This window comes from Myotis lucifugus, unplaced genomic scaffold (genome assembly GCF_000147115.1).
Source record: "Myotis lucifugus unplaced genomic scaffold, Myoluc2.0 scaffold_557, whole genome shotgun sequence".
Taxonomy (NCBI): Eukaryota; Metazoa; Chordata; class Mammalia; order Chiroptera; family Vespertilionidae; genus Myotis; species Myotis lucifugus.
In genome coordinates, this window is record NW_005871605.1 from 294,134 (window position 1) to 347,424 (window position 53,291).

General features: G+C 53.1%; 1 protein-coding gene and 1 long non-coding RNA gene across 2 annotated transcripts; one reads left to right on the top strand and one right to left on the bottom strand.

Annotated features, from left to right (window-relative positions):
* The first annotated feature begins 616 nt into the window (after window positions 1-616).
* ITSN1 (intersectin 1) lies at window positions 617-52,159 on the top strand. The gene is made up of 22 exons (XM_023745604.1): window positions 617-640; window positions 740-1,026; window positions 2,623-2,760; window positions 4,053-4,165; window positions 5,590-5,852; window positions 6,845-6,994; window positions 7,083-7,223; window positions 13,709-13,796; window positions 13,920-14,059; window positions 22,954-23,081; window positions 24,165-24,394; window positions 26,056-26,177; window positions 33,690-33,937; window positions 35,418-35,574; window positions 37,263-37,468; window positions 38,169-38,251; window positions 41,701-41,867; window positions 44,572-44,617; window positions 46,779-46,900; window positions 48,531-48,648; window positions 50,237-50,428; window positions 50,744-52,159. Coding segments are annotated over exons 1-22 (3,165 nt in total). The 3' UTR covers window positions 50,746-52,159.
* On the bottom strand, window positions 29,471-30,816 carry LOC106694664. The gene is made up of 2 exons (XR_001345700.2): window positions 30,372-30,816; window positions 29,471-30,107 (listed from the first exon to the last, which is right to left on the bottom strand). It is a non-coding gene; the product is annotated as an uncharacterized LOC106694664 (long non-coding RNA).
* Window positions 52,160-53,291: the final 1,132 nt, after the last annotated feature.

The following is a 53,291-nucleotide window of genomic DNA, read 5'->3' on the forward strand; positions in this document are numbered from 1 at the left end:
TAGCATTAGGGTTAGGGTTGCGTTAGGGTTAGGGTTAGGGTTAGGGAGGACGCTGCCTACCCAGCCCCTAAGCACATCCTGGACTGAGCAGGCCCGAGCCCCCGGTCACAGTGCTTTTGCTGGCGTTCTTGGGGCCTCCTGTGCGGGAACCTGCGGTGCTCGGCGGCCCCTCACCCTCGGCAATCCCTGTGGAAAGGCCCACTCGTGTTTCCTCGGGCGGTGCTCTCTGGAAAGTGAAAGAGCTGAAGGAATGTTCCCTGTGGTTGCCGCCGCTCTCCACTCCCGGTGGCCATCCCGGGACCTGGCCCCCGGGGCACGCTGTGTGGGAGGGAGACGCCCGTCCCTCCTGGTGCCGGTGAGGGGACACTCCGCGCCCCTGCAGCCTGGGACACCGAGGGCTCGTTTAGTTCCAGGAGGGAGGACATTTACAAGAATTCCAGAATGGGAGCTGATTTTAGAGGAGAGTTGAAATTCCAGGAATTCTTTTTGACTGTGTGCTATTAGCCAAGATATTGTGCAACCGTGAGCACGTCACTGTGTCTGGTTACAGCCGTACTGAAATGGCTCTCGGTGAGGTCCCTTCCCCTATCGCTCTCTGCCCTTCCCTGCTGGTCCGATGGTCATCGTGGGGGGGCAGCAGGTGTGGAGACGCCGCTGGCTTTAGGCAGAACGCCTTCAGCCTTGGCAGTGGAGCCTCACTCTGGGGGAGATGATACTCCGGACCGAGGGGCAGTTCTAGTTCGAAGCTGAGTTTTCCACTCACCCTTCCTTCGTCATCCGTGTCACAGGCGTGGACTATGTGCTGCGTGTTTCCCCGTTTCCATTGGGGTTTAGTTTCCTTTTGAAAAGCCCCTGGAGTGAGAGTGAATGCTTGAAGCGGTGGCTGGTGGGGTTGCGTGGCCGGGGGTTGGACAGTGGCGATTTGCTGCTTCACGTGACATTTTCTTCTGGCTTTTGCTCAGGTCCCCAGGCAAGAACGATTCTCATGCAGTCAAGTCTGCCACAGGCGCAGCTGGCTTCTATCTGGTAAGGGAGGAACGGACGGCCTTGGTTTGTATAGGTGTCCCAAAATTCACGCAAGAAGTAATTTTGATAGAAAACACGGGTTTATAATTAAAAATTGTAAATTTTTTATTGATTCATAAAGTATACAATATAGGGTTATGTATGGAATAGCACATCGGGTAAATGGCCTCCACGGCTTTGCTGGCACATACGCCAAGCCGTGGTCTTCATTGGTCTTCATTGTCCCTGCTCCTGGGCCATAACTGGTACTTGGTAATGCTTATCAAATTGAAGGGATTGAAATCAAAGGGCAGCAGATATTAGAATCTGATTCAATAAACCAAGTAAAATTAGGCTTTTATTTTTTGTTGTTGTTGTTAATGCTCACACAAAATTCAAATCTTGCGTGAATTTTGGGACACCCTATATAAAGCGGTCCTTGGTTTCTTACATCGGGATGGCTTCACCAGTCTTCTGATTAATACCATTATTTATAGGGGGGCATGGAATATGCTTACTTTTTCAATGACTTGTAATGATTACCTGTCTTACATGTTCCCATTTTGATTTTGGAAAATGCAAAAGCAGAGAGAGTAATATAATGAGCTCTCAAGAACTCATAACCTCACTTAAATAGTTTCCACTTGTGGCCAGCCTGGTCCTCCCTCCTCTTTCCGATTATTTACAGCCAACTCTGTTATGATATCATTTTCATCTGCTCATATTTCAGCTTGTGTCTCCAAAAGAGACGGATTTTTTTTAACGTGACTATAATACCAGTTATTCTGCCTAATTTTAATAGTAATTCTTAAGTTAATCAGATGGTGTTCTCTCTGAGGAAAGGTCAGATTTAAGAGCAGTTTCTTGGTTTAAGGCCTCGGCCAGGCCAGCTCCCAGCGTGGCCTCCGCCCTGTCGACATGCTGTGAGCAGCTCTGTCCCCTCCATTCTTGCTGTCCACAGGGTAAGTGGAAGCACAGTCTCGGACTTGTTAGGAAGATCTGTTTACGCGAATCAGCTACGAGGGCAGGTTGGTGATGAAGAGCTGTGGGGATCAAGTCCTCAGATTGAAGAGCAGAAAACACCTCAGCTGTGGCTGGAGGCCATAGAGATCCCGCGAGCCTAGATCAGGGGTGGCCCCTGAGCCCGGGGGCTTGCACCTGCTTGTGTAAAAGGAGTTTTATGGTAACGACCCTGCCCATTTGTTTATATGTCATTTGTGGCTGCTTTCCTGCTACAAAGACAGAATTCAGTGATAGAGACTGTGTCCTGCAAAGCTGAAATAGTCCTGCCTGACCTGCTAGTTCGCTGAGTATAGTGTTAAGTACACGTAGAATGTAAGTATGACACGTTTTAAATGGGCTTGCAGGGTAGAGAAGAGTATGATTATACCGTAGGTCACATTGTTGGATGCTAACCACCCTGTCAGCGCTATGCATTGTCTCATTTCATTGTTGCCACAGCAGTATGAAATAGGTGCTGTTTTTATAAACTGAGGCACAGAGAGACTTCATTGGCCTGGAGTCAAAATAAGAAAATAGAACATTTAGATGACGCATGAGCAGTAACCAGCGTGCGTCTCCGTGAAACCAGATCACAGCGAGCTTCTTGTTGAATAGGAACCTCTCTGACATTGACCAAGACGGGAAGCTCACGGCGGAGGAGTTCATCCTGGCCATGCACCTCATCGACGTGGCCATGGCCGGCCAGCCGCTGCCGCCCGTGCTGCCCGCGGAGTACATCCCGCCCTCCTTTCGGTAAGGAGCACCTCGGGGAGCCCCTGTGCCCCGCACGCAGCTGTCAGACGTGGCTCTGTCCTAGTCATTGTTACTCCTGGCAAGTAAACCAGTCATCCTCGAGCTCAGGACAACCCTGTCCAGCTCTGTGCTCGCCTGGGCTCACGTACAGGCTTCGGGGACACTGAAGGCGAAACCTTTTTTTTTTTTTGCTGGTGGAGGGTCTTTCCTTCTTCAGTTTGTAAAAAATGCAGTCTCTGTGGAGCGCGGTAAAGCGAGGTCTGCCCGTGTCAGTAAAACGCCGAAAGGTGGGAGCTGTTTCTACCGACCTGTGTCCTTGAAGCTCGCAGAAGTCTCAGCAGCGTGAAGCCGTGCCTGTCCGTGGCCAGCAAAGCAGGGAGCCTGCCTTGACTCTTGCCGGTGGGGAGAGAAGGGGGGGCTCTGGCGATGGAGACGTGATAGTCAGGAAGGGAACTGGAGCGTTTCCGGCTGCAGCCCAGCCCAGGGGGGTGCGGAGAGGGGACCTAGGTCCAGTGGGGAACCTCAGCCACCAGCATCCTCCACCTGCACGGCACCCACTCCCTCCCAGGCAGGCCCCGGAAAAGACAAGTGGAGACCCTACAGCACAGGGAGAGAGAGAGAAGAGTTTCTGTACTAATTCCTCAAACATGAGGAAAGGCTGCAGGAAAGGTGTGCGTAAGAGCAAGAGAGATGGAGCCGTCACTGTCAGCCGGTGCCGGGATGGGCAGGCTGAGCAGACCGCTGGGGCGGCCGTGTCTGAGGCCCCGGGAGGTGGGGGGCGGGGGGCGCTCAGGGGCGGCTCTGGAACTGAGAGCAGGTTAACGAGTCCAGTGGAACCCATCAGTCACCCACGTGCTTAAGGGCTTCAAAGTGCAGGCGTTCCATGTTTATGAAGCAGTAGGATGGACAGACGTTATATAAAGGGAATGAGATGCTCCCAGTGAGCGGGTCCAGGCGGGTAAACTCCCATAAAGGTGATGGTGATGGCGAAGGCGCGGACCCCTCCTGTGTCCTGGCCTGTTCTGGCCGCCTGGGGCTGCTCACGGATTCATTTCTTTGGGGTGGCCCTAATTTGGCGGTGGTTCTGAACATCTGAACACGCTTGGCACTGAGCCTGATGACTTCAAATACTTATTTCTATAAACTTTGCAAATAGTGAGGATCAAATCCTTTTTCTCTCACAATACCATGGTATAGAGCCTAATCTTTTAAAAATCTTTTCCACAGTTTGCTCAATTCCACCTGGACAGCTTGACGTCACTTTTCTTTTTTCTTCTTTTCCACGATCGCAGGCGAGTTCGCTCTGGCAGCGGCGTGTCTGCCCTGAGCTCGGCCTCGGTGGACCAGAGGCTGCCCGAGGAGCCCGTGTTAGAAGACGAGCAGCAGCTAGAAAAGAAGTTGCCTGGTAACTTGCATTCGAGTTCTATCACCTCAGAGGTTTTCATCTCCGAGGCAGAGATAGAGGCAGAAATAAGCCTGGTGACATTCGGCTGTGTCCCTTTAGCCGCCCTTAGAAAGGAAGCACGTTAATGTGCTTTTGGATTTGCATATATGCATAGAGATGAGAACGTTGTGTACTCTGCAAACGCACCCTTGTTCCAGCTTTTACATGGACATCGGATTATTCACTAAACAAAAAACTTATAAATGTTATTTATATAGCACTCAATAAATCTTTAAGGAGATTGTTTAATACCACCAGAAATAGGAACTAAAATCGCTACTGTTACTTTCTCATGTTGTTTGGGAGAATTGGAAACGCCATAATAACAAGAAGCAATTTTAAATGTAACATGTAAATAATCCTCATTTACAAGGATAACCCCATCACAATATTAAAATACTAAAGTCCCGGTGCACGAAATTTGTGCACTTGAGTGTGGTGGTGGGGGGTTGGGTCCCTCAGCCTGGCCTGGGCCCTCTTGCAGTCCGGGACCCTTCGGGGGATGTCCAACTGCTGCAGAGGCGGGAGAGGCTCCCACCACCACCGCTGCGCTTGCCAGCCATGAGCCTGGCTTTTGGCTGAGTGGCGCTCCCCCTGTGGGAGCACACTGACCACCAGGGGGCAGCTCCTACATTGAGCGTCTGCCCCCTGGTGGTCAGTGTACGTCATAGTGACTGGTCGTTCGCTGTTCGGTCGATTTACATGTTAGACTTTTATTATATAGGATTCTAAGGCAGCTGTGAATTATTAATGGTGATGATAGCGATACTAAGAAGTAAGTGAAATGTATTAGGGAGTTTGTGTGCTCAGTACTTCGTCAGTGTTGTCTTGTTGCATTTAAAGTGCTTGGTGGTTAACCGACATGCTCAGGACACTAGTTTTCCGTTTCCTCTTTAAATTAGTTTGTTCACTGATAAGCCACTCAGTGGAAATGTTCTTCATGCAAGTGTGCTGAGCACAGTGAAGAGTCTAAATGTTAAGAATGCGCGGTCCGTGCCTCTAGAAGGTGATGTGTAGCTGAGGGTTAAACGTCCATGTAAAGAGTCATCAGGGCAGTGCATGGGGTCAGCTGCCGAGTCCAGGTCATGGAGAAGGAGACGGATAGAGTCACCACAGGAGAGGGGTTGCTGTAGCCGGCGCAGACTTGCCTTGGGAAGAGTCTTTGGAAATGGCGTTCTGAACGCCATGATGTGTCACTCATCGTGAAGGGGGAGCGTGCGGGCAAGGAGCGAGAGAAGGCATTGTCGCTGCTTGCAAACAGGGCACAGGCAGGAGGGAACCCATGGTGTGCGTTCGTGCCACAGGTTCAGGGTGCCTCGGGTTCTTCTTTCCACAAGGGCATGTTGAGTATGACTTTTCACAGCTGTTTGTTTCTCGTTTCAAAGTGACATTTGAAGATAAGAAGCGTGAGAACTTCGAGCGCGGCAACCTGGAGCTGGAGAAGCGCAGGCAGGCGCTGCTGGAGCAGCAGCGGAAGGAGCAGGAGCGCCTGGCGCAGCTGGAGCGCGCGGAGCAGGAGCGCAAGGAGCGCGAGCGCCAGGAGCAGGAGCGCAAGCGGCAGCTGGAGCTGGAGAAGCAGCTGGAGAAGCAGCGGGAGCTGGAGCGGCAGCGCGAGGAGGAGCGGAGGAAGGAGATCGAGCGGCGCGAGGTGAGCCCTTCGCAGCCCGGGACCGTGTCACAGTCCTTTCTACAGCCCTGCGGTTTCAGTACATTCGGAAACTGTGAACCGTCATCAGATCTAATTCCAGAACATCCCACCCCTAAGAAACTCCTTGCCCTTTAAGCAGTTACGCTCCCCTCCCCCTCCATCCCTTAAACCCCACTGATGACCTTCTGTCCATGTCGGTCTCTCTCTGGCCATTTCATGGACCGGGTCGCACAGTGTGTGGCCTTTGGTGTCTGCTCTCACTTACATGCTGTTTTCAGGTTCATCCAGATTCTAGCATGAGTCAGTGCTATATCATTTTCTGTGGCTGAATAATATCCTTTACACGAATATACCACTTGTTACGTGTCCATTCATCAGTTGATGGATATTGGTTACTTGTACTTTTTGGCTACTATGAGTAATTTTGCTACGCACATTCATGTACAAGTTTTTGATAAGACAGTTTCATAACAAGCCACTGATATGGGTTAAGTATTTCTCCAGACTTTTCCTCTGTATTCATATGCAGTGTAGGGACACGAAGGTTTGTTTGGTGGAAAGGGTGGGGATTCAGTGCAGATTTTTTAACCGCTGTATTTATCTAAGTCAGTGGTTCTCAACCTTCCTAATGCTGCGACCCTTTAGTACAGTTCCTCATGTTGTGGTGACCCCCAATTTCATTGTTACAAATTGAACATAATTAAAGCATAGTGATTAATCACAAAAACAATATGTAATTATATATGTGTTTTCCGATGGTCTTAGGTGACCCCTGTGAAAGGGTCATTCGACCCCCAAAGGGGTCGTGACCCACAGGTTGAGAACCGCTGATCTAAGTTTTATTTTCCTATTTTGTAATGGAATTTCTCAAAATGTTTAATAATATTTCATCCCTAACAGAAAAGACTTACCCGCTGTTATCATTTATTAAGAGACATTGTATAGTGTAAGAACTGAACAGTTAACAAATCGTCTGTTTCTGTGTGTCTCAGGCTGCAAAACGAGAACTTGAAAGGCAGCGACAACTTGAATGGGAGCGAAATCGAAGACAGGAACTATTAAACCAAAGAAACAAAGAACAAGAAGACATAGTTGTGCTGAAAGCCAAGAAGAAGACTTTGGAATTTGAATTAGAAGCTCTGGTGAGTGAAGTTGGATTTTGCTTTGGGACTGTATTAACATCAAACAATTAAAATGGTAATAATGTTTATTATTTTTCATCTGTTAAAGAATGATAAAAAGCATCAGCTTGAAGGAAAACTTCAAGATATCAGATGTCGACTGGCCACCCAAAGGCAAGAAATTGAGAGCACAAACAAGTCCCGGGAGCTGCGAATCGCCGAAATCACCCACCTGCAGCAGCAGTTACAGGTGAGGAAGGGGCCCCTCGGACGTGCAGTCACAGCGAAGCAGACCAGGGCCTTGAACCAACAGGCTGTCTAGCAAACCCACTCAGCACACGTCAGCTGAGCGCTGTGTGCGGGCCGGGCGCCCCCTGGGCACGGAGGTCCAGCAGTGAGCAGCAGAGGGGAGAGCCTCGCCTTCATGGAGCTCACCTTCTGCGTGCCGGGCAGACGGACACGAACAAATAAGTCAGGTGTACCCTCTGTTAGAGCGTGAACAGTGAGCTGCAGAGGGAGCAGGGAGGAGACCGCCTGGGTTGGGAGGGTTGCGATCTTAACTGAGGTGGCCGGGACAGGCCTCGGTGAGGGTTTCATTTGCCAGAGACTTAGGAGACGAGCGGCTGAGCCGTGGGGAGGTGCGGCAGAGCCGGTCCCAGGTGGGGAGACAGCGGTGGGAACGTCCCGAGGCTGCAGCTGGTCTCTAAGGTACAGGCGACAGCGGGGAGACCGCTGTGGCTGGGCCAGGTGGGGGCTGGACCGTGTAGGACCTACGGTCCGTCACAGACTTTATCATGATCATGACAGTGAAGAAGAGCAGTGTAAGTGTTTTGGGGGAGTATGAGAGAGACACAAATAGAGAATAGTTGGGGACACGATAGAGTGCAGCTTTGATCTTATTACCTATGCAAAGTTGACCACCAGGATGTCATAACATCGCCTGATCTGGTTTCGGTTGTTGAGTCGGGGGGTGGGGAGCACCAAATTCAAGTAGATATTGTTCTGCATATCACCACGTTTTAACTGTGACTTTGATCTCAGCTTCTTTTCTCAGCACGATATTGACATTTATTCGTTTTGTTGCGTGAATCAGTAGTTTGTTCTTTTTCATCACTGAGTAGTATTTCCTTATTTATCCGTTCACCTGTTGATTGACATTTAGGCTCTTTCCAGTTCCAGACTTTTGTGAAAAAAACAAACTGCAGTGATCATTTATTTCCAGGTCTTTATGTGGAAATACGTTTGATTTCTGTTGGTTAAATTTTAGGAGTGGAATTTCTGTGTCATATAAGTGCGTGCTCAACTCTATCAGACTGTTTCCAAAGCGGTTGTGCATTTTGCATTCTCACCAGCGGTGTGTGAGCGGTTGTACATTTTGCATTCCCACCAGCGGTGTGTGATGGTTGTACATTTTGCATTCTCACCAGCGGTGTGTGAGCGGTTGTACATTTTGCATTCCCACCAGCGGTGTGTGAGCGGTTGTGCATTTTGTATTCTCACCAGCGGTGTGTGAGCGGTTGTGCATTTTGCATTCCCACCAGCGGTGTGTGATGGTTGTGCATTTTGCATTCCCACCAGCGGTGTGTGATGGTTGTGCATTTTGCATTCCCACCAGCGGTGTGTGAGCGGTTGTGCATTTTACATTCTCACCAGCGGTGTGTGAGCGGTTGTGCATTTTGCATTCCCACCAGCGGTGTGTGAGCGGTTGTACATTTTGCATTCCCACCAGCGGTGTGTGATGGCTGTGCATTTTGCATTCCCACCAGCGGTGTGTGAGCGGTTGTGCACTTTGCATTCCCACCAGCGGTGTGTGAGCGGTTATACATTTTGCATTCCCACCAGCAGTGTGTGAGCGGTTATACATTTTGCATTCCCACCAGCGGTGTGTGAGCGGTTGTGAGTGCTTCAGTTGTTCCTCATCTGTGCCGACACTTGGCATTGTTATCGCTTTTTACTTTAACGTTTCCACTTGGTGTGGAACAGTATCTGACAGTGGCTTTAATTTGCATTTTCCTGGAAGCTCCTGCACACCCACCACTGGGGATATGCCCACAACCAAGGTACATGCCCTTGACTGGAATCGAACCCAGGACCCTTCAGTCCGCAGGCCGATGCTCTATCCACTGAGCCAAACCGGTCAGGGCAGATTTTTATTCTTTTAACAAGTCCTTTGTCAGATATATGACTTGCAATATTTTTACCCAGTCTGTGGCTTGCCTTTTTTTTTTTTTTTGTAATGGTGCTTTTTAAAGGGCAGAAGTTTCAAATTTTGATAAATTTCTTAAGTTTTCCTTTTATGGTTCATGGTTTTTCGTGTCCTATCTAAAAAAATCTTCGGCTAGCCTCAGATTGCAGATATTTCTCTTCTGTTTTCTTCCAGTGGTTTTGTAGTTTTATTTACATGCTTAGGTCTGTGATTCACTTCAAGTTGATTTTTATGTAAGTATAAGGTGAAGGGTAAGGTTCGTTTTTCTCCATACTAGTACCTAATTCTAACAACATTTATTAAAAATACTATCATTTTCCTCACTGAATTACCATGGCAGCTTGTTGAAAATCAATTGATTGTATTTGTCAAGGTCTTTTCTAGACTTTACTCTGTTCCATTGACCTGTGTCTGTTCTTTCACCGGGACCTTACTCTGTTGATAACTGTAGCTTTATAATAATTTTTTAAATCAATTACTCTGAAATCTTCAATATTCTCCCCCCCCCCCCACATTATTTTGACTAGTTTAGGTCCTTAACATTGCCACATAAGTTTTAGAATCAGCTTGTTAATTTTTACAAAGACACTTATAATTTTGATTGGTGTTTCATTGACTTTATAAATCAATTTGGGAAGAATCGACATCTTGACAATATTGAGTCTTATGATATATTTCTCAATTTTATTTCAGTTGTTTTAAATTCCTCTAAACAGTGTTTTGTAGTTTTTAGTGTATAAGTCTTGTACATATTTTGTAAAGTTTATCCCTAAGTATGTCATGGTTTTTGATGTTATTTCAATTTCCTATTATTTGATGCCAATATATAGAAATATAGAGTTTCTGTGTACATAAGCACATTGTCTGCAAATAATGACAGCTATTTTTTACTTTCCAATCTACCTACCTTCCATTTATTTATGTATTTATTTGTTTGTCCTAACTGCATTGATCACAGCCTCCAGTACTGCTGTGAGTAGAAATGGTGAGAGTCCTGTTTTTGATCTTGGGGGGAAGGCTTCAGTCTCGCCATTAAGGACGGTGCTAGCTGTAGGTTTGCTGGTAGCTGCCCTTGATCAGGTCGAGGGACTTCCCTTCTGGCCCCTTTCTGCTGAGACACCTGGTCATGAACAGGTGTCGAATTGGGTAATGTTTTTCCTGTATCTGTTGAGATGTTTACATGTTTTCCCCCCATTGTTTTTTTTAATACAGAGCGGGACAAAAGGAGGTTTCCAGTTGTTTATATGGAAAATAACATAGTAATTTTTAAATAACAATACAGGGATCAACTGTTTCTAGTACTCAACTGTAAACCTACTTTTGCCCGCCCCCCGTATAATGACTTACTTTGGTTGAAATTTGAATGTTAGACTACCTTCTATTTCTGGGATAAACCCCACTTGCTCATGATGTATTGCCATTTAAAAAATATTTTACAAGATTCAGTTTGCTATTATTAAAGATTTTTCATTTAAATTCATGAGAAATACTAGTTTATAGTCTTCTTGTAATGTCCTTGTCTAGTTTTAGTATCAGGGTAATAAATACGAAGATAAGTTGGAGAGTATCCTTTTTCCCCCTATTTTCTAAAAATGTTTGTGTTGAAATGCTATTTCTTCTTTGAGTATTTATTTGGTGGCATTCACCAGAGAAGCCTTCTGTGCTAAGAGTTTTCTGTGTGGTAGGACTTTTAATTGCAAAATTTATTTATTTATTTAAAATATATTTATTTTATTGACTTCATAGAGGAAGGGAGAGGGAGAGAGATAAAAACATCAATGATGAGAGAGAATCATCGATTGGCTGCCTCCTGCACGCCCCCCACCGGGGATCGAGCCCGCAACCTGGGCATGTGCCCTTGGCTGGAATCGAACCCAGGAACCTTCAGTCCGCAGGCCGACGCTCTACCCACTGAGCCAAACCAGCCAGGGCGAAAACTTATTCAATAGCTATAGGGCTCTTCTCTTCTTGAGTCTTTCGATAATTTCTATCTTTCAATGAATTTGTCCCATTCATCTAAGTAATCAAATTTATTTGTATAAAGTTGTTTACAATATTCTCTTATTATTCTTTAGCAGTCTGTAGTATCTGTAGTAATGTCACTTCTTTCGTTCCTGGTACTGAAATTTTGTATTTTCTCTCTCCCTCCCCATCTCCTCCTCTTCCTCCTCCTCTCCCTTCCCCTCTTCCTTCTCTTAATCCTCTCTTCCCTTCCTCCTCCTCCTTTTCTTCATCAGTTCTAGCTTGAAGTTTATTGGTTGTATTGATTTTTTTTAAAGCCTTTATTTTTATTAATTTTTCTCTATGGTATGTTCATTTTCCGTTTCATTTATTGAGGCATTTTATTCCCTTCTATCAACATTGGGTTTAATTTGCTTATTTTTAGTTTCATAAAGGGGAAACTTATATTATTGAATTTGGACCTTTCTTCATTTCTGATATAAACATTTTAAGCTATAAATTTCCCTCTATTGTTGTAGCCATATTATACAAAATTTTTAATATGTAGTGTTTTCATATTCATTCAATTCAAAATATTTTTTATTTCCTTTGTCATTTTTCCTTTGATGAGTTATTTAGAATTTTGCCGTTTAATCTCCAAATATTTGGATTTTTTCCAGATATCTTTCTGATTGCTTTATGGCTCAGCATAGCATCTGTCACTTGTAAAGAATGTGCCCTCGTTGTACTTGGGTGGAGTGTCCCGTAACGTCAGCCAGATCAAGTTGGTTCATGGTGTTTGTGTCTCCCACGTCCTCACTGGTTTTGTGACTTCCTTCGGCCGCTGGGAGAGTGTTGAACTCTATCATTTTCTAAATGTGGGTTTCTCTTCAGTCCTGTCAGTTGTTTCAGGTTCTTGGAAGTCCCAGTCAGTTGGAGACATAACGTAATAGTATCAGATGTTCACTGCCACAAATTGCTTGAAAACATTATTCTAGCTCCCTCTGTCTTTCATTAACTCTTTATGAGCAGTTTCATAAAACATTCCCTTGGAAAACTTAGGAGTGAAGGCTGTGTGCTTATTCCTTATCGCAAGAAACACATTTTTATTATCTAAGATTGACAGCATGTTCACTTATCCTATATAATAAAAGGCTAATGTGCAAATTGTCCCCTCGACCAGGAGTTCGACCAGGGGGCAGGGCTGGCCAACCAACTGCCCGCGGCCCCTTCCCCTGGCCGGCCGGCCCCACCCGTGCACCGGGCCTCTACTTGATAATAAAATACAAATCAGGGTTCCGGAAAATGTGGTGAAGTGAAAAGTAACACATGGTTTGAAGAAATCCAGGTACTGAGATAGGGCTCCCTTTCCTCCTGGAACGAGGGTCCTGGCTGTGCCAGTGAGGAGCGAGCCCCCGTGTTGGCGTGCCTCGTTAGACACGTGGGTCACATTAACCAAGAAGAGGAGCGGAGTGAGCTGGCCACGCTTCATCGCGCTGCTCACTGTGTGACGTGGATCAGGAGAGACTCCGGTGCTGGGGGCGGGCCTTGCCTTCGTCCAGGGAGGATCGGAGGAGCTCCTGGCTTTTTGGAGGAAGATCTGTTTGTATGTTCTGTTTTGTCCAGATTTGGGGTGTGTGTGGATTACTCATACGAGAAGACTATTCCAAGGCCTCCCTGTGAAGCTACTAAGCCCGCTGCTCTTCAGACACGTGGCACAGTGACTTCTGACACACAAGCCAGTGTGTCTAAGGATGGTTGTTCCAAACGACTGGCTCTGAACCTGGATGAAAAAATTTTTTAAAAGATATTTCTATTTTTTCAAACCAAAAGCCAATATATAGAGATTTTTTTTTAATTTAGGTAAAAATAGAAGTTAAATATTCCTTATTCTACACTGGGAAGGCTGTCATTTACTGAAAGGTACAGAAACTGAGGATAATTTCCCCTGAACTTAAGCAAGTACAGTGCTTGGCAAGGCATCAGGAAAACTTCAAATAGCCTGGTACCGTGTGATTTGGTTTCTCTCACGTCGGGTAAACAGTAGTTGTTTCAGGAATGCTGGTGCCTTGAACTGGCAGCGCCTTGCTGAGCGCGGAGGAACCGGTGGCAGCCCAGGTGCCAGGTTGGAAATGTCTGATCAGTGTCCAGCCCCGGTGTGTGGTCAGCCTCAGCGGAGCCCCTACAGAGCCAAGTTCAGAGCAGCGTAGTCCCCATTAAACCGCCGAGCCAGCGCGCCCCCCCCCCCCCCCGCAAAACCTGAAGAGGATGGCTGGGAAGCGGCTGCTTTAATTTCTCCGCCAAGTACATTTTTAAAAGCTTATAAACAGGCAGTAAGTCAATAAAAGTTTAAGAAACACCAAGGGAGCTATGACCATCTCAACCTGATCTCGGTGCAAAGCCTTTGGCACACAGCGCGCTCCTCGGAAGAAAGCGGGACGCGCCCGCACTGGCGGCTGAGCGCGGTTCCCCCCAGGCCTTGGGCTGCGGGTGGGAGTGTTTGGGGCACAGAACTGGCTGAGGTCTGTCTGGAGGGTCAGCCTGGACCCGGGCCTTCCCCTCACTCACCGCCTTTCCTCCTCCTCCAGGAGGCGCAGCAGATGCTCGGCAGGCTGATCCCGGAGAAGCAGATCCTCAATGACCAGCTGAAACAGGTCCAGCAGAACAGTCTGCACAGTAGGTGTTGCCTGGCCTTTTGCTTTTCACTGACAGGAATTTCCTCACTTGAAAGAATATTAAAAACCGGTTTTCCTCACCGCCAGTTGGTTTTTCTGATCTTGTAATATTTTTCTAAAACAGGAGATTCACTTCTCACACTCAAAAGGGCCTTAGAAGCAAAAGAACTGGCTCGCCAGCAGCTCCGAGACCAGCTGGATGAAGTTGAGAAGGAAACGAGATCCAAACTGCAGGAGATCGACATTTTCAACAACCAGCTGAAGGTAGCGTGCTGTGCCCGCACTACGCCCTGCCCCTCGCATCCCCGCCAGCCCGGTCCCCAACCCCGGCGCAGCTCCATCAGGCTGGTTGAACGTCACAGCCTGAACGCATGTTTCTCCTCTCACACGTAGCAGGGATTTTGGCATCTGAATTGTGGGTGAGTGAGTGGCCCCAGCATGACGCCTGTCTCTGAGCTGAATTGCATTTCTGTGCCTCTCCCTCCTTTGGGCTGTTGCTGACGACCTCAGGCTGAATCCCAAAAGCAAGGCTGCGAAAGCTCCGTCTTCCTTAGGTCCTTTGAAGACTGAAAAGGGACTGTTTTCTCTTTTAAAACCATGAATTTTTCTGCCACTTTTCATCTTCAGGGTTGTCCTTGAATGTAGATCTTTATTTTGTTGCCTCGTATTTGAAGTTTATTGTTGAATGGAGGGATTGCTTTGTCTCTGTCCGGAAGTGGTGTGGGATCTTGTGCCATTCACACCAAGGTCAGAAGACGCCAGAGCTCGGAGGGGAGTGGGAAGGTGGTTGTCCCAGCCTCCCTCTGATTCGGTGCCTTCAGTTTATCTGCACAAACTTGTCACCTAAGAATGTGCATCTTATAACAAACCCAGAACGCACACAGTTCATTTCCCATCAACAGTGAGCACAGACTTTAGATTGAAGTACATAGTGGAGTTTTTAGTAATTATGTTCTGGTACGAAACTGGATTTTATACTTTTTATTCAGGTACTCATTTTCCTTTTTTAACTTAAAATCCTTTATACTGACTTTGGCTAATTTAGCTTTTGTAACTAAGAAAGAAGTATAAAGCTCCTGTTTTTTTTTTATTAAAAATAGAAAAATTAGGAAGCATATTTGAGGTTTTTAGTTGACCTTTGAATTGAGATTCCAGGCTAAATTCTCTAGACATCTGAGCTGAGATATTTGTGCTTTTCTTTTTTCCCCCCAATAGTAGGTAATGAAATTTTCTCAATTGTGCCATTCCAGGAAAGTGCTCTGAGGGGAAATTTTTTTGAGCCGACTTAGTGATTTTTTTCACTTGGCTCCTGTGCTTACAGTGTGTGCCTGTGTGCTAGCTTCCTTTGTCAAAGTTAGGAATGATTAGTTCATTGAAATTAATCGTTGTGTCTGAGTGAGTCTTTCCTCTTGACAAACTGCGCGCGATGGTGGAAGCTCCTGATTGCAAGCCGGGAGGGACAGCCCGCTCGTCTCTACAGCAGCCGTGGAGGCCCTCGCGTCTGCACTGGTGCCGCCGCCGGAAAGAGACGCCCGGTGACGGTGTCCATGGGCGTATTTCCATCCCACGGGAAACTGTCTAGTCAGTATACTGTTGCAAAGGGGGACAGTAGTTTGTTTTATATCTTAGCAAAATATGAATATTTAGGATGAACTCAGAGTTAGGAATTACATTGCTCATGTGTGTGGGAAATCCAGGCTTACCTTCGACACCAGCGGCTCTGGCAGCAGGCATCCTGCCTGGGACGACAGCTGGCCTCCAGCCCCTCCAGGACCGGGTTGTAGGCAGGCACAGCGAGGGCGGCTCTTGGCTGCAGACACTTGCTTTCCTGGCAGGCAGTTCACTGCGAAGGCAGAGGAGGCCCCGTGTCAGCGGCCAGGGGAAGGAGCCAAGAGCTGGAGGAAGAGCTGCAGGGCAGAAGTTAGGGGAGGAGCATGCGGAGGGAAACTGAGGACAGGAAAGACCCAGAAAGAGGAGGGCAGAGATGGCAAGGCCAGTCCGCGGGAATTCAGACAACGTGCCGCTTTCTCGCACCAGTAAATGACGTTCGGCTGTTTCATGGTTTGTTCTTATTTTGTTCAAGATTAAATTTTATGTTTACCGGTAGGGTCATTTTGAAAAGCCCTCTTTTCCCCAGAAGAAGTGAAATTCGCTAGCTCCTTCACTGTGCTTGTGATTGTGGACACTTCACGCAGATTCCTTGAATGTAGAAAAATAAGCCGAACACTCCCAGGGCTCAAAATAGCCAACAGAGCCGCGCGGCGGATCCTGGGCCCGCCCAGCTGCCTCTGGCCGATGGGGTTGAGTGTGTCAGTCATAGTGTGGGTTACTTTGTTTATGAGACTTAAAAAATATTCAAGAAAAGGTACAAAACTCAATCTGTTGCCCCTGCACGTGCCCCGACCGGGAATCAAAAACAAAACGTTTTGGTGCAGGGATGACATAATCCGTGGGCCACCCAGCCAGGGCAGAACTCACTCTTTTGAAAAACATAAGTTTCTTTCAATTCTCTTGTTTAGCCAAACCTCTGACCATTGTATCCTTTAGATTGACGTGCATTTAAGATAATGGGGTATTGCCTTGTAAATAAAGCTAAGACACTTTTTGGAAAACTTAGATTTTCCAGACAAAATGGAGTCAGTTTTCTCTTTCTGGTGACGTAAGGGAGGCCTGAGAGCAGGTTCTTAATGAGCTCTTCCTGTTGCCAAGAGGACAGCATCTTCTAGCTCTTTCCCTCTCTGTCCACCTGTTTCCTGACCCCTTCACCCACACACGTACATGCACACACATGTGCACACACATGCACACGTGCACATGCATATGCACACCGCTCCCCAGTGCATTCCTGTTGGCACTCGGGCTACATCGGCTGCCGGCTGTGCCGTGGGGAATTGGACTTCTGTTTGGTTGAGTACTGACTTCGGGTTTAGAAGTCATATTTAAACATGTCTTAGAATTTAAATAACGGGTCAACGTGTTTATAACTCTACGTTTTATGTATCAGGAGTGAACCTGTGTTATGATTTTGTGTCAGTGGAATATCAGCTGACCCTGATTTCGGTGCAGATCTGTGTTTTGTAATCTCAGCTATTGTTCAGGTTTCACAGAGGCACTGACTGCCCTGTCCTGGCGGGGTTTGGTGATTGGCTTTTAAAAGCAGCTTTCGATTTGTTTTGCAACCACTTGATTGGGATGAGTTACTGTACTTTAAGACTCAAAGGCTTTTTAGAAGTTCTGATGTTGTGTGCTACGTACCGCTCCTGTGGACCAAGCAGGGAGCCGATTTACATAAAAGCTCTTACACAGGCACTAGGTTCAGGCAAAGCAGCACCGTGTTTCTGGTGCTGGTGCCTAGATCCGCTTCCTGTGAGGCCAGTTTCACATTAACCTGAGGAGATGATCATAAATGTGACAGGTGTGTCTTATTTAGGTGCATGGCGGTGAGCTCATGAATTTCAAGTCAGGAAGCTTTATTATTTTGTCTCTTTTCCGAGGCAGCCTAGGCAAAAACCAGAAGCAGAGTTAGCCTTCAAAAAGTCACACCAAATTAGCAGGAAATGTGGGTGAACGGCTGCTCTTGGTGGCCCTGATTGCCGGTTATTTCCTCTCCACAAGCGTCTGTGCAGAGTCTATGGAAAGGAATCCCATCGTGTGGTTCAGTGGATGCTCCTCTCTCCCTCCAGTGGTCCCGCCTCACGCGCTGCCTCCAGCTGTGCGTGTCTGAGAGCGAGTGAGCAGAGCCGCCGTGTTTGGGTCAAGTGGTCCCGCGCCCCGCACAGCCCAGAGCAGCCGTCTTCAGTGAACTTGGCGGCGAGCCAGGCTCCCGGGAGAAGCTGGCTTCTCGAGTATTTAATTTGTCAAGCGATCGCTTTAGAAGCACTTGGGCTGCGCGCCAGAGCTGTCCAGAGATGTTTTATGGTGATAATATCTTCATTCTCCAGGGGAAGAAGTGACTTTTCCTCCTTGGTTGAAGGGATAAAGTTAAATTAAGCTGGTTTTCACGTATCTTAATACAAGACAGAATCTTTATTTGCCAATCATTTTCTTACTGTGGTTCATAATCGGTTTGATCAAAGCGCTTTGAAAGTCAGAGCTCTCTGCCGGGAAAGGCCCACGTCCCCGTTGGCGAGCGGGTCAGTGGTGCTCGCGCAGCCAGAGCTCGAGCACAGGCCCTGGTTACGAAACTTCCGTGTCTCAGAATTCTGTGGGGATTATTGGTGATGGAAATCTCATTTTAATTTATATGCACTTCACATTTTACGGGAGTTTTATCTTCCCATGTATTTGTTTGTAACATGTAGCTGAAACTTCTTCAATGAATGTTTAATACTTTCTTATTTATTAAGAAAGCTATCATACTTTTATTAGGAGGTAGATTAAATGATTGCACATTATATCTAGTATTAAACATATCAGACCCTTGAATAGAACTTATAGAAGAAAAATCAGCAAAGTTGTACTCGATATCATATTGTTAGAGAAATATCCAGCCAAGACATGAGTCGTTGTTAGTTTTAAGGAGAACCACGCGTGAGATACTGAGTTTTGATTATTAGCAAGTTCTTACTGGTTCTGTTTATCTTAGTTTTAGTAGAGAAGTAACTGACATGTTGCATGGCATTTGCAGGGTCCCTTTCATGAGGTTGACCACCAGCAGCAGTTGACAAAATTGTGTGAAGCTTTTCTGAGCTGGTCTCCCAATAGTTCTCTCCTTTCCTAAGGAGAGAATTTAAAGACGCCTTCAGACGCGTTCCCTGAAGGAATAAAGGGCACTTTTCAGTTACTGTCACTATACTCAAGGTTTTTAAACTGTTGGAAAGGAAGGAGCGACAGGGCGGCCCACTGCTCCGCACGTGAAGGGCTCGGTCTCCGGGTCCTTGTCGGGCACAGGCGTGAGCCATCAGCCCGTGTTTAGTACATGTTCCTTCATTCTGAAGATCGCCTCTCGAAAGTTCAACTTAAAAAAAGTGACTGACTTAAGAATCCTGCTTCACGAAGCTTAGTTGTTACAAGACTTACCCGTCATCACCCATCTGGTTGGATGGGGCGCCATCACCGAAGCCCAGTCAAGAGCACGGAGCCTTTCCCCCAACAGGCGTGCCAGGCGTTGCTCCACACACTCTCACTGCTGTGGTAGCGCCATACGTCTAAGTTCTCTGTGAGTTTGCTTGAGGTCGCGTGGTTGGTCTGTGTAATAAGAAAGCGCATGTTCTTGTATGCGACTGCCGCAGGAGCGGGCGGTTCAGGCGAGCCATGATAATTTAGTTACAAAACACTCAGTAGGGCGATGAGAGAGTTACAAAATTGAAGGTAGAAGGATGCAAAGAACCTGAGTCTCCCTCAGTGCACCCCATGGACCCTCGGGGCTGCGAGTGGCGCTGGGAGCGGTGGGAAATGACACAGACCCCCTGACAGGAAGCAGCAGTTCTCAACCCAGTCGCCCCGAGCGACAGCAAGGCCGTGCCCGGGTTACCCATCCGGCCAGAGCTCCTGGGAAGCGCTCTGCGGCTTTCAGCTCCGCCCTTCTGGGGCCAGGCTGACCTCACCTGGGGCGGCTGGCGGACAGTCACGGATTTCTGCAGGTCACTCGTGCACAGAGGCCTGCCGTGCCTGGCAGTAACCTCCCCGCCCTCAGAAACCCCATAGTGTGTGACCAAGACCAGCACAGAACTGGGGCACATGTTTACTCATGGAAGACGGTGGTCTCATCGCACAGCTGGTCCGAGGCGGCGAGGGCAGGGGAGGCGGTGGCCGAGGCGGGGGCACCACGCTCCGCCCTGCGTGGGCCGCTCCGGGAGAGCGCGCAGCTGAGGCCTAAACTCACTGCTTTCCGCCTTCATGTTATAGCACCTCCTAATACGTCACTAGCTTGACCTCACAGGGCTTCACTTTGTGTCCCGTGACCTGTCAGAGCCTCTGTCACCGGGAGCCAGGGACAGTGCGGAGAGCAGATGCGCAGAGTGAGCCTTGGGTGCAGTGAGAAGTGTGCGCGCCCCGCGGCCCGCGCCCCCGAGGACCCGGGGCTGGGCATTTTGACTGTCACTCCGCCTGTGAGTCCACTTATCCTGTATAAATAACGTTCTCTTTCCACGCACACCCAGGCTCCTGGGCATCAGACAGACGTTACTCCTTCCTGTCCTCTCTTCCTCGCATTGAATTTCAGCTCAGTTACTTTGCCTACCACTTACACCTTTTGGGTTTATTCCTGCGCTAGAATAAAACCCTAAATAACAGAGACGCTGAGAGGAAGAAGGCATTTGTGTAATGAAACGTTGTCTGCGATGTAACAGGTCCCAAGCGGAGAGGGAGCCCCTGCGCGGCTCGTCCCGCCGCTGGCCGCGGGGCACCTGGGTCGGCGTGCAGGTGTCTGTGCAGTCCGCACCGCTCGCTGTAGTCTGTTTCTGTAAATCAGGGGTCCTCAAACTTTTTAAACAGGGGGCCAGTTCACTGTCCCTCAGACCGTTGGAGGGCCGGACTATAGTTTAAAAAAAAAACTATGAACAAATTCCTATGCACACTGCACGTATCTTATTTTGAAGTAAAAAAACAAAACGGGAACAAATACAATATTTGTATTTGCATGTGGCCCGTGGGCCGTAGTTTGAGGGCCCCTGCCGTAAATCCTCCTTTCTGTTCCAGAACCCGCCACCATTGGAGATGGAGTTTAAAGTAGGATCGGAGCTCTCTGCTTCCTGTCGCTGCGTCGGCAAGGTGGGGGAGCCGAGCTAGCTCGAATAAAGACGTCTGCGCCAGTGACTGGGTCCTCGCAGGGACTCGGTGGCTCAGTGTCACACCTGCATCTCCTTGTCGTGTAGGGAATCTTCCCATCCCCTCTGACCTGCCTTAAAGGGCGTTGGCGCTGGGCTGGCGGGAGAGCGCCGTCTGCGCCAGTGACTGGGTCCTCGCAGGGACTCGGTGGCTCAGTGTCACACCTGCATCTCCTTGTCGTGTAGACATGTGTCAGCTTGAGCCGAGGGTGCAGATCACACCAGCAACAGGAATTGGCCAACTTTATCTCAGTCTCAGAAATAGCAAATTCAAAACATGAATCACATGTTCATTTATGTTATTAGAGAATACTACTTATGCTTGAATCCACATTCCTCTGGGAAGGAATCCTGCTGAATTTTTAAACACATGAAAGTTTTACCTCCAATGGTGTGACGGTGAGGAGGAGAATGGAAAACGGGATTCTCTTTCCTGGGGGTGGTGCTGTTCTTAGTTAGTGCCTCCCCGTCTGCAGTCTGGCTTCCTTGCCCCTCCCTGTCCCAGCTAACTTGCCCAGGCACCCTTCATAATTTGCAAGCCAGGTGCCAGGGCTGCTGCCATAGGGACTAGGCCGCCAAGTTGCCTCCTCGTGCGGCACCCTGCCTGGAGGGTCCGCTCTCATCTGCTGGGCCGCCCACTGAAGCGGCTCCCTCTCCCCCCTCCCCGGCCCTGGTACCTCCCTCCCTCCCTCCAGGCCCCGTCTCTCCCTAACCTCCTGATCTCCAGTTAAACCTCTCTTGTAGCCCATTGGGCCGGGGCCTCTCAGGGTACAGAGTGCTGGGTGGTGTGTTGGGCTTCCTCTTAAGAGCAGCCCCGCTGGCAGGAAAGGTCAGTCTGACACTCAGGGCTCTTCACGGGGAAGAAGAGCGTTTTAACAGTGACCTGCTCCACGTGCTTCCGCGACCCTGGCCTTCGGTCTCTGAACGAACCTGAAGGCAGGAGCTCAAGGCAGCAAGAGCCACCTGTGGACTTGGCAGTGAGCAAAGCCAGAGCAACAGGCAGCCGTAGCTCCAAGCCTCCCCGCGCAGACCCGGGCTGGCCACGGACACCGACCCTCGGCAGCCGGGCCGCGCAGTCCCCGCAGGTCTGCGGGCTCCTGGGTGGCTGACGCAGTCAGATCGGTTCCAGTGACTGCACCTCCAGGGTTCCCCTGAACTGGCATTTTTGTTCTTCATCCTTTTGGGCGTTTAAGCTTCAGCTTGACTATCGTAAGATGCGTTGTATTTTCAGTAGCCCGTGAAGAAGGGCCTGGTTCTGCTGGGCCGGTATCGGATGGGGAAATGGGGTCCAAGGTGCTGGCAGGCTCTTTACTCCCTGTCACTGCTGGCTGGTCGAGTCTGGGCGGCCGACACCGTCACACTGGCTTTAGAGAGAAGATGCTCTGAAAGAGGTGATTTGAAGGCAAGCGGCCTGGGTGGGGGAGCAGGAGGTCACGGAGCAGAGGCTGGCCCTTTGTTCAGAGGCAGCGCAGCAGGAGGAGGAGGTGAGGTTTTAGTGGAGATGGTACGTGAGGAGGTGTGTGCATTGTCAAAGCCAGTGGAGGCTGGTGTTCCTTCATGACCAGAAAGATCTCGAGGTTTTAATCATGATCAGCACCGTGTCTTAAACTCGTCACACCCCATTGTTATTGCTGAGTTGGGCCCTGGGGCCCCTGGAACGCCCTTCCCAGGCTAGCACGGCCTCTGAGCACGGGTGGAGCGCGCGGTGTGCACGGGGTGTGTGCACGGCTCCCTGCAGCGGCCTCTGAGCACTGGTGGAGAGTGCAGCATGCATGGGCGTGTGCATGGGTGTGTGCAGCGGCCTCTGAGCACTGGTGGAGAGTGCAGCATGCATGGGCGTGTGCAGCGGCCTCTGAGCACTGGTGGAGAGTGCAGCATGCATGGGTGTGTGCAGTGGCCTCTGAGAACTGGTGGAGAGCGTGGTGTGCATGGGCGTGTGCACGGTGGTGTGCACAGGGTGTGTGCACGGCTCCCTGCAGCGGCCTCTGAGCACTGGTGGAGAGCGTGGTGTGCACGGGGTGTGTGCACGGCTCCCTGCAGTGGCCTCTGAGCACTGGTGGAGAGCGTGGTGTGCATGGGCGTGTGCATGGCTCCCTGCAGCGGCCTCTGAGCACTGGTGGAGAGTGCAGCATGCATGGGTGTGTGCAGCGGCCTCTGAGCACTGGTGGAGAGCGTGGTGTGCACGGGGTGTGTGCACAGCTCCCTGCACTGGCCTCACCAGCTCCTGGAGCGCAGTCCTGCCAGAGTGGAGGGGGTGGCAGCTTTCCAAGGTCACGCTCTTCACCTCTGAAATGTTCTCCCTAAATGCCTAGGCCTCTCCACTGTGAAATGTCGCTCACAGACAGTGGCAGTGCTGTCGCCTCATGCATCACCTGTTTCTTGATTTTATAGGAATTAAGAGAAATACATAACAAGCAGCAACTCCAGAAGCAAAAGTCCATAGAGGCCGAACGCCTGAAACAGAAAGAACAAGAGCGAAGGATCATCGAGTTAGAAAAACAAAAAGAAGAGGCCCAGAGGTGGGTCTTTTTGGGGGGCGGGCCCATCTGGAAGGCACTGTGAGTGTCCACTGTGTGCTGGCTTCTCCAGGTGTCTTCCGCGCCAGAAAGAGCCTTCAGTCTGCGTGTGTGTGTGTGTGTGTGTGTGCGCGTGCGTACAAACATGTGTGTATATAAATCTTTGCACGTATAAGTAGCCCAGTTTTTGCTTGGTTCCCAGAGCTCTCCTGACCTACGACTCTGGTCAGTGGGACTGTCCAGGGAGCCTGGGCCTGTGGTGCGCTCACTGCGTGCCAGTGACCACACTCTTCCAGGCACAGCCTCTCAGCAGCAGCGGGGGGCTGGCCACACAGCCTTCCTCCAGGACTGACCGCCCTCCTCCTCCTCCTCAGCCGCCAGTTAAACTCGGGACCTAGGAGAGCGTTCGCTGCTGCCTGGGACAGGCACGGCTGTTCTTGTCCGAGTGTGTGTGTGTGTGTGTGTGTGTGTATGTGTGTGGTCTTCATTTGTAACTTTCTGCTGTACATTGTAGACATTTATCTTTAACTGTTGGTGCGTCTGATTTTGTTCCTGGATACTTGCTTTTTACATTTCTATTGATTTTAGACACAAATAACCAAATATCCCAATGATACAGTATAAATCGTAAAGATGGATTATTGAATTTAGACAAAAAATGTGAAGAGGCAGCCGCTGACTTCGTGGCCGGGCTCTGTCCCCGCCGAGTGGCGGGGTTTGGTTCCGGCTGCGCAGCAGTTTGAGCCTGTGCTTGGGCTTTTCTCGTGCTGGGGGGTAGGGAGCAGTTCTTCGTGGACGTTATGCCCCGCGGGCTGTACGGCTCGGGTGTGTTTGCAGGTTGCACCACTGGTAAAGGTGAGGAGGAGTTATTGTTCTGACCAGTGGCTAAGCTGCATCAGAGACCAGGATGCTCTTGCTGTGACTCCCTAAGCTGTGGTTTCATCTCAGAAGGCGGCCGAGAGCCTTTTTCGCTGGTGCAGAGCTCTCAGCGCTCCGGCCGGAGGGCGTGAGCATCCCGTTGGCCGGATGTGGTTTCCGTGCCGACCTGGAGGCGCGTCCCGCGGTAACAGAGCATCTCGTTGGCAGGCGGACTCAGGAGAGGGCCGGGCAGGGCCCCGAGCACGGGCTGCAGGACGATGAGCATCAGCGGCCGCGGAGGCCCCACGAGGAGCAGCGCCTCCGGAGGGAGGAGAGCGCCCGGAGGAAGGACAGCGAGGACAGAGGCCAGCCCGAGGCGCAGGACCGGCTGGGCCGGCTCTTCCCGCAGCACCAGGAGCCCGCCGCGCCGGCCATCCACTCGCCCTGGTCCACCGCAGGTATGAGGGGTCGGAAGTGACCTGGACGTCAGGTCGTCTTCTCTCCCACATCCTTCTGGAAATTTCCACGTCTAATCAGGCCCTGTCCTGGCTGTTAGTAGAGGCGGCCATGCCAGGCTCCTTGCTGGGGACAGTGCATTCATGTGGGGCATTCGGATCTGTTAATTCTGCCACCCCCTGTCAACCTGCGCCTGCCCTCACACGGGCATCAGAAGGCTTGCAGACAACAGTGGCACACGTTTCATTGAGACACCTGGTTCCCAGGAGAGGTCGGAACCTCGCCTGCTGCCTCTCCAGCTCCCGGGAGCAGGAAGTGGCTCCTTCGCCCTGGCCTGCCCTGCGTGCCAGCCGCTGTCCTCAGTCGGCCCTGCAGGAGACTGCTCGTCACCCTTTTGAGAGCGCGGCTGGGTTTTGCTCTTGGATCACAAGTTGCCCGCTAAGTAACGATAAGTGGGAAACTTAGCACTTGGAGTGCGGGAAACGAGTTAAAAAAAGCTAGAAGGCATCCCGTAAGCAGATGCAAACGGATGGGTTTTAAATTCTTGTGCGGCTGTATGATACTGGACGGCTGTGCAGAGAATCCCCGCTGAACGGAGCGATCGCCTCTCTCTTTGTAGGCAGAGTACACTGACTTCATTGGTCTGACCATCAGTGTGCTTTCTCCTGGTGTGCAGAAAGAAAAGACAAGACAGACAGTTCTGTAAAGGCCTGCTTGCTGGCGCGCTGGGCAGGGCTGGGAGGAGGGCTCCCAGTTGGGTCCGCACCCTCCCTGCCCAAGGTGCTCGCCGCCCAGGGAGGAAGTCAGCAGATCCCCTCAGGGGCGCCCCGTACGAAGGCGGTGTTTTGATATGAAAATCTTTTCCCCGTGATCTGATCATGGGCAGTTTAAGTTCCTTGTGTTGCTTCCTAGTCAGGACTTTCTCCTTTGGTCAGGGAGTCCCGCAGGGCACCCCACTTCCAGGCTACAGGAGGGCAGCACCCCCCCTTCCCCTACTGCTCTCAGGGAAAGCAGATGCGTCTGCGAACGTGGGCAGTCCAGAGGGCATGCTTAGTCCTGCCAACCAGAACCCAGACTGTCCTCTGCTCTCGTGCATTTTTAAAACTTTTATTTTGTTTCAAATCTAAGCCATTTTCATCTCGGGCCCATGCCTAGGCGCATGCGCTTCACTTCACTCAGGTGATCATAGTGATGGTCTTGGTGAGAGCTGCGGGGGTTCTATAGGACTGCACCCAGGGCCCCACCTCAGCATGGCCACGTGCTTTAACTGGAAGCTGGGCTTCTCTGCCTCCCAAAGCGCTTTCTTGTTGGCGAGTCCAGCCCTGGGGTCCCATTGGATCTGCCGCGTGGGCTGGGTGGGCGGGGCCTCGGTGCTTCCAGGCCTGTGGGGCTGGAGCCGACGGCAGGGGGCCTTTGCCTCACTGCACTTGGCTTTGGGGTGACCTTTGCTTAGAGGGTCCGCTGATGCTCTGGTGGGTCTGGGGAGCCGACATCAGATTCATCTCCCTGGCATTCGGTGTGAGCTTCAGAGCCCTGGGTGGTGGGCCGTGCGGGTGTTGAGGAGGCGGTAGAGGGGACAGCGGCTGTTGGCTTGTTGTCATGTTCCGTGTAATGTTTATTTTTCCATCTCCCCCACCCCAACCCCCACTTTGTTTGTAAACAGAGAAAGGCCCGCTCACGATCTCCGCCCAGGAGAACGTGAAGGTCGTGTACTACCGGGCGCTGTATCCCTTCGAGTCCAGGAGTCACGATGAGATCAGCATCCAGCCGGGCGACATCGTCATGGTAAGGGCGCCGGGCAGCGCCTGCTGTCCGTGGCAGCACCGCCTTTCTGTGGCCTTGACTGGCAGCTGCGAGCTCGTCAGGGAGTGTGAGAGCCAGTAACCAGCACCGGTGTCCGAGCTGTAGGCTCAGTCTCCTTCCCTTCCTGTTGGGATGGGAGAGGACCTTAACCCTGTACCCAGCGTCGCCTGGAACCAGAGCTGTGAAGGCGACGGGCTCGTGGCGCAGCCTCAGCGTAGTTGTAACCGGTGACGGCCGGTACCTCAGAGTTCAGGTTACTGCTCCAGTTCCGTAGTAAATTTATTTTCAGGACTAGTTTTACATGGGAAATACTCCAGCATCATTTTCAGTTGCCAATTAAATACGTATATTCTTATGATTGTAACTAAAACTATTAGGAACCAGTTTAAGAAAGAATAAAGCCATGTGGTTGACCTAAATGATTTTCTAAAAGAAAACGTTGTGCCTCAATCTAGTCATCACCTTCAGAATAAGAGTCTTAGAAGTGGCCGCCTTTGCATTGCTGTTCACATTGAAAGGGCAAACAGGAGTGGCCGGCATTTTAAAAGAGCGGGGAGGCAGGATGGAGACAGACACGTTTCTCCTGCCAGGACCCTGGCTCTGAGGGCAGAGGTGTTTGCCGTGGCTCGCGCATCGGGTGTACAGCTGAGCTCTGTAGAGCGTGTGATCTCTAAGAGGCCAGATACAGCGGTCCTCACAGGGGTCACCTAAGACCATCCTGCATATCAGATATTTACATGACGATTCATAACAGTAGCAACATTACAGAGATGAAGTAGCAACGAAAATAATTTTATGGTTGGGTTACAACGTGAGGAACTATATTTAAAGGGCCAGAAGGTTGAGAACCACTGGGCCAGAATATAAAGAAAGAACAGGGAAATCAGCCCGTCCCCACTGTTATTCTGACGGCCTTTTCTCTCATTGTGGGCGGGAATCAGGAGGGCCGAGGCCAGAGGGCCGGAATCTTCCTGAGGCTCAGGATCGAGTGTATCTTCAGACACACCCCGCTCTTCACAGACAGCTGAGTGCGCATGTGCTGGTGCCGGCCTCCCTCTTACAGAGAGACTGGCTCCCTGAGGAGTGGGCACCGCTCCGGACACCGTGGTGCCAGGCCGGGCCGGGCCTGCCTCTCCACCACCTCCTGGCGCTCACACTGCCTCGTCTCTGAAACGCCACCCCTTAAAAAGGGACGAAAGTGCAGTGCGACAGCAGATAGGACCTCATTACAAAGTGGCCTTATCTCACTTGAAAAACTAAGCTTAATGTTTTGTTTTGTTTTTTTAATATATTTTATTGATTTTTTACAGAGAGGAAGGGAGAGGGATAGAGAATTAGAAACATCGATGAGACAGAAACATCGATCAGCTGCCTCCTGCACATCTCCTACTGGGGATGTGCCCGCAACCAAGGTCCATGCTCTTGACCAGAATCGAACCCGGGACCCTTCAGTCCGCAGGCCGACGCTCTATCCACTGAGCCAAACCGGTCAGGGCAGCTTAATGTTTTTATAATTGCATTTTGTTGCAACACAAGTTGCAGAAAAGTAACTGTGCTCTTCTCGAGATAAGGGAGTGTTACAAATGTTCCCATAAGGAAACGTTAACAGATGATCTGTATTTTAATGAGAAGGTATTGCTCTTTTTTTGAAATGTAAATTTTTTACAGTGATATTGAGTCCTTTTCCTGAAGTTGGCTAGTTCACCACCAGCTTGACTAGATGAATAGTTAGATATACTGTAAGAATAAGCCTTTCATTAAACATCTGTTTTGCTTTCAAACCTTTGCTTTCCCGGTGGAGGTTAAAGGGGAATGGGTAAGTGCTCTGTGGCTGTCAGGAAGTCTGCATCGTAGTCAGTGTTCTGTGCCTTTAAGTCACTTCAATCCTGTGTGGGTGCCCGTCTCTGTGGGTGTTGTCGCGGTAGTGGAAGTCCGTTTGGAGTGTGTGGTGTGTTGTGCTCACAAAAACCAGGAAGGAGACAGGTGAGCAGAACGGACAGGCCTCCCTCGCCGGGGGGCCCTGGGGGGCTCATGCAAAGGCTCTGTATTTGGCAAGTTGTTAGGTCAAGTCTCTGCCTCGGCCATGGACAAACACAGGTTCCAAAACTAAAAGATAAAATTCTAAAAATGTGTTTTTTTACAAAGGTGGATATTGGAATAATTTTATGGCTAAGAAATGCATCTGTAGGTTAAAACCAGAAGCCATAAATGACAAAAATGGACAGATTTGACAATATAAAAAATTAAAATGCATATGTCACAAAGTACACGAGAGACAAAAGGTAATATCTGTATTACATAAAATATTCCAAAAGGTTATCATGAAAGAAACACAACTTAGAAAAGCTGGTGGAGGATATGAAGAGACAGGTACAGGTGAAGAAAAGTAAATGAGTTAAAAAAAAATAAACGAAAAGATCATCCATTTCATTGGTGATCAGGAAAATACAAGTTAACAAAACGAGATAGTATTTTCCATCTCTCAACTGAGCAAGTGTAAGAGCTTGCTACTGCCCAGCTTTGTCAGTGGAGGCGAGTGGGTGTAATATCCATTGTCAGCCTGCCTGTACGAATTGGCTAAGTCCTTTGGCAAGACCTCTTCAAATTTAAAACTCTCTGAAAGTCTGGTGCTCTCCCTCCTCCAGCTGTTTTCAGCATGTGTCCAAAGACGTGCACAGGCTGTTCACCAGTGTGTTGGTAACGGCAGAAGGGCCCAGCCCAGAGCTGGCTGTCGGGAGGGGGTTAAGTGACTCACAGTGTAAGTAAACAGCATAATGGAGCGGTTAGAGAACCGTGTAAATCTACATCTACAAACAAGCTTTCCAGTAAAACAGCAGAAGCAGAGTAGAGTATAACTGGGTTTTGGTTAAGTAAAAACTGTGTGTATGTGAATGTTTATGTGTAGTTAACAGTCTTGAAATACAGACTCAAACTGTTAACAGCGGTTCCCACTGGGCAGTAAAGAGGCTTTCGTGCTTAATTTTACCTACTTCTGTATTATTTTCATATTTATAAATGAATGAACATTTGTAATTTATAGTAAAACACTGAAAGTAAATCCAGCTTTGATGGGTGACAGAATGTCCACCGGGACTGGATGGCGTTCGCTCTGCCTCGGGCCTTCCAGATGTGGGAGGAAACGCGCAGTGCGCCCCGAGCAGCGTGGCGGCCTGCTGAGGGCCGGGGCAGCGCCTCATTTTCTATTACACAATGTAACATGACCCCCCATGACATTCAACAGTCTTACCTTTGTGAGGTGAACAATATGGGCGGGATTGACATGTAATAGTAACAGGTTTTATTTCACTGCAGTTAAGAAACGTGGGCCTGAAAAATATGTCGTTAGAACATTACTGTCAACCCCTCTGGGTGAAATGATCAGGAGTTCCCTTATTTTGTGGGCACAGAACCACCCGATTCTCAGATTGCTTCACATCTTGGAGAACCAGCGCGCACCTGTTAGACTTGAGCAGCTGACCACGCTTCCTTTTTCAAGGCAGGCTGGCGGGGGACTTTAGACAATGTTTTGATTTTGAAAAAAAAACTTGACTATCAGCTTAGTTTTCCCCCCAAATATATATTTTTTGTGGTTCACAAAATTAAAGTGCTATCTTGTACATAGTCCTATTCTCAGTGTCGATAACACAAAGACACCTAAGGCGACGCCTGCCATTCATGTTCAAAGTCTCTGTAGGAAACAGGAGAAACCCATGGAGAGCCGGCGCCTGGGGAAGGCGCAGTGAAGGCTCGCTAGCGCTGCCAGGAGTAGCAGAGGGGCAGGCCCAGAGCGAGCCAACATTGCTCAGACTCCGAATGGAAGCTTCCTCGTTGAGTTTGAGCTTGACCTTGACAGCCAAGGCTTAGATGCTGCGGAAATCTGTGGCCTGTCTCCTCGTCTGGGGGTCCCAGTACCTGGGGGCGAATAAATCACATTTGACCTCTGTAATGTGTTGGAATAGCATCAGGACTAGAAGACCTTCGCTCATTGCTGTGCAGTTGAGGTTTATCTTAGCCCAGACGCGACCAGGCACATCAGAACTGCTCAGGGAGCTTAAAGCCCGCTCCATGCCCATCCCGAAGCAGCCCGAGCGCCCACCGGTGCAGGGACGGGTGGAAGCGCCGTGGTGCGCGTGCACAGTGGAGCGCTCTGCAGCAGGGAGAAGGAGGCTTTCTTACCCTTTGAAACTTAATGTCTCTTTCTCGTCAGGATAGTCCTGGATTCTTTGTGGACAGTGTCTTCCTGAAATGCCCAGGAAAGGAGACCCTTCAGCAGTCGCCAGCCACCACGTTCTGGAACTTGTCTGTCTTCTGATTTAGCATTTCTGGCAAAACAAATTTTTTGTCATAACAATTTAAACTCATGCCTGTCTTTTCTCCTCTCCGTGCTCAGTGGTGATAGACCCAGTCACGGCAGGGTGGAGGGCAGGCGCACACATGTGGCGCCCGGGGTCAGATCCGCCCCGCGCTGTGTCGTAATGAAGCTGCTGGCAACAGCCAGGCACACTCGTGGCCACACCGCCTCCGGCTGCCTGGGCGCGGCCGTGGCAGAGTTGAGTGGTTGCGACAGTTAAGGGGACAGTTCGCCAGCCGCCCGCTTCCAGCTTTGGAAACAGTTTCACGTCCTCCCCAGAGTTTCCAGGGAAGCCTGGCAAATGCGCGAAACCCGCTGCTCTGACTCCCAGCACACCCCGGGAGCGGCTCTGGGTCCCCTAAGCCCGCCCGCTGCCCCAGCTTGGTCGTGCTTGGGAGGGGAATGGGGTCCCTGCTTCCCTTCTTTGTGACAGAGTCCGTGGTTTGAGGGTGTTCATCTACTTACTGTAAGTGGCTACTTTCTCTGCCCCTTAAAATGTGAGTGTCCGTAAGAATGAGTGGGTTCCTGTAAGAGCCAGTCAGCCTGCCGGACACTCGTTTGGTCGGGTTGGCAGGGAATGTCCTGGAAGTGAGCCTCCTTGAGGGCGGGCCCCCTTCTCAGCCGCGCAGCCCCTCAGGGCACCTTCTGTCCCGGAGGCGAGGGACAGGCAGGCGGGGATCAGTTAGCCAGGGTGGAGCCAGGCCTGCCCGCGGTGCTGTGCGGGACACTCCTGGGGGCTTCGCATCCGGAAGCGGTCGGCCAGCAGCCTGTTACGGGGCAGACCCCGTGTCTCGGGCGGGAGGCTGAGTCACAGGCCGACCTTGCAGGAGTCCAGCGTGTGCAGGGCAGCGCACCCGCCGGGCACGGCCGGGACTGGTTCCAGGCCCTGAGGCGTTCCTGCTGCCAGAGGCAGCCAGAGGTTCCTGCACACAGGCCTCTGGGCACGGACCCCCTATGAGAACCAGAGGTGGTCCCGGGAGGGGGTCAGGTGCAGGCCAGGCTGTAGAGGGAGCGGGACCCGGGGAAGAGGGCGGCAGTGCAGAGTCCCGGCCAGGGAGGCGGCTTCAGGAAGCTCATGGAGCCCAGCGGGTGAGCGTCGACCTATGAACCAGGAGGTCACCGTTTGATTCCGGTCAGGGCACATGCCTGGGTTGTGGGCTCGATCCCTAGTGTGGGGCGTGCAGGAGGCAGCCAATCGATGATCCTCTCTCATCATTGATGTTTCCATCTCTCTCCCCCTCTCCATTTCTCTCTGAAATAAATAAAAAAATATTTTTTAAAAAAATCTTCATTTAGAGAACCAGTTGGGGCTGCCCCAAAAATGGAGTTAGAACAAACTGTGGGGAGTTGGATGAACAGTGACCAGGCGTCCACCACTGACTCAGTGTCAGCGAGGATCACAGGTCTGCAGAGCCGAGCAGAACCTCCCAGCAGGACTGCACTGTCTCCGGGGCCTGCTGCGGGGGAGCCCTCAGCTGCAGACGCTTCCACCGGGACAGCAGGGCTCCCTGCGGGGGGCCGAGCAGGCGCCCTCCAGGCTGAGTCACAGTTCAGTAGTCGGCTGGGTGTTTCACTGTCTCCACCCACCCCAAACACCAAGCAAGCAAATGACTGTTACACCCCCTTACTCTGCGCAGAATACAGATAAGTGTTTGGGTCTATAGTTTTTTGCTTTTTTTGTTTGTTCATTTACTGAAATTTGAATGGGTTAGAAAACTGATATTTTTGCCCGTTTTTCTAAAATCATTGTTAAGACCCTGCCTACTCATTTCTGTGACTTCTAAAAAGTAATGTTAATGTCCAGTGAAGTGTTAAATGTGTTACCTCCTTAGTATGTTAAGGGATTCAAAATCAGATGAGGTCTCTGCTAGCCCCGTATTTGACCTAGAGTGATGAACATACTTTTCTAACCGTGAGTGTAACTCCTCCCACATCGTTCTTCCGTTGCCCCTAAAACAGTGGGTAACTTGTAGCGATAAGCAGAATCATCCTGCTGATTCCAGCAACCCTTCTGAGTCGGAACTGAAGTCCAGCGCAGACATGAGGAGCACTTGCTGTAATACACAGCCTCTGAAATGTTAAGCAGCAGGATTTCACATTCTCACATGCACCTCCTGAATGTTGAAGTTGAATTTGTACAACAGAAAACTATGGGACCTTAGTAACAGTTGCGGCTACAAATAATTTTGTCCTTACTTTTCCCATCATGCACCTGCGCAGCTTTCACCTGGCTCAGCAGCGGTCTGCTCTCTTCCGCGGAAACCATCTACGGCTGTTTGATCTTTCTTGACCCTCCGCTGAGTAACTCCCTGTTATTAGAGGTTTTTAAAGAATACTGATTTATACTGACGGCGCCCTTTGCTTCCAGCTCCCAGTAAGCACCGCCAGCTGTCGGTAACGATTAGCTGACTCTGAGGGGTGCAGCGCGGCCGTCACTTTCCAGTCCCAGCCGGTGCTGGGCTCAGCAGCTGCTCGTGGGCCTCGGCCAGGCTCTTGGTCTGACCTGCCGTTATTAGGAAAAGGGAGGAAAACTGAAACCCACCGGGGGTGAGAGCTGACTGCTGGCTCCTCCTTTCGCTCAGAGCCAGGGCTTGGGCACCCGGCACCACAGACCTGCCCGGGGTCACGTGCAGAGCCGCCCGGGGTCAGGCATAGAGCCCCCGGGGTCAGGCATAGAGCCACCCAGGGTCAGGTGCAGAGCCGCCCGGGGTCAGGTGCAGACCTGCCCGGGGTCAGGCGCAGAGCCGCCTGGGTCAGGCATAGAGCCACCCAGGGTCAGGTGCAGAGCCGCCTGGGGTCAGGTGCAGACCTGCCCGGGGTCAGGCGCAGAGCCGCCTGGGTCAGGCATAGAGCCGCCGGGGTCAGTGCAGAGCCGCCCGGGGTCAGGTGCAGACCTGCCCGGGGTCAGGCGCAGAGCCGCCTGGGTCAGGCATAGAGCCGCCCAGGGTCAGGCATAGAGCCGCCCGGGGTCAGGTGCAGAGCCGCCCGGGGTCAGGTGCAGAGCCGCCGGGGTCAGGCATAGAGCCGCCCGGGGTCAGGCGCAGAGCCGCCGGGGTCAGTCTGCCGGGCCGGGCCTCGTCTGTGTGTCTGGAGTCTGCGGGCTGGTCAGTCCCGCTCGAGTTCAACCTGTGGCTCTCCTGCAGGTGGACGAGAGCCAGACTGGAGAGCCGGGGTGGCTTGGAGGAGAGCTGAAAGGCAAGACGGGGTGGTTTCCTGCCAACTACGCCGAGAAGATCCCAGAAAACGAGGTTCCTGCCCCCGCCAAACCAGTGACAGACCTGACCTCCACCCCCGCACCCAAGCTGGAGGTGCGGGAGACGCCCGCTCCCCCGGCGGTGACTGCGGCTGAGCCCTCCGCCACCCCCAACAACTGGGCGGACTTCAGCTCCACGTGAGTGCACCGTGCCATGGCTGTGACCTTTGAGATACCCGCTCAGTGACCTTTCTTCTTAGGGGCTCATAGTCGGGGTGCAGCCGTGACCGGTCCCAGCGTGTGGGTCCCTCTCCCGGAACGGGCTAGTGCGCGCGGCTCCGTGACCGCGGGGCAGAGGCGGGCCTCTCGCTCCCCAGTCTCTGTCCGGCCCTTTCATTCCTGTGGAGGAAACGGAGAAATAACTTCCCAACAGTCTCTGTGGCGTCCATGCAGTCAGCAAACCTCCGTCACTTCCTGCACGTCCACAGCACGTTTCAGCTGGACAGACAGACAGGGACTCAGTCCTCAGCTCTGAGTGAGACAGGAAGCTGCTCCTGTGTCGCTCCCCTCTCCCCAGTCATGTCTGGATGCGCAGTGAGGAGCAATGTGCCGTGGCCATGACGGGCCCTTGGTCTTCAGGAAATGGCATTAAAGACGGGTCAGCAGAGGCTGGAAGGACAGCTGAACCACTGCCCACACTGGGTTAGAGGCACGCATGCGCGAGGTGTGAGGGTGTCTGACCCCCCCCCCCCCCGTCCAGGCACAAGCGACACGAATAAGAAGCGCTTCCAGTTTTTCTCACGTCCCACCGTCCTTTAGGAGAAACAGAGGAGCCGAGTGCTGGGGAGAGATGAGCTCAGCTGGAGGGAGAGACTAGACAGCCCTGCTGGAGGAGGGGCTGAGGTGCCCACCCCCCGCCCCGCCCCTTGATCTGGCCTGAGAAGCACTGACTTTGAGCCGAGGCGCAGGCTACACAGAAGGCAGAGACCGTGCCCTGCAGGGCTGCGTGGCTGTGGCCCCAGCAGCGTGACTCTTCCTCAGTGAATGTTGCTGCGCAGTTGCTGCTGTCATTTCGGGCCTCTTGTTTTTCAGCCCCGAGCCGGGACGTGCAGTCCAACAAAGGCACGATCTTGATTTTCAGCTGTGTTTATGCCTCACAAAGATGTAAACAGTAACCTCCATGTGCTGCCCTCACACAGGGTGGTTATTTCAAGTCAGAGAGTGACCGATCTGAGTGTCCCCGAGGTCAGGCAGCTGGCGATGGGGCGGAGGGAGAAACGGTGTTGGGAGCAGGAGCCACCACGCAGGCGCTCCGCACGTGGTGTGTGACTTCCTCTTCGCGCTGTCGCTGCTGCTGTTACAGATGACAGCGATGGTCAGGGGAGGGCGTTGCTGGTGCTCGTGGTTAGCCTGTCTTCCCACCTGGTATTTCACATGACCCTCCCACCAGCCAGAGGGCAGAGTGGCCTTCCCATTAGTGGGCGAGGAAATCAGGGCTCAGAGAAACCGCTGTCTTCCCCGAGGCTCGTGCCCGTGGGAGCTGGCCCCACCCCAGCCCCGTGCCTTTCCTCCTCCCCGTCCTGAGCTGCAGGAGCCTGGGCCTGTGCTGGGCTGTGTCCACTGGGAGCAGCTGGTGGCTGGGAAGGGCCTGCTGCTCACGGGGCTGCTTCCCTCCCAGGTGGCCCAGCCCCGCCGAGAAGCCCGAAACGGATAACTGGGACGCCTGGGCCGCCCAGCCCTCGCTCACCGTCCCCAGTGCCGGCCAGATACGGCAGCGGTCGGCCTTCACTCCGGCCACGGCCACCGGCTCTTCTCCATCCCCGGTTTTAGGCCAGGTAAGCAGCTGAGGGTGTGTGTGTGGGGGTACACATGCTGTGGGGACCGGGACCGGGCCGGGGGCGGGAGGCATCCATTTGCTGGGGACAGAACTTGGGGGGGTTGGGCCAACATTCTTTGCGGCGGGGGGTATGGGGGCCGGGGCCTTGGGGCTGTGCATGCTGTGTGGCCCTGATGTGTGGGGGCGAGGGAAGCATGCTGTGGGGACCAACGAGGTCAGCAGGTGCCTGCGGCTGCCGTTTACAAGGAGCCTCATCAGATGCGACCAGCTCCGTCCTCCGCCCGCCTTTCGGGAGCCTGGGGGTGTGACTAGCAAGGGGGTGACCTCCCGCTTGGCCGGTCAGGGGCGTGTCTTGAACAGCGGGGAGAGGAGGACATAGTTGCAGCGCTGGAAACACTAACACAGGAAGGAGACGGTCTTCTCCTCTGGGAGCGGGAGGGGGAGGGGGAGGGGGGCTGGGGGAAGACACAGGAGAGAGAAGGGGGCCTTGCTCCTGCGGCAGCCTCGGGAGTCGAAGAGTGCGGGGCTGAACAGGGGCGGGAGAGGCACCGCACACTATTGAGCGTCATAGCGCTCCGCACTGTGGGGTGGAGGTGGCAGGGTAGGTGGCCCCGCACACTGTTGAGCGCACACTGTTGAGCGTCATAGCGCTCCGCACTGTGGGGTGGAGGTGGCAGGGTAGGTGGCCCCGCACACTGTTGAGCGTCACGGCGCTCTGCACAGTGGGGCGCAGGTGGCAGGGTAAAGGCGCTGCTGCCCCGTCAGTTGTGGTTTAAGATTCTATGATGCTTCTGTGCTTTACTAGGTAGTGAGTGCCTCCCTGCCTCTCCAGCCTCGGCTCCTCCCACGCCCCCTGGCACCGAGGCTGCAGGCCCTCGGGTGGTGCCCCTCCTCCTGGGCCCCTTGCAGAGCTGCACCCCAGCCTTTGCTGGTGCCCTGCCCTCGGCCTGGAGGGCCCGTCCTCCGAAGCCCTGGCTGCTGCATCCTTGTGCTTCAGGGCCCGGTGCCTGCCCTGTCCTGCTGTCCCCACCGTCCCTGCCCCCACCGTGTCCAGCTGGAGCCTCTGTGCCACCTGCCAGGGGGCATTCGCAGTTGTTTGCGTCTCTCTCTTCCCCGTGAATTGTGGGTTAGTGCCACACTGTCCCTTTTTATTGCACTTTACAGCTTATAAAGGGTCTTACCCCGAGGTACTTTGGGGAGGCAGGTTGGCATTCCGTCCTTGTGGTGACCCCTATGTCCTGCAGAGGGATGGCCAGTAAATGCGATTGCAGTGGACTCGGGCTCGCCAGGCCTCTGTTCTGAGAGGGAACGGGAGCTGGCAGGGTCCCGTGAGGCCCCTGGACTGAGGTGCCAATCACTCACCCGTTGGGGTTTCTTAGGGCTTCAGCTCCGGTGTTAGCCTCCCTGACATCCCGTCAGCCTGGACGTGGTGGGGGCGCCCGGGCAACGCGAGCGTGAACATCGAACTGGAATGTGGAAGGCGCGGGCCAGGCAGCAGCGTAACCCGACCTCCGGCTTGTTGAAGCGGAGAGTTCTCCACGCCAGACAGTGGCTTTGGGAGCGGCCGGCAGCTTTGGCCGCCACATTGGGAAACAAACAGTTCCTGAGAACGGAGGTGTCTGTCACCTGCTGTCTGCAGCGGGCCCAGATCACACCGTGACCAGGGTCCTTGTGTCGCCCCCACAGGGTGAGAAGGTGGAGGGGCTGCAGGCGCAAGCCCTGTACCCCTGGAGAGCCAAGAAGGACAACCACCTGAATTTCAACAAAAACGACGTCATCACGGTGCTGGAGCAGCAGGACATGTGGTGGTTTGGAGAGGTGCAGGGCCAGAAGGGCTGGTTCCCCAAGTCCTACGTGAAGCTCATTTCGGGGCCCACCAGGAAGGCGGCCAGGTATGCTGTGTCACGTGCTTCTAGTCGAGGAGACGCTGTTCGCCTTTCGGTTACTGTTTGCGTAGTTCGGGTTCCTCCGCGTCCTTTAACCGTGAAAGTTGGGGCCATGTGACCTTGAGGGCGGCCTCGTAGAGATACATGCTCCTGTCCTGCCGGGGGGAGCCTGGGAGTCTTGTGCTCCATGAACTCCCGCGAGAGGATTCTGTCTGGGGGTGACGTCCTTGCGGACCTGCGGGCGATCACGCCTCTCCCAAGCTCGTCGCGGTCCTCAGACACGCAGCGACGCGCAGAGGCCCGGAGCCTCGGTCGCTGCCTGGGAGAGTGAACGTCTTTCCCACCAGGAGCCTTGTCGCCAGGTTCCTAGCAAGGTGGTTGACTAATTATCCCAGCCACGTGGGTGTTCAACACAAGCCATGAGTTTTAAGAAGAGAAAATAGCAAACATACTGCTGAGCGGCTATCAGCCAGGCTCTGAAACAGACCCGCACGCTGGCTGCGTGTCCCGCACAGCCAAGGGCTGAGAAGAGAGTGTGAGCTTGGAATCGGGGCCCGAGCGCCCTGCGTCTCTTAACGAGTGCATCCGTTTCAGCTGTAGATTGTTCGCAGTGTTTAATGTTAAAGTTTTAAAAAAGAAAAATCAGTGTCTTATACTATTTCCTTTGAAGATAAAAATTGAAACGCTCTCCCCTCCCCTCTTCCAGTGCGGATTCCGGCTCCTCAGACAGCCCTGCGCCTCTAAAGCGAGTGGCTTCCCCGGCGGCCAAGCCGGCCCTCTCGGGAGAAGGTGAGAGCCCGCGTCTAACTGTGCCCTTTGGGGGCGGGCAGCTGGGAGCACCTGCAGCCAGTGTGCGAGACCAGCCTGGGTTTCCCTTCCAAACAGACGGCATTCGTTTGTGTTCAGTAGATGAACCTCTAAGGTAAGTAGCTCTTTATGGAGACTTTCAAAATACTGTCAGATGCATTGATCATAAAACTGCATTTTCTCATCATATTTGATTAGAGCCCTTTGGCTTTTGAAAGAGCCCATCAGCGTCCCGGAGGGTCAGGTTTCTGAGCACGTTGGCAGCTGATGGTAGACATGGCTGCTCTGGACGTGGACAGGAGGTTAAACTGTAGCTCCCCGTCCGCAAACTGTCCCAGCGACACCAGCATCACCTGTACTGTCCCAGATGGAACCAAAGTTCAGTTTCCAGGTTCCATGGAAGTAACCACACCAGCTTATTTAGGCCTAACGTTGCATTTTGCGTTTTATTACATAACAAGCGAGTGCTTTATTTCCTGGTCTTTGCTTCATGACATAACCCTAAGGATGCATGGGCCGCTAGCTGACGCGGGTTTAAAAGTGAACGAAGCCCGCTTTACGCAGGCTCCCGCGGGAAAACCTCAGCCTGTCGGGCTCCAAGTGTCGGTGCTGCTGCGTTAGCCGGGCCCTCATGGCCGCTCTGAGCAGCGCTGGTGGCTGCCCAGTGTCTACCCAACTGCATAGGAAACGTCCCGGGCCCCTTGGACACATGAGAGGAGGACAGAATGTTTATGTAGCGTGTGTGCCATCAGGAGATGGTTGTGTTCCTAGGGGGCCTTGGCTTATGAACAACAGAATTATTGAAGCAGTTGTTTCCATGGAGACAGCAAGGATTAAGGTTAATGATACTTCAGACTCACAGTCACCAAGTGACTTTTTCAAGAGGAGTTTTAGAGGCACATTTCTTTAAATGTATAGGTTAGTTATAGACGCTCAGCTCGTCACTAAACACAGCAGCGCTTTAGTGCATCCTTTTTTTTTTTGCTGTTACCACCAAAACAATCATGAGCATAGTTCTCTGTACCCACGCTCATCAGCCTAATGGTTTCTTTATCCACTGTTAGGAGAACGGGGCAAACAGCTCTTACACACTCCCCAAGTTCCGGGTGTGGTGCCAGCTGAGTCTCACTGAGCGCCCTCCCCTGGTAACCTTAGTGTTGGTCTGGCCCCTCCTCATCGTGCGGCGGGAGGAGGAGGTCGGCAGGGCTATGCGATCACATGTGTGAGGGTTTGAGAATAGAGTCAGTGACGTCTGCTGCTTCGGCCCCTTCTGCTGCTTTCCTGGCTGTTGCCGGAGCGCGCCCGCAGCTGCGGATGCGACACGCACAGAGGCCTCAGTGAGCAGGCCACCGCCGAGCCCCACACATACGAGCGGGGGGTGACATTTGCTCCATCCGCGGGAGATTTGCATATTAGACACGCGTAGCACTGGGAGAGTGCTGGCATCTCGGGCGGGAGCACGTTGGCTTCTGAGATTCTGGGAAGAGCTCTTACCAATACGAATGGGCTGCTTGTTATACTGCATTAAACATCGCCAAATCTAAATAGACCCTAAGCCAGATTAAATAGATCGCCAGTGGCCTGAGGACAGCCAGCACCCGTGTTAAATGTCCAGAAGGGTCCGGGTGCGTGCCATGGTGTGTCCTCACGTCCCCGCAGTCCCTGTGCGTGGAGGCGAGGGCAGCCACGTGCTGCGCCGCCGCCTCCGGACCCTACACCCGCTGCTCAGCTGACTGCAGCCGGGGTCATGCTGCTGAAGTTTCTCAGGCACTTTGAGAGCTACTTCAAAATTTGGGTCCATTTTGGAGAAAGTGCCTTTTAAGCGCAGGGACCACTGGGAAAGCATTGCTTGCCCCGTCACCGTGCGGAGCGGCAAGACATGGGGTGGTTACCTTATCTTAGGCGGCCAGACATGAGCTAAGCACAAGGAACAGAGCAAAGTGGAAAGGGAAGGTCAGAACAGAGACCGAAGAGGACTGTGCTAACGGGAAAAGAACGTCCTATTAAAGCTGCCGCACTTGGCTTCCTCTGTGGGACCATTTCTCCAGTTTGAACGATGGAGGAGGCGCTGCCAGCACCAAAGGCAAAGACAGGGCGCCCCCTGCTCTCCCGGCACATTCGGGGGCCTCGGGTCTGCCGTGGGCCCGCGGCCAGAGCCTGGAGGTGAAGCAGCCTGGAGCCTCCCACACGTGGAGCTGCCCACAGGAGCGCAGTGGGGCTCCGTGTCTGGTGGTGGCTTTAGCTCCTCCTCCTGCCGAGGCCCCTCCCCGCCAGTCCCCTGCCTGCTGGTTAGCGCCAGGCTCGGCAATTAAGGCGTCACCCGAAGTTCTAGCAAGGAACACACAGTGTCCATCATAAAAGTGAACTTTTGGGGTACAGTGTGATTTTTTTTATTGGTTAAAAATATATAAATGCTTAGGATAAATGGAGTAAAGGTAGGAAAAATCTTTTGCCCTGCACTTAGTTTAGCGTCTAGAATTTGTGCCTGGTGATCCTTCTTAGCATGTGACGTGGTGTCTAAGCTGTTCATAATTAAAAAGCAGAACTTCCTCCATAATACACTCCCTTCCCACTCAAGACAGTAGAGAACATTAGCTCTTAAGACTAAATTACATGAATAATAAGGTGTAAGAAACTGATTTTTCTCTTCAGTTGGTTCAAAAAGGCTTGATTATTTCTGGGATTGGCCACACACTGCTTTTATCATCACTGGGAAAAGCATTGCTTGCCGAGGACCTATCTTAGGCGGCCAGACATGAGCTGAGGCACAAGTAACTGAGCAAAATGGAAAGGGAAGGTCAGACAGAGACCCAAAGAGGACGATGCTCATGGGAAAGGACGTCCTTCCTAAAGCTGCCAGGCTTGGCTTCCTCGTGGGGAAAGCCTCTACCGTGTGCACTTGAATGACAACTAGATGCCCATCTTTAATGAAATAATGTGTATTTTTTACTCTGTGTTCTAACAGCTTCCTGCCATTTGTGTGTATGGCACAGTAGGACAACAATTTTCATTCAGGCCCCGAATAATGAAAAGCGTGCCTTATTAGATTTGCATGAAGGACATACTACTGTATCTAAAAGTTTACGAGAATTGTGACTGGGTCCCCTCAGACATCTGCTGGGCACACAGGAGCCGCAGGTCCAGTGCTCAGTAACGCAGAGAAATGCAGCAGTGTTTCCATTCGGAAGAAGCCATGATGCCTCACTGTAGCGCACGCTCGGCTGCTGGGGTTCTGTCCCTGCAGGGCCCGAATTCCCTGTGCAGCCGAGGTGTGTAGCCAGGGCTGCCTTGGAACTCGGTATTTTGTCTGTGACGAGCCTTTCTCTTGAATGCTCCTCTCCTAACCTCCTTGTTCATGAACTTCCTTTGCCAAGCTGTCTGGGACTTCCGTAAACAAGCTCTCTCCGTCTCTCAATGTTTCTCTCCACCAGAGTTTGTTGCCATGTACACTTACGAGAGCGCTGAGCAAGGCGACTTAACCTTCCAGCAAGGCGATGTGATTTTGGTCACCAAGAAAGATGGTGACTGGTGGACAGGAACAGTGGGCGACAAGTCCGGAGTCTTCCCTTCTAACTATGTGAGGCTTAAAGATGCAGAGGTAAAGCCCGCTAACTGTTTCCTCCCTCTCTGTGCAGTATTCTCTCCGCAGGGGGGCTCGGACCTTGGCCGGTGGAACACTGGTTGGGTTTGGCTAAGCTCTGCAATGTGGCAGCTGAGACAGTGTGACCTCTCATGTTGAACTTGCCGTTTGGTGCTGCCCGGTAAGCGCTGGCTTCCCACCGGCGGAGAACGGCCCAGGCTGACGGGGCTGCGTACCTGGCGCCCGCAGCAGCGGGGTAACTGTGTCCCCGTTCCTGCGTGGACTCATGTCGGACTCAGAGTAATACTCTTATCAGGTCTTCACGCCACTGATTTGGGGCCCCAAGAAGGGGGCCCAGCAGCGTTTGGCCGTGGAAGGGAGGTGTCCGGGTGACCCTGCCCCGGGAGACCGGCCGTGGAGAGCTTCTGAGGCTGACATGTTTGCCGACACAGCAGGAAGACAAAAGATCCAAGAGATCGTCATGCTTTCGGCCTTAGTGTCTCTGTTGATGCAGATCTGAGCTTATTTTCATGCTGTTATCAGTGGGAAGTGGCCCCCTTGTTGTTAAATCGGCTCTACAAGCTCTGACAGCTCAGTGGCATAAACTGGTCTTGAGATGCTATGAGTTTAATGAAACGGGGGCGCGGGGGGGGGGGGCTCGCCGGGTTTGGGAGCCCACCTCGACCTCGTGGGGGACAGTTTCACGTTTGTGTAAGGGCTTCAGGGTGTCCATGCAATGGACAGCGTTGCTCATACACAGACCAGCAAGGCCCAGCCGTCAGCTCAGCCACGCTCCCTCTCTCCTCGGGCTTCCTGCGCTTATGCAGGCGAAGGCCCATTGGCACCTAGAGGGCCCCCTCCCCAGCAATCAGCGTGGACACAGCTCTCTGTGACCTTCGAAGCTGGGGGTGGGGGTGGGGGGTGAGAGGGGCCCCAGCCTCCGCAGCCCGGCTGCCCTGGGAGTGAGGCTGGGCCTGGTGACCGCTGCAGCCTCCACCCCCAGCCTCCCCTCCCCTCGGGCCCAGGAATAGCTTCCGGCTGTTCTAGGCCGGGTCTTCCTGACCGTCCTTGCTCTGTGTTCCCTGCTGTGGTCTGAGAATCCTCAGGCGGGAAGGAAGCCCCCTCCCTGTGGGACAGCCCAGCGGCCCCTGGGTCCCCAGCGTCACGCAGATGATATTTGGGGGGCGGGGGTGTTTAGGGGCCCTAAACACTAAACTTGCTTTCTGTTACCTTGCACAACCTTTAGAGTGACTTCATCTTTTGGATTAGTTAAAGCAAAAGCCATTACTTATATTTGAATAAAGTAGTTTTCTATAGAACACCACCTGAAGCCAGTCAGTAAAAAAATACACTGACATTTTTTAAAGAAAAGATCAGTTGTAAGGTGCTTCTTAAATTATTAGTCCTGGGAGAGCGAGCCATGCCAAAGATTTGGGACCTTTAGCTCCATGACTTCACACTGAAAGACTCACCACGTCAGCTCGTCCCCTCCGTGGACAGAGTTCAGCGGGTAAGGGAACGCCCTCCAGTTACAGGCTGGACTCAGCCCGATTCCAGAGCCGCCGGGGCTGTGGGCGGGGCTGCTCTCCTGGGGCCTCGTGCCTGGCAGCCGGGCAGAGCCTGGACAGGGAGCGGGAGCACATCGAGCCACTCGAGCCCCTGTGGGCGTGGCCCGTGGCGCTGTCCTCTCCACGGGAAGTCCGGGGGTTAGCGACAGGCCTGTCCTGGAAGGCGACTGGGCGTTCCCACCGTGTCCCTTCCTTGGATGCACAGCCCATACACACAGCAAGGGAGCTGCTACATGTAACCTGTTGGTACAGAAAGCACCCTCGGAGCACAACTCAAACCAGCTTTCCCTGCGAAACGGCTGTTAGACCGCAACAGCCAAAGTGAAGGGACGGTGGCAGCTGTGTCCCTTGTAGAGAAGTTACAGATGTTCACTCACGGTGCCTCCCCGTGTGCTGAGCCTGGTGTTCTAACTGGAGTAAGTCACTGCGAGGAGAGGGGGAAGGCAGAGAGATGTAGAATAAAGCGCTGGGCACGGCCCGGGCCTCCGTGGGCAGCCCTGCTGGCTGGAAACGCCGTGAGCGTCCATGACGGAGTTCACCCGGCTCTGGACGCTTCGTAGTTGGGAACACATGTTCTGCTCGTGTGGGTGATGCGTCCAGTTCAGAGAGAAAGGAGAGTTTAAACGGTGAGAGGTTTAGGGGGAGAGGAGGTGGGGTGGGGGAGGGGTGTCTGACTTGGCATTGTAGTTCTTTTATTTTTTAAAGGAAATGTAGCAAAATATTGCTGTTGCCATGTATTAAATCTGGGCGTTGGGCTCACGGATGTCTGTGCCCTTTAAGTGTGAGCTATTTCATAACTGACGGTGTGAACAGGAAGCATGAGACAGTGTGTAGGACGTGGGCCTCGCGTGGGCCTGGCAGACGTGGCCGGGACAGAGGGGCCTGTGCTGCCCGGGACCCGAGCCCTGGGGCCTGCAGGCCGCCTGCTCTGCTCTCTTCTCCGAGAAGAGAGTCAAGGCTGCATGTTTGGGGTGCATCCTCTGCCCCGTGTTCTCCCGTGTTCCCCCCTCCTCCCCGTCAGGAGACCCAGCGCCTCTGTTTCCGGGATGAGGGGGGTTCAGGGGCTCAGCGGGTCTGTGTCACCGTTAATCGTTTTTAAGTTGCATGACCGAAACTCTGCAGTATGCAAATGAGACCTTTTGCTCTGTTTTAAGGGCGCTGGAACTGCTGGGAAAGCAGGGAGTTTAGGAAAAAAGCCTGGTAAGTTCCCCCCACGCTTCCCTCTCGGGGCCGGGAATGTGCTGGGCAGCCGCTCCCAGGTTCTGGTTCTGGGGCCGGGAGCCCGCATGGCAGGCCCTCCTGGGAGCCTCCTCCTGCACCGGCTGTGAGATGGGCCGTGGCTCCACTTGCGGGGGCCGGGGACCCCACAGCTGTGCCGCGCGGCAGATGGGGGGGGGGGGGCACCTGTGAGCTGCGGGTCCCCATCACTGGGCTCAGGAAGCCGGGCCATAGTGGTGGCTCAGCAAAGGACACGGTGGTCAGTGCAGGTCCCAGGCGCAGGGCCGCGGGGGTGCTCCTCAGGTGCACGTCAGGCCCAGCTGTGGTCCTCCCTCCGCCTCAGCCTCAGTTTGAAACCGTCAGCTTCTACTCATGGAAGCGAGAGGGAGGGAGCAGGTGGGAAGCGTGTGGCTGTGTGCACGTCCGCCCGCCTCTCAGCCTGAGGCGGTTACAGGCTGAAGGGCCCCCTGCCAGGGGGTGTCCTGTGTGTGCTCAGCGGGGGCCTCCCCTGCCAGAGAGGGGTTCAGGCTGCGTGGGGTCTCTCAGGCTCAGGTATGGGAGCCCAGGCTCAGGTCTCTGCTTAGGGCAGCGGTTCTCAACCTGTGGGTCGCGACCCCTTTGGTGGTCGAAGGAACCTTTCACAGGGGTCGCCTAAGACCATCCTGCATATCAGATATTTACATGACGATTCATAACAGTAGCAACATTTATAAAGTAGCAACGAAAATGATTTTATGGTTGGGTCACAACATGAGGAACTGTATTTAAAGGGCCAGGCGGTTGAGAACCACTGGCTTAGGGGAAGAGTCTGCTTCTGAGCTGTCCCTCCGCAGGGCAGGGTGGGCTTACCCCAGCCGGCTGCTCAGGCACACGGTGAGCGAGAGGCTGGGCAGCTGCTGGCCACGCAGGCCCGGGAGGCGCAGGAACATCTGAGGCCAATAGGCCACTGGCCTGGACTTGTCCAGACCGAGAACTTGGGATCTAGACCAGTCCTTGGGTGCTCGGGCCTCGGGGTGCTCAGGCCTCAGGCTCTGGTCGCCAGGGCTAGGGTTGCTCGTGTGCCTCTAGAGCAGCGGCTCTCAACCTGTGGGTCTCAACCCCTTTGGGGGTCGAACGACCCTTTCACAGGGGTCGCCTAAGACCATCGGAAAACACATATATAATTACATATTGTTTCTGTGATTAATGACTATGCTTTAATTATGTTCAATTTGTAACAATGAAATTGCGGGTCACCACTACATGAGGAACTGTATTAAAGGGTCGCGGCGTTAGGAAGGTTGAGAACCTCTGCTCTAGAGGAAGAGGACATACTGTCTCGGGGTGGGCTTCGCCTCTTCTCCCTCTCTCCCTCCCTCCCCGAAGAGGATGGGGCGGGCGCGTGCGGAGGGGAGAGCAGTGCGTCCTGTCCTGTCGCTTCTAGAAGTTCAGGAAGCAGTCCCTGCGGATGCGGCAGAGAAGGGTCTTGCCCTGGCGCCCGACCTCCCAGCGCCGTGGCCTCCCAGCACCGCACTGCTGCTGGGCTTGTCCCCCTGACGTGCCCAGTCAGGGAGAGGACTGTTTGCATTTTTCTGTGCTGGCTTGTTTTTGCGTAAACTTCCCACCTTTACTCCAGGTTCGTCCTTTAACTCAAAACAAAAAGCAGTCAACTCGCATTGACACGATTCCTGCTGATATTCAGGGTCACTCTCACATGTGAGCCCCAGACACGGCCTGTGGGCGGGTGCGGCCCTGAGCTGCAGCCGAACTGGGCAGAGCCAGGCGCCAGTGGGCCCCGCAGGAGACAGGCTGCTCTCTCCGTGTCCCTTGATCGCTTGCCTGTCTGTGAGTGGGTGGTGCTGAGTGCTGCGGGCAGAGGGCGGGCAGAGGGCACGTGGGACAGAGGAGGCCCAGCTGTTGAGGGAGGGGCTAGGACAGAAAGTGCTGGAATTGGGGGGCAGCTTGTGGAAGGAAGCTGGGAAGTTCTGAGAGGTGACCGGGTCCTTCCACATCAGCCTGGGATGGGCGATGGGTGCGCCTTCCCTTGGAAGAAGACAAGCCCCGAGGTTGGCTTTGATGGTGTGAACCTGTGAGCCGGGGTGGCTGTGTCTCCTTAGAATGTCCTCCCGACTGACCGTGCGCCGTGTCTCATCTTGTTTTCCAGAAATAGCCCAGGTCATTGCCTCCTACACGGCCACGGGTCCTGAGCAGCTCACCCTGGCCCCGGGCCAGCTGATTCTGATCCGAAAAAAGAACCCAGGTGGATGGTGGGAAGGAGAGCTGCAGGTGGGTGCCTGTCCTGTGGTGTGAACTCCTGTCCGGGTGGGACTACGCAGTCACAAAAGGACACTGTTTCGTCACAGAGTGACCCTGCGTTTGGGTAGCGGGAGATGCGCCGTAGTGTCGGCATCTGTTGGGTACCTGCGCTTCGGCCCGCCGCAGCAGGATTCTTCTGAAGATGATGCAAATGGTTTGGGTTCCTGACTCAGCTGGTGAGAGCTGGGCCAGAGAGTTAGCGAGAGGGTCCCCTGCAGGAGCTCTCCATCGGGCCGTCAGGTCCAGTGGCAGGTTCTGTGTGTCCAAAGCCACCTCTGCCTCATAGGACTTTTAGTTCCTGTGTGTGTGTGTGTGTGCATGAGTGTGTGTGTGTGCGCGCGCATGCGTGTGAGTGGTTTTGGCCTCTGTTTCGGTCGATGCAGCACTTCTCCCGACCCGACTGGTCTCCTCCTTTCATAGACTAGTCAGGACTGCGAGCCTTGGCTCCTGCCGTGACTCTGAGTCCTTCTGGGCCACACGCCTGTGAGCACTCGGTCCTGGATCTTGTGCTGGATTAGATCAGAGTGAAGGAGAGGCGTGGCCGTGTACCTGGTTTCTTTCTTTTTTTTTTATTTTTTTTTTTATTGATTTCAGAGAGGAAGGGAGAGGGAGGGGGAGAGATCGAAACATCAATGATGAGAGAGAATCATTGATTGACTGCCTCCTGCACGCCCCCCACTGGAGACTGAGCCCACAACCCGGGCATGTGCCCTTGGCTGGAATCGAACCTGGGACCTTTCAGTCCACAGGCCGATGCTCTACCCACTGACCTAACCAGCCAGGGCGAGGGCCGCTGGGTTCTGAGAACAGTGTCCGGTTTAGACTTGGGCTCTGTGTGTGCATGGGTCTTGCTTCTGCAGTTGCCTGTTCTCCACTCGAGGAGTGCAGACGCCACCAGCTGGGACCTAGGGACTGCCACTCCGCTTCCCTGAGTCACACTGTCCTGTGGATGGTGCAGATTCACGCACAGGAGGTCCTGGCACAGGCCTCGCTCATGAAAAGCACCCAACACACCACGCTTTTATTGTTCCTAAAGCCCGCACATCGTGTTGACATTAGCCATAACCTTTCTGTTTCTACTTTTTTTTAAGTTTTTTGATTTTAGAGAGAGAGGACGGGAGGGAGAGAGGGGGAGAGAGAATCGTGGGTTTGTCGGTCCATGCACTTCTTACGCACTCACTGGTTGGCTCGGGGCTGTGCCCTGACCGGAGATCGAACCTGCATCCTGTGTATCGGGCCGATGCTCTAACCAGCGGAGCCCCCCGCCAGGGCTCAGGCACAGTCTTGCCTCACCTGATGGCAGCAGCCGAGGCAGGCGCACATGCGCAGTGTTCTGCCCGCACGCACTCGGCTCTCTACTCTGCACGGTGGTCCCTGCGGCCAGCCCTGCAGGTGCCTCGGGCCGCTGTCCAGTGACCTGCTGCCGCGGCTGGATTTGGCCCCAGTGTCTTTGGTTTGCAATGTGCGCCCGGGGGTTCCACCGTGCGCTGCTCGCCTTTCAGCTCCGCGTGGCCTGTACGGGTGTCCAGTCACAGGGCAAACACGTCATGAAAGAACGTGAACCTTTTACACATTTTGACGCCACTTTTTTTTTTTTTAGGCTCGTGGGAAAAAGCGCCAGATAGGCTGGTTTCCTGCGAATTATGTAAAACTTTTAAGCCCTGGGACAAGCAAGGTCACGCCCACGGAGCCGCCCAAGCCCCCGGCACTCCAGGCAGGTGAGCACTCTCCCGTCCCCACTGCAGATCCCTGCGTCTCGCCGCCTTCCCACGAGGTCCCTGAGCAGGCGCAGGGCCGTCAGCGGAGGGCTCCGTGTCCTGCGACTCGGAGTATGTTTTCCTAAAGGACCGAGTGTCAGGCAGGTTCGCGCTGCGCACAGCAGAGCCCTTGTGGGAACTCTCCCCGCCGGCCTGAAGGCTGTGGCGTTAGAGCCAGCTGTGCCCTTGATCCCCTCCAGCTGTTTAAGCAGGTTGGGCCGGGGGGTGAGGGATGGAGAGGACTTGTGAATGCAAATGGCTGGGGCCTGGGAGGAGGGGCGCTGGAGCTGGAGGCCCGGCCTGCTGGCGGTAGGGTGCTGTCACCGAGACTGAATCGCTCCCGTGACCTTTCCTGTGGGTGGGGGCGGCGTGGCTTGGCTCCCTGAAAGGACCAGGGACAGGGTCTGCAGCTGAGCGGCCGGCTGTTTCCTGATTGAAGAGATCGGATTAGATGCTGCAGTGGCATCGGAGCGGGTGAGGCGAGGGGAGCGGTGTCTACGTTAGGGCACTAAGCCCCAGTGGTGGGAGAGGCAGACTCCGCTCGGCACCGTGGCTGCGTGTGCTGTGTGGCCAGGGGAACGCGATGGAGACGGCCGGCCGTGACCAGCACTCAGGGTTGGCAGGCACTGTGACCGACTCCGGCCCCGGCTGGGCCTCCTGGCTGCGGCTCTGTGTGGGCAGAGGGGTGCGGTGCCAGCTGGTCCCCCCCACCCCCACCCCGAGGGAGGCCTGGCCACGTCCCCTGCATCAGGTGGGTTGAAACCTCAGAACTAATTTGCTGACGCAATTGAATTGGCTGGAGAGTTTGAAAAACCTTAACCCACATGCAAGTTGGTTATGAAAGATCAGTTGGGCTCCAGCCCAACTCTACAGACTTCCCTGTAGGGTCCACATGCAGAGAATGAAAGCAGTTTATCCTCTAGGCAGTGGTTCTCAACCTTCTGGCCCTTTAAATACAGTTCCTCATGTTGTGACCCAACCATAAAATTATTTTCGTTGCTACTTCATAAATGTTGCTACTGTGATGAATCGTCATGTAAATATCTGATATGCAGGATGGTCTTAGGCGACCCCTGTGAAAGGGTCGTTCGACCGCCAAAGGGGTCGCGACCCACAGGTTTCACACAGAATTTTGAGGTGCAAAGGTACAGAGAGTAAAACAGTAGACTTTTTCACTAAGGTTTGGCATTTTTGGAGGTCACATGGTCATGACCTTCCACCTTAACAGCAAACAGCCCACAGAGAGCCCTGTGGGAAGCCCTGGCCAGCCGGGCCCGTGGCCGCCTCCGAGGCCGCGTCTGAGGGGTCCCACTGCTCGGGGCCGTCCACGCACGCCTCCCACTGTCACTGCGTTTTGTGCTGACAAGTGAACGTGACAAGAGGAAGATGTTAGAAAAACGGAAGCATCATGTGAAATGGTGCCGATGTCTGGGTTTTGGGTCCTTGGTCTTGCTCTGTGGCTCACACCGTACGAAGCCCGTCCTCTGGGGAACGGGCAGGCTACCCGGTGCCGAGCCGTGCCGAGCGCTCACGCCCGCCCTCCCCGCAGTGTGCCAGGTGATCGGGATGTACGACTACACCGCGCAGAACGACGACGAGCTGGCCTTCAGCAAGGGCCAGATCATCAACGTGCTCAGCAAGGAGGACCCCGACTGGTGGAAGGGCGAGGTCGGCGGGCACGTGGGGCTCTTCCCGTCCAACTACGTGAAGCTGACCACGGACACGGACCCGAGCCAGCAATGTAAGTGCGGGGCCCGGCCCCTCCTCGCGCCTCGCGGTCACACATGCAGCATTGCTCTGATCCCGCCGCGCCGCGCAGAGCGCAGGCGACCCCCTCCTCCGCAGTCTCTTTGAAGACCTTCGGTCGTGCAGACCTACCTTGTGGGGTTGCTTTTATTTTTGATTCCTTCCGTAGCATGTCCCGTCCCTCCCCGCCCCCTTTTCCTTTTTTTAAATCATTTGGCACCATGCTGTGTACATGCCTGACTCATTCTCCTAGCTTGAATTTTGCTCATTGTTTTGTTTTGCTTATGTGTTGTTTTCCTCCTTTTTCTAGGAATCATATGTTGTCCATCCCCCCCTCAGGCTTGAAAGTCCTCAAAGAGACCCACTATCCCATATCACTGCCCAGAGGGATGATGGGAGATGCAGCCTTGATCATGTGACTTCCAGCATGATCACCTACTGCCTTCTGAGTAGAAGAACTCACTGCAGAGCAGTTTACCTCATTTGACCTTAGTTGCATGATGGCAACGTGGAGTTACTACTTGCAGAGATAGAAGCAAAAATTACAAACACACAGGGTAGTGGGTCCTTTTGTGGCTTTCCTAGTGACTCAGATCGACTGCCCCCACCTTTGCACAGGTGCTTTCAATAGTTTTAAAATTATTTTTAAATATATATTTTAGCCTTTTAATAAAATAAATAAAGAAATTACTCCTTTGCTATTTTGGTTTTGCAAAAAGACCCACTATCAAGGAATGCTGCATGTGCTGTTAAAAATGTTCCAGATGTCCGTGAATCTGAGACTCGCCCAGTGTGACCAGCTCACGGGGCGGGCGGGGTCCCTGCGGGAGAAGCGCAGAGGGGGTCAGTGTGTCCAGCGATTAAACAGAAGTGTTGTGCGTGTCTGTGTGTTCCAGATGTACCTTGTGAGCATGTAACAACATCCTGTACATAAGGACGTGGTTCCTTCCATGGCTAACATTATTCCCTTGTACGATGCGCTAGTCCAATTGCATTGGTTTTATTTTGCACAGTGACCTTGTAGCCACATGAGAAGCACCTGGGCTTTTGTTCGGTCTCAGATTTACCGGGTTGAGTTGGTGTTTTCTGTTTGGGTTTTAAACTTTGCGTGTTTTCATACCATAATCAGTAGACAATGCCATCGAGGTTGTCACGAGCAACAGTATATACACAATCTCTTCGTGTCTGTTACATGGCGTTTTCTCCCAGTTACTTTTCATGGAATGACTTACTTTGAACAAGTAATTTTCTTGACAAGAAAGAATGTATAGACGTCTCCCTGCAATTAATTTCCAATGTTTACATTTTTTAACTAGACTGTGGATTTCTACAGCGTAGAGGACGGGCGCACGGTCTGCGCCTGTGGTAGGTGTAGCTGAAGCCCTGTGTGTCTCTAAACACTAGTGGGACGCTCTCCGTAAGTGCCCGTGGCCGACAGCCCGCAGCACGGGCGGGGAGCCCAAGCACAATCTAGCAGTTCTAACAGCGACTTTTTAACCGTAGCGACCTGTTTGTGTGTCTCTCTTGGAGACTGTGCTGGCTGCGTAGAGCCCTCCCTCGCTGGCGTGGCTGCGGGACCGCCCCTCCGCGCTCCCCTGCGCTTCAGTATTTCCATGGATACGAATGTAAAATATATAAATATATAAGCCTGCGGCTTTAACAACTGTAACTCAACTTTGGAATAGTTACGTGTATAGATAATTAAATTCTTCCTATGAAAGCTGAACGGATGTCTCTGTGTTCTTGCTGGGACCTGGCGGTGTGAGGAGCCACACAGACGGCCAGCAGGTGGCTGCCGCCCACGTGTGGGTGAGGCCCGGGCCCCTGAAGCACAGACTTCACACCCTCCCTGCGCCCTCCAGCGGCCTCCCTCTCTCCTGTACGCGCCCTCCCTGGTCCGTATGCAAACTGCAGCCCCTCCCTGTCCTGGCCTTGAACAGAACGCCTCCCAGCTAGCGGTTCACTAGCTCATGGGCTGTAGCTACGTTATTGCTCCATTGACGGCGTGTGAGTGGCCTCAGGGTTCAAAACATTTCTCCCCAAGATGGATCATAATAGGGGTCTGTTAACATCCAAAAAGTATGTGGGTGACGATGGGGCGCTCACCCCTCCACACCGGTCACCGTCCGTCCGCCTCGCACACTCGTCGCCTGGGCAGAGGTACCCGAGTGCCCGCACGGAACTGCCAGTGCCCACGCACCCGACTGTTCAGACCCCGCCTGCGGGTCCTCCCCGGCCGCGCGGGAAAGCGATTTCCTTCAGAACAGCGAACATTTGGGGGATCCACAGGTGCGGGCGCCCCGCCGGGTTCTGGGGGCAGTGTGTGTGGGCGATCAGGAGCCGAGTCCTTAGAGAATCGGGAGGCCAGGCGGCGTGGAGCGGCCATGGGGGGGGGGAGGGGGCGGGAAGCGAGGGGGGTGTCAGGGCGACACAGAACCTTCCAGGAGGAGGGCCTGAAGCTGAGCCCTGCAGGATCCCAGGAGGCCTGGAAGGGCAAGGAATGGCGCTTCTGGGGGGAGGTGCCCTGCAAAGGCCCAGGGCGGGCAGCGAGCTCGGTCTCCGTCCCCCTCCTGAGGAGCACGCTGCCCGCCTCCCCCCGCAGGAGCCGGGGTTCCTCCAGCCCCGGGTTGGGCAGGATGGCAGTGCTCCCTGAATCCGGGCAACCCTCCCCGTACACCCTCTTGGGAGACCGCCCTGGGTCGTCCTTGGGGCTCGGGACGCGGACACGGGCTCCCCGGGAAACTGCTCTTCCCTCAGCGTCCGCTTGCACAGCGAGTGTCCACTGTAGCCCAGGCCTCTGACCGGATAGTAAGCTGCAGGCATCGGCCGGGGAGAGGCCGGGGTGCAGCCAGCCCCCC

What these genes read in the sequence shown, in the direction of transcription:
- ITSN1 (XM_023745604.1), top strand. Translation starts at nt 617, where the DNA reads ATGGTCATCGTGGGGGGGCAGCAG. An exon ending in ACCTGCAGCAGCAGTTACAG is followed by an intron (nt 7,224 to 13,708) that starts GTGAGGAAGGGG and finishes CTCCTCCTCCAG; the next exon opens with GAGGCGCAGCAGATGCTCGG. An exon ending in AGCCGGGCGACATCGTCATG is followed by an intron (nt 26,178 to 33,689) that starts GTAAGGGCGCCG and finishes GCTCTCCTGCAG; the next exon opens with GTGGACGAGAGCCAGACTGG.